General features: G+C 41.3%; 1 protein-coding gene across 1 annotated transcript; it reads left to right on the forward strand.

Moving 5' to 3' along the window:
* Nucleotides 1–1870: 1870 nt before the first annotated feature.
* On the forward strand, nucleotides 1871–56285 carry LOC144600936 (V-type proton ATPase subunit B, brain isoform-like). The gene is given in 16 exon segments (XM_078412831.1): nucleotides 1871–1976; nucleotides 3926–3933; nucleotides 20301–20348; nucleotides 22795–22893; nucleotides 27122–27215; nucleotides 35691–35768; nucleotides 38914–39053; nucleotides 40706–40807; nucleotides 41252–41349; nucleotides 42967–43090; nucleotides 50079–50229; nucleotides 51279–51361; nucleotides 53173–53188; nucleotides 53191–53267; nucleotides 53898–54027; nucleotides 55074–56285. Coding segments are annotated over 16 exon segments (1497 nt in total). The 3' UTR covers nucleotides 55217–56285.
* Nucleotides 56286–72089: the final 15804 nt, after the last annotated feature.

A 72089-nucleotide genomic window follows, 5' to 3' on the forward strand; every position in this document is an offset into this window, starting at 1 on the left:
CTACAACAGCTTCCAATGATAAATGTAAAAAGTTAATTAACAAGTCAAAATATTTAGATATTAACAATATTCCAGGACTCACTTTTTACCTTTGGGGATAATGATGTAGAAGAAATGGCAGAACAATTTGGCTTAAATGGTCAGCTTTGTGTCAGAGCCTTCAGAGAATTCAAGGAATCTAAAGGGAAGATAGTTTCTGCAAATTTTCAGCAGCTGGTAACAGGCTGTAAATACAATTCTGGTATCAACAGCAGAATGTGAAAGAAGCTTCAGTGGTGTGAGAAAGGGGTAAAAAGGGATAATTGATTTAGACTAAGGATCCTGAGAAATAGCTGACTCGACAATACGACCCTGAGAAATAACTGACCAGACAGTGCTCGGCTAGAGAAAAAAACCGCAAGAACAAATGGTGACAGTCCAAGGACAAGTGTTAGAAGATAATCAGAGAACTGGGAGGAAGGCCAAAATAATCAGAGAGCTAGGAGAGAGGGAGGGCATGAACTATTCTGTACTGCGCTAGCCTAATGAAATAAATGAATATTACTGTATGATGTGGAAGGCAACAGGAGCGGTGACGGTAGATTGTGCACCTCAGTGCTCCGATTGGAAGGAGCCCGAAGGGGAGGAATTAAAGGTGTAACAATTGTAAAATGAAGTGAATAAAAAGAAGGGATTTTCCCGACCTCGGTGTGTCTCGACAGGGGAGACACCCAACTCTGCAGACTTGCAAATAAACTATACTTGTTTCTCTAGATTGTCTCGAGCATCGTGATTGTGAGCACTCACATTTGCATCTCACAGTGGCATGAATTTCTGCATGTCACCACAACGTGCAAGACTTCAAATTGATCATCTCTCAACTCTTCTATTTATTAAGTTGGTGGGGCCTCCTCTGTCAAAATTCAACCCCGAAGAATATGTGAGGACATGGCTTCTTAGTGGCAGAAGGCATGCTGAAGAAACGGCATGCAGAAAGAAAGAGGGGGTGACAGAAAAAAATTGAGATTATATACAATTATGGAACATTTTGTAATGTATAGAGAGACAGAGATGCCAGAAAGCAGCTATGACATATAATACACAATAAACGATATTATAAATACACAATAAACAAGTTATGCATTCTTGTACTCTTACATGGGTATGACCGCACATTTAAAAAATCCTCCCCCCTTCCTTCCCGACCTCAGCCCCCAGTTCCTAAAACCCATTTCCATCACTGGTCTGGTTGAGTAACTGTTAGCCTTGGTGGCTATCTGGTTGATGTGAGTAGACCATTTCAAATCACTACTAAGTTCCACTCCCAGGCAGGGATGATGTTTCACCTCTTCCAGGGTGAAGTGCCCCATCTTGTACTTCATGGTAACCGGATTCCTCCTGTGGGTGACTCTCATATTGAAGCACTTAGAAGAATTGAAAGACATCTGCCAAGCTTCTTCCCCTTTGACGAAAGCATCAAGGAGTTGGAGTCTCTCCGAATCCTCCATGGATGTATTCTATTATAGAGATGTAGGAATGGGAAGGAGAATTAAAGTGTCCAGCAACCGGGAGATCGGGTTGGTTCACACGGGCTGAGCGAAATTTTCCTCGAAACGCCTTGTATTTGCAAAATTCAGTGGATAGTGAGTGGTTCAGTAGTTCCCAAAACCAAGGCTCAGAGCTTCCCCACTCCAGCGAGGCCCCGTCGTCTTAGCAACGGCAGCGTTCCCACATTGGACAAGACGCTCGGTCCGCGCTCATCGCGCCGGTCGATGATGACGCGACAAGACGTGACGTCATGCGCGCTCCCGCGGCCACGTCGGGCCCGCGCGTCACCTGAGCCGCAGAGAGGTTTAGTGTGCCCGGGGGCGCGCTGGAGCCGAGTGGAAAGATGTCGCTGATGGTGAAGCAAGCGATCGCCAATATACCTGCACAGTTTGGGGCCAGGGAGCACGCACAAGCAGTGAGCAGGAACTATTGCTCGCAGCTCAGGCTGAGTATGTGTCCGGACATCGCTTGACGATCAGCTGAAAGCATCACGCTTGTTGCAACCTACTGAAAGTGTAGCCCAAGAGTTGTAAATATTCGGGGCCTTTGAGGTGCTGGCGATTCATTTACTTTTAATTGCAAGAACAGGGGTTCTACTTCCTAGTTTAAAGCATTCAAGCAAAAGTTTCATTTCCAGGATAGGTCACGTTGGCTTTTCAAAAACTATTAGCAAATGATTATTCTCTCGTGTATTTTTCTTCAATGCAGTTAATGTTTTATTTGTATTAAGTATAACTCAATTTCCTCGCCTGTATCAGGCGGAGGCTTCATGTTGATCCATTGATATCTGAAAGCCTCGAAGTGTCACGGTTACCACAACAATTCAATTATTTTGGTTAAGTTTTAGGGTCTGACCTCCGAGATTCAGAATGTTTCTGGGAATTGAATGGAATCTCGTTCCCCCTCTATCTGCAGTTTAGTTTGTTAATTGATGATCCCAAGATTTCATGTGATTCAGTCTTGTGACTTGAGAAAAAACAGGACATTCAAATTTGGATGACCAGTTGGTTGATTTTATTTTTGAATTATTTTGTTACGCTGTTTACATTGGATTAGTTTTGGGCCGTCTCAGATTCGGGAATGGAAACATTTTTAACCTCTTGTTTTGATAAAGTCAGCATGATATCAAGTTTCTTTGTACAAATGTGGAGGAGAGCTTCACTAGCTATAAATTAAGGAGTGTTCAAATAACATTGTCTCACTTTTAAGTTAATGTCATTTTCAGGTTTTGAAAGATTTGCATATTTTTTGTGAATGCTTAAAAACCTAATCTATTAAGTCATCTGATTAAACTTTGTACTGGCTGGTTTCACTTTTTTAGCATTACAAAAACATTTTCAGGCTGTTATATTTATGAAGATGATTGTAACAACATTTCCTTTTTATGTAATGCCATTTGAAATGAGGAGCAGAATTGATGTCGCAATCTGGCCAAATATTTCACATGGTGATGATTTGAAACCTTCGTAAATATTGTGACTCAACTATGTCCAATAGTATGGTAGGGTTGGGTTAGGTAGCATAAGTGATACCATTAGTACAGCAGAGTGATACCATAGAATTTTCATAATTTTTATTTGTATCTCTTTGAATGTTACGTGATTTTAGATTTGGGAGTAATTTGATCTTGATCAAAATTCATGGTGTTCATAAGAGAACAATTCTGCCCAAAATATTCTGATTGGGTCAGATTTGTTTTCTTCTGACTTTCAGTTTGCTGACAATAACTACCAAATGTTGACATCCTGGTATTAGCATTCCAGTGAATGCCATTTCTCTTGAAAATAAGGAAATGATTGGAAATTAACTTAGTTGTCTGAAATCATCCAACTGAAATCATCTTCAAAGAAAATAATACCTAACCTCCTTCTCTTGCAATGTTATATTTGGCATTTGCAAATACCCTAACTAATAATTTTAATTGGATAGTGACAAAATGGACTTTTTGTCATTTTTGTGCCTTATCTTTGCAGATTAGGAAATTAGCTAAATTGGGAATCTTGCTCCTTTTTCTGTTAATTAGCAGCATAGGAAAGCTGAAGTTCCAATTTAGTTTGAGCTCCCATGTGACTATTTTGATTGATGGACTGTTCCATATTCAAGGACTCGATGGCTAACCTAAATGAGGATACCCATGCCATCACAGACACCATCAGTAAATATATAGAGGATTACATCTCAATCTGACGACTCCCCAACTGACAACCACAATGAGCTGTGACTCACTCCCCAGCGAGGATCAAGTCCGATTTGTTCAAGGGAGGTTATCATGACATCAGGAAATCTAGGTATGCCCTTTGCAAAGCCATCAGGGACACCAAGGTGATTCCAGACCAAGCTAGAATCCCACACTATCCACACAAATGCATACCTACAGATGGCGTGCATATTATAACAGTGTACAAAGTGAAGTTGGGTAGAATTGCTGGCAACTCTGTATCCCTCCCCATGACCTCAGTGCATTCTGCTTGTCTCCCCACTCCCCAACCTGTATCCACGTATCACTTGCCAGGCTTTGCCCACCCCACCTCTCTTTTCCAGCTTTTTGCCTCCTACTCCACTCAGTCTGAATGAGGATCCTGACTGAATCATTATCTGCTCCTCATTCCCTCCACAGGTGCTGCCTGTTATTGATATTGTGCCATTATCACAGGTGAAGAGAGAACTTGATGTGTTTTCTGGGGTAGACAAAATGCTGGAATAACTCCATGGGACAGGCAGCATCTCTAGAGAGAAGAAATGGGTGACGTTTCGGGTTGAGACCCTTCTTCAGACTGCTTTCTGATGGAGTTGTTAGCTAATGGTGCGATTTTGTAGGGAAGTCGTTATTTAATAAAGGATATGCAGAGACTGGAACTAAATAGTTTTAACAAAGAGCTGAAACAAACAGAGAATGCGGTTGACCCACCTTTTCTGCTGTGCTCCACAAATTTATTGAGTAACCTGTGAGGCAGTCCTGGAAAAGAGGGATTTAGTCCAGTTTCATCAACCAATATAGTGGAAGATGTTCAGAACTTCTAGTCTAGCTTTTGAGAGAAGTGTGAAGCCAAAGTTGTGAAATCTTGAATTAGAATGGTGCAGCCAGGAAAAGGCCATTTGAGCCATTGAATATACACTTCCTGGTTCTTTTAGCATATATATGCTCTCTATCCTTCCTCCCCCCCCCCCCCCCCCTCAAAGTACTATTCAAAATTCCCTTTTGAAATATACTTGTGAGTTAAATTAGGTAAACTCTGGCCAATCGAATCTTGTTTTTTTTACTGTTGAAAATAACATGTACCTTAAAAATGCATCTAAAGTAACAGATTCATTACGAAAGCTACATGTTACTTGAGTAAGATAGACATAAACAGCTGGAGTAACTGCGGGTCAGACAGCACCTCTGGAGAAAGGAATAGGTGACGTTACAGGTTGAGACCCTTCTTCAGACTTCTGATGTTATTAAAGTAACATTACTTAAGTAAAATAACTCCTGACTTTTCTGGTTCTTCAATTTTCAATTAAAAAATCTTGATGTATTATGAGAAATGTCAAGTGTCAGCACTTATGTTAAGAGTGATTTTTGTTCTCCCTCTGCATAGAAACAAGAAGTACTTTGTGGCTTTAGTTAGTTATGTTCTAGAAACTTGCAGCTAAGGTGAATTTAGTGTGGAGCTTTTTATTTAAAAAACTCTGGTCAAAATGCGTGTGTTAGATATTGCTGAATCCATTCACAGCTTGCCAAGCTTTGGGACCCGAAACAGAAATATTTAATATTTGAAATGCAAAATCATTATAGGAAAAATCAATAAAAAATTGCAGGATATCAATTTTGTCTTTTTCAATTAGTGTTATTTTCTTGGGTAAATCCATTTTGCTGAACCACTATTTAATTGAGAGATTGGCATCTGTATGGGTTTGGGAATTCTTGCCAATTAATTACTTTAAAAGTAATTAAAGTTGCTGTTATAATTTTGGAAATATCGTATAGTCAATTTGTGCACATCAGGTTCTATTAAACAACATTATGCTAGTACTCAAATGTTTTTTTGATGAAATCCCAAAACTGGAGATTAGTTTTAGTTTTAGAGAAACAGGTCCTTTGGCCCACCGAGTCCACATTGACCAGCGATCCCCGCACATCAACACAAGGCTAAACACACTAGGGACAATTTTCACTTATACCAAGTATACAAACACAAGCTAATTAATCTACAAACTTGTACGTCTTTGGAGTGTGGGGGGGAAACCAAAGATCTCAGAGAAAACTCACACGGTCACAGGGAGAACGTACAAACTCCATGCAGACAGCACCTGTAGTCAGGACGGAACCCGGGTCTCTGGCGCTGCAGGCAGAGTAAGGCAGCAACTCTATCGCCGTGCCACCGATGCTCCAAATCTGATATAAATGAAAAGATATTAGAAACTCTCACCAGCTTAGGAGGCATCTGCAAAAAGAAAAAAGTTAATATTTTTGGTTGAGGATTCTGTTTTGTGATATTGATTGAGAAATAAATTGATTCATAATGGCTACAATGTCTTTCTGGGAAAACTTTTAATATTGTGCAAACTTACTCTTGTGACTTGACAGTTCACTAATAGCTAAAAGGAACAGAAATCTGTGGTCAAAAAGGAGGCAGAATCTTGTACTTTCTCTTCCTTTTTTAAGCATTGCACTGAAGTAAGCAATAAAAAATGAAATTATTTGTTAAGCCTTGATACGGAACAATTCTAATAGCTACACTAGTATATCTTCTGAGCATTATTTATTTGGAGGCAGAAAAGTAAATGCAGCCTGCTCCAGGATATTACTGTGTATTCTTATGCATCAGTTTTATTACTTTTTCATGTCTGTTCTGGAATATATGCAATCATTAAATTTATCAAAGTAGGTTTGAAAGTGCAGATTTATTCTGCGTAAGTACAAAAATAAATCCTGACCAGGATTTTTTTGTTCCTCTATCTGAACATCTACTTTCAAGTGAACCTTACTTTTTAGTCTCGCTCTCCCTCCCTCTCTATCTCAATATGTTTATTATTTGCCCTCCTTGCATCAAAGCGCATGCTTCCAACCCCCACACTGTTATTCTTGTGTTTGCTTTCACATCTGCCTTGGCTCCTGTTTTGACCACCGTGTTTTTGAAAATTCCCATTTTTAACATCATCTCTCATAGTTCTGAGAAATGACTAATTGGCTTTCCTTATGCACTTTGCATTTGTCCAAGTTTAATTTTCTCAGCTCCTGTGTTACTTGCTCTATTCACGATTACTAAATGGTCGAAGGATATTTTGCTACAAATTCCTTGTCTAAATTGCACCAATTTGGCTTGCATCATATCAAATAGCTCGGCCTCTCCCTGTACCTTTTTTTATCAACTCTAGAATATTTTGCCTTTTTAAGCCTATCATCTTTAAAACCCATGTTCTCTGCTGCCTGACAACATGCCAAAAATGTACTCCCTGCATAGTTCAGCCTCCAACTCGAGCTGTTCTCCACTTTTGATAATTTGATTTTCTACCCAAATATCCTTTGCTTGCCTTCAGTATTTACCATACTGTCTTCAAATTTTGTTCTTGTGTTGAAATGCAGGTTCATAGCACAACCATTTCAATGCGTAACCATGTTATCGCATAACCATGTTATCGCATTTGCATATATTGTTTTGCTTCTAGTCTAGATTATTGACAAGAAGTTATCCAAACGTTTCCTCCGAGCCTCTTTTATTATCTACTGGTAATGGTTGAGGTGGGAGGTTGGAATGTGCTCCTATGTTGTTAAATATCGCATACCTTTAATTACTTTATGCTCCAGTCACTATGTGAACATTTTAAAACATTATTTAATTATATCTTCACCATGTTCTTCAACACTTTCACTCGATTGAAACCATCAGTCTCTAACTTTTAAGTTTGTCCCTGGTATGCCCAGCATGTGATCAGGAGGGCCAGGAGCGGAGGAGGAGGCCACGGTCAGAAAGGTATGGGAAGGGGAATTAAAATGGAGCAGTATTGCCTTGGCTGATCGACAGGAACAAGCAGAGACTCGGTGACTGTTTCAATGAGCACTTGCACTCGGTTCACCAAGGCCTACTGGATCTCCTGGTTGCTAACCAAGGGTGAAGGGGATGGGGGAAGGGTGAAGGTGAGGAGGGGGTGCTGCACCAATGCAGGAGAGGTTTGGTCCACTTGGTCTAGTACTTGTTTAAAAATCTGGAATAAGTGTTTTACTCAAAGTAAATTTCCCAGCTGTGATACTGAACTGCCTAGTTTGTTCAAATTGTTCAAAGTGCATACATCATTATATACCACAAAGAATAAAAATAAGAAAGAATGGAGTACTTTGTTGTCCTTGTTTTTGGATATCAGTCCCGAATTAATTTGTGGGATGTAGGTAACACTGGCCAGACCATAGTTTATCCCAAATTTAGAATTACACTTGAGGAAATTGCTAACTTGAAATGTTAGTCATTATGAACTAAGCAGTTGGGTAGGGACCTTCAGGGTTTTCAGAATTACAGTGATATGGTACTTCATGATAGAATGCTGGTGTAATTTGGAGCGGGTATTTTTCCCATTTGCCTGTCATTCTTTTTCTGAATAATGTCTCGTACTTGTGAGGTGCAAGTGAAAAGAAATTGGGAAATTGCTGCAGTGCATCCTATACACGAGGATGGTTGTATTGCCAATAAATTTGTTGTTTTTGCATTTCATAAATCTTGAGCTTAAGTTTTTGGAATCTCGCGAATTCAGATTCCTGATTTAGCTTTGTAGGTGGTAGAAAGGCTTGCCATGAAAGTGGGATATAATCCATCAGCCTCCTTGAGTCGCAAACTGCAGATGCTGGCATCTTGAGCAAAAAACAAAGTGCTGGAGGAACTCGGCGGTCAGGCAGTATCTGTGGAGGGAATGGGCAGATAATCATTCAGATCCACAGCCTCGTTCAAATTGAGTGGTGTAGGAGGCAAAAAGCTGGAAAAGATGGTTGGGGGTGGGGCAAAGCCTGGCAAGTGATATATGAATACAGGTTGGATTGGGGGAAGGGGTTGATTAGTTGATGGGTGAAGTAATTGACAAAGGCTAGAGATGAAAAGGAGATAAAAGGGTAATGGAAGCATCCGTGCGGGGAATGGATGGGAGATATTTTGGATCGAGATCACCTTCAGGCCTCTTCGTGAAGAAGGGTTCCCAAGCGAAATGTGATCTGTCCATTCCCTCGTGGATCTTGCATCCTGCCATGCACAAAGCCATGCTGACTGCCCCTAATTAAACCATTCTCTTCCAAATGGGAGTAAATCTTATCCCGAAGCATTCTTTCCAATAGCTTCCCTACCTCTGGGCTCCGCCCAACAATTCCATGGATTCTCTTGAGACTCACCAGCCTATAATTCTCTGCGTTTGTTTGATAAATTTGAAAATACTTTAGTGTTTTAGTAATTGAGTTTCTTGCCAGAAGATATTCAATCTCTGATTTGGTCCCTTAGTGGGGTGGCTAGATTAATTGATATTTTAGCCAGTGGTGACTTGCTAGAGGAATTGACAGTGGTATTACCATTGGTTATCAAGGGTAGTTAGTTGGATACTCTAGTCATTGTCTGAAATGTTGGTGGTGCAAAATTACTTGCCACCTATCAACTCAGGCTGACTATGTCAAGGATTTGCTGCTTGTTAGCATGAACTGCTTCATTTTCTGAAGGGTTGTGACTGTAATGGGCAAATGTGGAAAATTAAGCAAACAAACTCAATACTGACCTTGTGGAGAAAATTCAAAATTTTGCAGTTGCAAATTGGGTTGAACCTGGATCTCTGCCAAGGATCAAATTCTAACATTAACTCAGATTTTCTCTTTCTGCAGATGCTAGTCAACTTAATGAGTATTGCCAGCATTCCTTATTTTGGAATTTCCAACAACTGGTTGGAGCATTGTTTTCTCCCCTCTGACCTCATTCAACCCTGCCCTCCGCGCGCACACGCGCACACACACACTCACTCACTCACTCACTCACTCACTCACTCACTCACTCACTCACTCACTCACTCACTCACTCACTCACTCACTCACTCACTCACTCACTCACACTCACTCACTCACTCACTCACTCACTCACTCACTCACTCACTCACTCACTCACTCACTCACTCACTCTCTCTGCTCCAGACAGCTAAGGCTATCAAGCCTACACAGCCCTTCTCGGATGACATCAAGGATATATGGTACTATTTGTCTCCACCCTTTTGTGTTCCATTTGTTCTCGTATGTTCTCCATTTGTTTTAAAAGTTTGTGTAAATGTTCTCTGGTTTGTTTTATGTGGGGGGTGGGGGAGGGTGTTGGGGACACTTTTTTTAAATCTCTTACCTTGCCGGGGATGCAAGGTGTCACAAAATGCTAGAGTAATATCAGACTGATAGTCTGAAGAAGGGTCTCGACCCAAAACGTCACCCATTCCTTTTCTGCTGAAATGCTGCCTGACCCGTTGAGTTACTCCAGCATTTTGTGATGTCTTTAAATTGTAATTGTGATTGTGATTGCCTTCTCGGCTACTTAAAGTGCACCTGATTACTTTCTTCCCAGTTCTGATGTAATTTATCTCAAACATTTATTTTCTGTCTCCAAGGATCTGTCTGATCTGTTGAGCATTTCCATATCTTTTTATGCCTATTTTAAATTTCCAGAATCTGTAGCTTTATTTGCTTTTGGACCAGACCATATTTTCTTCCATTGAGCTAATTCTCTCCTCACTTTGGATCATAAATGTAAGATTTTGCATCATCTTCATCTTAACTCTGAATTTAAGTCTAATTCAACAATTCTTGTTACTGAGACGTCATTGCCCTTTGCCACTGATCAATACCAATTGGCCATCATCCTTGGATCCCATGGAATTTGCATTTTTGATTAGCCTCCATATGGGACATTGTCATAGTCCCACATCAACTGGTTTGATCATCTCTTTGTGCAACTCGAAATGGACGCACATTCCGTGAATAAAGATGTGTGATGATAGATGTCATTGGCATTCCTGGTGCAAGAGGAAATGTGGGGTTTTTAAATCCCTGATTAAGTACTGATGTATATTTGTAGATATATTGAAGATTAGACTGCCTGTGGTGCCACTACAAAATCTATCTTTGTCCACCACAATCCAAGGACAGTTCAAAGAAAGGAGTGCTGATCACACATTACTCATGTAACTAATGCAGTGAATACCATGCATGGAAGTCTTCTCTAAGAAATGAACATCTTTGGTAACATCCTAAGAATTCAGTAGGGATATTGAAGAAGTTGAGGCGGGATGTTTGGGGGAGACGGCTGGTGAAAGCAAAAATATATCTTCTTTCTATTAAATTAATTGTGCACGATGTTATATTGAAAATATGTGCTTCAAGGCCATTGCAACAAAGAGATGGATTCTTCAGTTATGTAGACCTTAAAGAAAATTCTTGGTTTTTAGTGAAATAAAATGATTTATTCATCCGCTATTGTAACTTTTTTAACATGAAAGGAAGCAATTATGGGAATCTTAACCCATGCTCTCTATCATGACTTAGTGGAAGAGAAAGTCTGGCAATTGTTGTTTCTAATGTAATCTGATATACTCCATTCTATTTTGCACATAGTTTCACAGGAATAAGAATGGGTTACTCTGAAATCAGCGCAATTGAGCAAATTGTTGACTTTGCCCCTCATGCAGATTTTTTTTTCAATCTGCTTTGTAAAACCCATAGTCAACTGTTTGACTTTAACCGAACAATGAAATTCTTACTTGTGACAATTTAACAGGCCTGTAAATATAATAGAGATGATATATACTAATCAAAGAATACAATATATTATTAACTGTAAAACTAGGTAACTTAGTTGTGCAAAAAATAGTCCATAATGCAACTGAAATGTTGCTTTGGTTTTGCCATATTGCATTGTAAAGCCAGTGTAAAAATAGAAAAGGAACTTGAATTGTGGGAATATACATTGTTCAATTATTACTCAAAAGAATACTTACGCCATTATTTTCCCTAATATTCATGTACCATGTGATTTGATGCCTTTAACAGAAACCTGGGTACTTTGCTGCATTTGCAGCAATAGTTGCTGGCAAGAATTGTTTCATTTTCAAGCTCCATCATTGATTTCTCAGATGCAACAATTTGTAGAAATTTGGGAGAAGTGTGAAATGGTGAATTTTGATGGGAAAGAAACATGGGAAAAGAGCAATGACATGGGGTATATTTGCACAAATCTTTGAAAGTGGCAGATGAACGTATAGAGAAAGCAATTTTTAAAACAAAAAGGCATTTAGGATCTTGGATTTTGCTTTTAAACTGCAGAAGCAACAAGGGTTACGATAAGCTATAGAATGTAGACACAAAAGGCTGCAAAAAAAGGCTGCATCTCTGGAGAGAAGGAATGGGCGACTTTTCGGGTCAAGACCCTTCTTCAGACTGATGTCGGGGAGTGGCCGGCACAAAGATAGAATGTAGTTGGAGACAGACTGGTGGGAGAACTGGGAAGAGGGAGGGGATGGAGAGAGAGGGAAAGCAAGGGCTATTTGAAGTTAGAGAAGTCAATGTTTATACCACTGGGGTGTAAGCTACGCAAGCAAAAACTGAGGTGCTGTTTCTCCAATTTGAGTTGGGCCTCACTCACTCTGACAATGGAGGAGGCACAGGACAGAAAGGTCAGATTGGGAATGGGAGGGGGAGTTGTAGTGCTGAGCAACCGGGAGATCAGGTAGGTTAAGGCGGATTGAGCAGAGGTGTTCAGCGAAACGATCGACGAGCCTGCGCTTGGTCTCGCCGATGCACAGAAGTTGACGCCTGGAACAGCGGATACAGTAGATGAGGTTGGAGGAGGTGATCAGCTAATTGATTTCTGAAGGTTACACTGGAGAAGGCTTTTGGTACAGCCTTAGTAAATCCTTAACTACAATTTCTGGATTTCCATATTTAACTGCATCTGCATAAACCATTTCCTATTAATTTCATTGTGAAAAGACACATTTATGTGATGTGGGTAGTTTTACAAAAATCTATATTGATGTAACAGATCTGAATGTTGAAATAAAGACTAGATCTAATTTTTTTTAAATATTGGTTGTGTTCATTGATTTTTTTAATAGTTTTGCATCAAACTCACTGTATTCACATTGTACATTAAATGAAGAAGACTATCCCTCACCAGTAGAACTTTTGCTGAAATTAACAATGAAATCTACAAAGTATAATTAAGTTAGGGCAGCACTATGGCATAGTGGTGGAGCCTCTGCCTTACAATATCAAAGACCCAGATTTTATCCTGACAATGGGTACTATCATCACGGAGTTTGTACGTTCTCCCTATGACCGCGTGGGTTTTCTCTGGGTGTTCTGGTGTCCTCCCACACTTCAAAGATGTACAGGTTTGGCTTCAGTAAAATAAATTGTAAATGATCCCTAGTGTGTAGGATAATATTAGTGTATGGGGTGATCGTTGTTTGGCGAGGACTATGGGCCGAATGGCCATTTCTGTGCTATATCGCTAAAGTCTAAAGTGAATAAATACAAATCTGAGAACCAGTTTGAAAGCCACTGATTCAATATACTTGTTCTCGTGGACATTACTGATAATTTGCTCATATAATGATAACAGCGTACTCATAGCGCTTTGAAGGAAGCGCACTGTCCCTTGGCATTTAAGAGATATTAGTGGAGATGATTAAAAGAAAATAGTCACCAAAATTTTTTGAAATTCAATTTATTTTCTAATAATTGGTACCCTTTTGATTTTCCAGAAAAAACTTTAAAAATTGCATAAACATTTCCATTAAGTATTTATTCCTGCAAAAGTTGATTTGCGGTCTGATGTCTGGTTGCAATATGCAAAGATCATTGATGTCAGAGCAAAAGAAAAGGGAAGAGTTCTTGATTATTGTGATTAAGATTTCCATTTTTGAATATGTTTTCAAAAAAGTCAAATTCCCGAGTTATTGCAGAGACAGGTACTTAATAGTTACTGAATCATTGACTTTGGTTATTTATATCTAGAATGTAATGTCACAGGGACTTAAAGAGAAAATAATGAATGACATAAAGTTTCATTGTTTTCCTTTGTGTATAGTGGATGAGCTAATTCAGGTCTTTAAATGATAAACTTTTTGATAGAATCAGTGAACATGTTTGGAAGCACAAAAAAAGTTAGCTAGAGCAAGGATGACATATTTCCTTCCCTAAAGAGCATTAGCAATACAGATCCATTTTTTTTACACCACTGACCGTTCTCTTCATTGAGATGAGCATATATATACACAATTAATTTTAAATTCCCCTGCTTTTAAAGGTGGAACTTTAATTGTGCAGAATCAGGGGCTCACTTCTGTAGCTACTATCCAATAACTTAAACACTGCTACCATCATACCCTGTAGGTGATACACTTAAAGTTCGTGGAATTGTTTACACTGAATCAGACTGTTGCATAAAGTATTAATACTTAATAATTAAGTTCAGTTAAATTCATCTACTTACAGAAGCATTTTATGTACAAATGTAATGAAACCAAACAACTTATAAAGCTGTTTTTTATTATCTCAATGTTCCAGCACATGCCACAGCCAATCCTTTACTTTTGAACTGTGGCTTACAATCATAAAACAGTATAATGTGACAAAAATAGAAAATGCTGAAAATACTCAGCAGGTTAAATAGTATCCATGGAAAGAAAAACATTGATAACTTTCAGGTTGAAGAAATATTCTGCAATATTTTCAGTTTTTGTTTCAGATTTCCAGCATTGGCAATTTTTAATTTTCAGTAAATTGTGGCAGTTTATTTGTGCACAGAAAGTTCTCGCAGATAACTGAGAAATAATTGGATGGTCTACCATCATGTTTGGATTGAGGAATTAATGAAACTGGAGAGCTTGCATGCTCTTTGGATAGTGCTGTCGGATCCTATACTTGCACCCTGGAAAGCCAACAGCGCTGGACATAATAGCCTCCCCTGAAATATAATACTATTAACACACATCATTGAACTAGCACATCAGATGATATCTTCGTCCGGAAGACAAGGCTGTAGTAGATTGCTTTCTTGAATTTTTGTTTAGAGACTGGCGGGAAAGGGAGAATCTTTGGAAAGTACAGTTTGTTTTATTGGCTCCAATCATTTTCTTTGAAATGTTTAAAGTTGGATTCAGTGGACAAGCAGGATATAATTTCCTTTCTAGTTAAAATGAAACATTCTAAAGTGAATTTGTTCTTGGTTTTATTAAATACACAAGTACTGCAGCTGAAGGTATAATCTTTTAACATTGCATCTATGCAAGTATTCTGGGAATGAAATTATTTGATTGTTTAGACAGACATGTATGTCAATATTATGCATAATATATGCAGATTCCAACCCTTCTTCAGACCCTTCTTCAGACTGATGTCGGGGGTGGGACAAAGGAAAGATATAGGTGGAGACAGGAAGATAGAGGGAGATCTGGGAAGGGGGAGGGGAAGAGAGGGACAGAGGAACTATCTAAAGTTGGCAAAGTCGATGTTCATACCACTGGGCTGCAAGCTGTCCAGGCGAAATATGAGGTGCTGTTCCTCCAATTTCCGGTGGGCCTCACTATGGCACTGGAGGAGGCCCATGACGGAAAGGTCAGACTGGGAATGGGAGGGGGAGTTGAAGTGCTCGGCCACCGGGAGATCAGATTGGTTAACGCGGACCGAGCGCAGGTGTTGAGCGAAGCGATCGCCGAGCCTGCGTTTGGTTTCGCCGATGTAAATAAGTTGACATCTGGAGCAGCGGATGCAATAGATGAGGTTGGAGGAGGTGCAGGTGAACCTCTGTCCCAGTTTCACTCTAATACTGTCTTAATTATGTTGAAAACATAAAGACTACTCTCCTTATACCAACAATTTCTTAATACGATATATATTTTCTACATTTGGTCCATGCCGACCAAGATGCCCCATCTACACCGGTCCCACCTACCTGTATTTGGCCCCTACCTCTCCAAACCTTTCCTATCCGTTGACCTGTCAAAATTAAAAAATATATATTTTATAGTACCTGCCTCAGCTACCTTCTCTGGCAGCTTGTTCCATATACGCACCACCCTCTGTGAAGTTACCCCTCAGGTTTCTATTAAATCTTTCTCCTCTCACCTTAAACCTACTTCCTCTGGTTCTTGATTCTCCACTTTTGGGTAAAAGATTGTGCATTCACCCCATCTATTCCCCTCATGATCTTACACACCTCTATAAAATCACCTCTTGGTCACCTGCGCTCCAAGGAATAAAGTCTTAGCCTGCTGAATCTCTCTCTGTAGCTCAGGCCCTCAAGTCTTTTCTGCACTCTTTCTAACTTAACAACATCCTTCATATAGCATGAATTGAATGCACTTCAAATGCAGCCTCACCAACATCTTGTACAACTGTAACATAACATTCCAAGTTCTTTAGTGAATATCCTGATTGATGAAGGTTAATGTACCAAAAGCTACCTTGACCACCGTATCCACCTGTGACATCACTTTTAAGGAACAATGTACCTGCACTCCTTGATCCCTCGGCTCTGCAACAGTCTCCAGAGTCCCACATTCACTGTGTAGGTCCTGGCCTGGCTTGACTGTGCAAGAACTTATCTGCATTAAACTCCATTAGCCATTCCTCAGCCCACTTGCCCAACTGATCATGATCCTGCTATAATTTCTGATAATCATCTATGCTATCAGTGAAGGAAAATAACTGCAGATGCTGGTATAAATCGAAGGTATCACAAAATGCTGGAGTAACTCGGCAGGTCAGGCAGCATCTAGGAGAGAGGGAATGGGTGACGTTTCGGGTCGAGACCCTTCCTCAGACAGCAACTGCAAAGCCAACAGCGCTGCACATAAAAGCCTCGTCTGACCAATTTTCTGGCACCTCATCATTGTCTAATGATGATTTATATACTCAGCTAGGACACTTGCAATTTCTTCTCTCCCACAGTGACCTCGGATATATTTGGTCAGGTCCAGGAGATTTATCTACCTTCATATGCCTTAGGATGATCAGCACCTCCTTGGCAGTAATATGGACTGTTCTCTAGATATCTTAATTAACTGTTCCAAGTTCCCCAATCCTCGTGTCTTTCTCCATGGTAAAAACAGAGGAGAAATAATCATTGAGTATCTTGTCCTTCTCCTGCAGCTCCGCACAGACTATCACTTTGGTTTCAGAGGGGGCCTGTTCTCTCTAGTTGCCTGGTTTCATCTAATTTACATAAAATCTCTGGATTTCCCTTAACGTTATCTGCCAGAGCTATCTCCTATCCTCATTTTTGCTCTCTTGATTTAGGTATGTATGCACCTCTGCTCCTGAAACTCCACCAGAGATACATGATCCCAGCAAACCTGTTACTGACCAGTGCATACTTTTAGTTCTTAATGTACTAAGGTCAAAGTAAAACATTGATATTAAAAGATACTTTTGACTTAGAAGTGTCTCATATTTTAGAGTTATCTGAAAGAATTAAATTGATATTCAATTTCACTTTTTTAGTTAAATATTTATCAAGGAAAAATAATAAATTGTACTTGATTTGCAAAATGTATGTGGTATATTAATATTTTGAGTGTCCATTTCACAATGCTGGAAATTCTTCAGACACCTCTTCCTGCTATCGTTGTTTTGTGTAAACGACTGCAAATGGGAGAATAGATGACTTTTTAATGGGTGGTTATGAAGAACCCTCAAAGTATTGAATGAAGAAATATCTATGTAAATCGTTGCTTTAAAATTATTTCTGATAAAGACACAAAATACTGATGTATCTTTTGTGCAATTATTACAAAAGAATTAACATGGCTTGATGAAATTTGTGCCCAATTCAACCAAGCCACAATACAATGCAGATGAAATGTTACTGTTGCCACCTCAAACTTTTTGTAGTCACAGTGGCAAACTATAACATTAATGAGGATGAATTTAAGTGTATTGTGAAAATGCTCAAAATGTTACTTGATATACCTGTGCAAATTTGTAAGTTGTGTTCTTTGCAAAGCATTCTTTGTGTAGCACTTTGTGTAAAAGTTTCTATGGAACTAAAACCACACATTGGAACTGCAAAGCCTAAGAAGCTGGCATTGGCCGTAGCCCTTTTATGCTCACTTTGCTTTGTCTCTGAAACATTAGGAAAATTAATTTAGTGTTTTAACTTAATTCTATCTATAAAAAAAATCACTTTTAGTAAGAATTCTAATTATTTCAAACATAATGCATACTTTAGTGAAGCACAAATATAATTGCACAAATTTAAGCTTCTGTTTAGTTAACATTGCGCTAGATCAAAAAGTGAAATAAAATCTTGTGGGGAAAAAACAGTCGTATTGTCAAGTTAGAATCCTAGCAAGTTTACCCAGATACTAAATGGTTTGAGATATTACACTTGAGATATTACTCTTGCCAAATTCTCTGCAATACTAAATGGAAAGACTAATAAGGATCTTGCTTGAGAGACGTTGAGTTGATGAGATGGGCATGAGAAAAGGGGTGGATAGCATATTTGCATCTAGCCAAACCATATGTTTTTAATGTGCCATGGTGAAGATCGTGAAGGAATAGTGGGAGCAGGGGGTAAAGTAAAGCAGACCTAACAGAAGGGCCATTTTAATAAATTGTATTCGGAGCTACTCTTCACCCTGTCTTAATCATGCTAATCTTGCTCTTATGTATACAAACTGAACTGACTTATTATCTAATTCAAATCTGAACAGCAATACCATGTAGCACTCTATTAATGTGGCTGTATTATTTTGAAAATGAGTTGTAGTTTAGATAGTCTTTTAGTAGATTACATCACTGAAGAGAACATGCTTCACTGTTACCACAACTCGTAAGATTTATTCAGTTTAGAATGATGCTGTACCCTCCAGCCTTTTAAATCAAATGTGTTGGAATGCACACTGCTTTCTTTCACTCCTACTTGAATGGGCCCTTAGTATTTCACACCAAGGTGTCCTTCAGGGTGCTGGGTCAGGCTACCAAAACAGCTTCTATGAAGGGATTAGAACCAATTAACATCTTTGTACACAAAAGCTGCTGGCAGCTGAACAGAAGGCCCTGTGACCTGCTCAGGAGCTGCATGTTAAACAGGGGGTTGTGTACTTGAGCTCAAGTGGGGAAGGGGTGGAGAGAGTTTTTATTTATAATTGAAATGGTGCTTCCTGATGGATTATGGCAAAAAAAACCTCACACTGAATTAGTTGCGCAAAGGGAGTCTAAACTCAGCTGACTTCCAAGTAATACAAAATTTTGTATTATTAAATCAACATTAAAACAGATTCTTCGAAGTATCAAATCCAATTCAAATTATATAAAGTTCCAAGTAGATTATTTTCATTGCATTAGACATTTCAAATTATATCTAATCTCAATAAACGATGCAACATTTTGAAATTGTAATATTCTGTTTTATTTTAATTGTTTTAATTACGACAGTAAACCATGTAATTCAGTGACAACAAATAGTTTTTTTATTTGTCAAGCTGAATGTATCAAATACATAGTACCCCTTATTTCTGCCTCTGCCTGCGTAGTTTGTCCCCATTAGTCATTGTTTAAGTTTAATTGTCCAATGTTTTGTACAACTATCTCAAAAATGGCAGATTGTATTAAAAAAAACAAGTATCCAAAGTAGGCAAAAAGATTAAGGTCCCACTTGAGATAACGAATCTGAAGTTTTTAGAGAATTTTTTTAAATAGAATTATACTTATCCAACAAGTGGTTGTCTTCAAAAATTTGTCTTGTGTCTTAGTTTAAGCCTTTTGTAAATTTCAAATGGAAACTAAAAATACTGTAGGTGGTTGCAACACTGTTATATGGCTTTCATGCTTGAGCAATTTGTCTTCCTTCTCCCGATGTTTGCTTATTAGTGAATGAAATGCAGGTGTGTGGGAAACAGCAAGCGAACATTGACAGGTTTATTCTGTTGGCTGCAGCCTAATTAGTTGCATAGTAGATGCGCCCCGCTAAGCTTTAGTGCACTGCAGTAGAGCTGGTCTGTTCTAATTTCCTTGCAGCTTTGATATCGGTGAAGAGATTGACGGATTACACAAAAAAGCAAAGTGTGATGGAAGCCAATCGAAACAATGCAGTCCTTGCTTCAGCCACCACAGATGTGAGAGAAGACTGATCAGAAATAAATGTCAAACATAGTCAAATTGTCTTCTCTGTCTGCATTGGTAATATTTTCCCATGTAAAATAAAAAGCCCAAGGTAATGGCCTATGTCTCCATGTATTGCTTTATCACCTGACAGTATCATTGAAGGTTGCAGTTAAATAATAAGGCAATTTTGAACACTTAGTAATGTGTCAAAATCATGTTGCAAAATATGTGCTTTTTTTTTTACAGCTCACTGATAGTTGACCACCCATACATGCAACAGTAATGCCATTGTGTCTAGTTCATCAAATGGTGATCCTGTTAATATATCGAGGCTTGAAGTATTTCATGGATCTTTTCATTCAGTTTGATGAAAAATGATCTTTGTGATCATGCTGATATAGACAGGAAAATGTTTAGTAAATAGAAAGCAACACCGCAAATGGTTTTTGAGAAGGCTAGATTTTTACAGAAGAGGTATGGCGAATTTTGTCATGCATTGTCAGAGAAAATGTAAAAATCGAGTCCATTGTTGTATTAGCATCAACTGCATTTTAACTACAACGTAACATTTTGAAGAATTTGAAAGTAATATATTCCTTGTTATGTTACATATCATGTGCTGAATTTGATAGTGAATTTCTAAAGAATACTAATTTTATGTTAATTTTATTTTTAATAGCCTATGACTGGTGTAAATGGACCTTTGGTGATTTTGGGCGATGTAAAGGTATTTATAATAAAATGATTTATGGTTAATTTGGAATGCCAATTAGATGTATAATTTTGATCTTCAACCAATTAACTGATGTTGTGGAAAGAGAGGTTGTGCCGATATGATTTCAATGGCATGCTTATGAAAACGACTCTTAATTAGCACCTCGATCCATTCAGTCAGTTTTGCTGCCCCAATGGAAATTTAAATACTTAAATAAAATGTACTATTTTGTCTGAAGTTGCATGATGCTGAACAATAAAAATGTAAATAACTATAACTGTTTGTATTGGCAAGCATGCTATTGTTTTGAGGAAGAAATCTGTAAAATGGGGCTGACATGATCAAGAAATGAGTACTGATATTTGCAAAAAATGAAATTATTTAAATTGTACAATTCTTAATTTGATCAAAGTGTAACATTTTTTATATAAATGTGGGCAGCTTTTCGAACAAAGTATTAGTTCGGTTATTCTTTTTGCTCTTGCAATGAACATGGTGGCCAAGTCAGTCGAGGTGGAATGCTGAGGCCCCTTAACCAAGTCTGGTGTACGACAGCCCCCAATAAGAGCTTTTATGGGCGACCTTACCATCACCACAACATTTGTCTCAGGGAATAGGTGTATCCTACAAAGTCTTGAGAAACTTATCATCTGGGCAAGGATGAGTTTCAAGCCAACGAAGTCAAGGTCCATGGTGCTGAAGAAGGGGAAGGTGACTGACAAATTCCACTTATTATCCAGAACTGTCATTCCCTCCATCATTGAGAAACCTGTCAAGAGTTTGGGGAAGCTCTGAAAGACTCTGCCATTCAAAAATCCATCGAAGACCTTGAAGCCTGGCTCACCAAAGTCGACAAGTCAATCAAGGCCTGGATCTATCAGCATTCCATCCTGCCCCGTGTCCTGTGGCTTCTGCTGGTTTACGCTGTTCCATTGACCACAGTTGAGTCCCTCAAAAGGAAGATCAGTGGCTTTCTTCGCAAGTGGCTTGTCCTTCCCCGCAGCCTCAAAAGTGCAGCACTGTACGGGACCAGTAACATCTTGCAGCTCCCATTCAGTGGCCTCACTGAAGAGTTTATGGTGGCACGGACAAGAGAAGCCCTACACTACAGGGACTCCAGGGACCAGAAGGTGTCATCGGTTGGCATCGAGGAGAGAACAGGGAGGAAATGGAGGGCGGAGAAAGCAGTGGAGGTGGCAGAGTCATGCCTAAGACAAAATGTATTGGTGGGAGTCATAGCAGCTGGCAGAGCGGGCTTGGGATACTTCCCCAAGACCCAGGTTGGCAAGTCCCAGTGCAAGGAGAGACCATCTCATCCAGGAAGAGGTCCGAGCAGGTGTGGAGGAAGAGCGTGTGAGCAGGACGGTGGTGCTCAGGCTGCCGGGAGCGTGGACAAGGTGGGAGAGCATACCGCAGCGCAGGATTACCTGGTCAAACATCATGCAGGCAGACTTTCAGCGCGTCCGGGTTCCTTGTCCAAGCTGTCTACGATGCCCTACCAAGCCCAGCAAACCTCCATGTCTGGGGCAAGAGCGTGACACTTTCCTGCCCATTTTGCACTGGAAGGGGATCATTAGAATATCTCCTCAGCAGCTGCCCAAAGTCCCTTGGGGAAGGTCGCTATCGGTGGCGACATGACCAGGTGCTCAAGGTGGTTGCTGAGAGCATAGCCACTGCCATCAGTAACAGCAAACACCACCACGCCCCAAAGAAATCAATCACTTTTGTCAAAGCTGGAGAGAAGCCTCGACCACAGCCAAAAACAATGGTGGGCCTCCTCTACACGGCCACTGACTGGCAGCTGCAGGTCGATCTGGGCAAACAGCTGACATTTCCGTAGCACATCACAGCAACATCACTCCAGCCAGACATGATCATCACCTCCGAAGTGACAAAACAGCTGATCATTCTGGAGCTGACAGTGCCACGGGAAGAGCGTATAGAAGAAGCAAATGAGAGGAAACACGCGAAGTACCAGGAACTGGTGGAGATGTGCCGGGACGGAGGCTGGAAGACATGCTATGAACCCATAGAGGTGGGCTGTAGAGGCTTTACAGGACGCTCACTCTGCAAAGTCCTCAACCAGTTGGGCATTACGGGGCTGGCAAAGAAGAGGGCCATTCAATCTGCAAGCGAAGCCGCAGAGAAAGCCACTAGATGGCTTTGGATTAAGAGGGCTGATCCATGGGCGATTGCTGCTGGGATCCAGGTCGGGGCCTGATCAACCCCGGCTGGGTCGCCTGGGCGAGCGTGTCTGATGTTGTGAGACCCGAAGCACCAGATGACTCCAGGTCATATCACCGAGGATGCGTCCCAGTGCATCCAGAAGATGTATCTTGCACACATACATTCGGTACTACTGTTAGCTGAATAGTTTTCTTGTACAGTATGGTTTTTAATAGTTTATTTATCCTCAATGTATTAAAACTGATGGCCTTTTTGCCTATGTTTTCATCAGTTTCCAAGGTATGCCGAGATTGTGCGTCTGACACTTCCCGATGGCTCCATTAGAAGTGGACAGGTTCTGGAAGTCAGTGGTAATAAGGCTGTAGTACAGGTGGGGATCTTTGAGACTTTTATGATATTAGATTGAATGCGGTTATATTTACTGACTCGTGTGAAAGATTATCTGATTACCTGAGAAACCTTTAATGAATAGGCAATAAGATGGCAATTATACTGCAAATTGTAGGAAAATATGAAGATATCCATTTTGGTTGGAAATAAAACAAAGGCAGATTTAAAAAAAACTGGTGTTAGATTGGAAAATTTTGAATGACACAGGGATCTCAATATCCTTGTATACCAGACACTGAAAGCAAATGTGCAGGTACAGCAAGCAAATAAAGTATACAATGCATTACCCTTCGTTGCAAGACACCTGAATAAAAGGATGGTTTTGCAAGAAAAGTGTATGTGCATTGACACAAATTTGGCAACTTAATCTAAATATCAATCTTTATAGTTCAACAAATGTGAAAAGAAAATGTTAACCATTTTAAACTTTGTAATGCTTCTAACATACAGGTCTTGTAGAACTGTACTGCTTATTGCCACATTTTCTTCTTGCATCCTTGTCTCAATGCAGAAATTTATGCTGGAATTAAATCTCCATGAGTCTAATAACCTAAATGGGCTACGTATCATAAATGTGAATCATCAGTGCTTCTACTAGTCTAAATGTAGATAGAAAACATTTTATTTTAGTTTTTAAATGTCTTTTATTTAGAACATTTAAAAAAGTCTTATTGATATTTTTTAATCATGTTAAAGTGTATTTAATTAAAAATACTAAAATAAATTTAAAATAATTTCAATTCTGAGGGGAACCCACATTTAAGTGTATAGGAACTCTGATGTTTTGCCAATGTTTAAACCTCGTGAACCTCCGCCGCACTCCCTCAACAGCAAGAATGTCCTTCATCAAATTAAGAGACCAAAACTCCTCAAATTAGGAGACCAAAACTGCACACAGTACTCCAGGTCTCACCAGGACCCTGTACAACTGCAGAAGGACCTCTTTACTCTGCTCCAATCCTCTCATTATGAAGGCCAACATGCCATTAGCTTTCTTCTCTGCCTGCTGTACCTGCATGCTTACTTTCAGTGACTGATGTACAAGGACACCCAGGTCTTGTTGTACTTTTCCTAACCTGACACCATTCAGATAATAATCTGCCTTCTTGTTCTTGCCTTGCAAACTGGACAACCTCACATTTATCCACATTATACAGCATCTGCCATGCATCTGCCCACTCGCCCAACCTGTCCAAGTCACCCTGCATCCTCATAGCATCCTTTTCGTAGTTCACACTGCCACCCGGCTTTGTGTCATCTGTAAATTTGCTAATGTTACTTTTAATTCCATCATCTAAATCATTAATGTATATTTTAAATGGCTGCGGTCCCAGTACCGATCCTTGAGGCACCCCACTAGTCACTGCCTGCCATTCTGAAAGGGACCCGTTAATCCCTACTCTTTGTTTCCTGTCTGACAACCAATTTTCTATCCATGTCAATACCCTATCCCCAATACCATGTGCTCTAATTTTGCCCATTAATCTCCTGTGTGGGACAGTATCAAAGGCTTTCTGAATGTCCAGGTACACTACATCCACTGGCTCTCCCTTGTCCATTTTGCTTGTTACAACCACAAAAAATTCCAGAAGATTAGTCAAGCATGATTTCCCCATTGTAAATCCATGCTGATTTGGACCGATCATGTTGCTGCTATCCAAAAGCGCCACTATTACATCTTTAAAAATCCAGCATCTTCCCCACCACCGATGTCAGGCTAACTGGTCTATAATTCCCTGCTTACTCTCTCCCTCCTTTCTTAGAAAGTGGGATAACATTAGCTACCCTCCAATCCACAGGAACTGATCCAGAATCTATAGAACATTGGAAAATGATCACCAATGCTTCCACGATTTCTAGAGCCATCTCTTTGAGTACCCTGGGATGCAGACCATCAGGCCCTGAGGATTTATTAGCCTTCAGTCCCATCAGTCTACCCATACCATTTCCTGACTAATGTGGATTTCCTTCAGTTCCTCTGTCACCTTGTACATCTGGGAGATTGTTTGTGTCTTCCTCAGTGAAGACAGAACCAAAGTACCTGTTCAACTCGTCTGCCATTTCCTTGTTCCCCATAATAAATTCACCTGTTTCTGTCTTTAAGGGACCCACATTTAGCGTAACTAATTTTTTCCTCTTCACATACCTAAAGAAGCTTTTACTATCCTCCTTTATATTCTCAGCTAGCTTACCTTTGTACTTCATATTTTCTCTCTGTATTGCCTTTTTAGTTACCTTCTTTTTGATCTTTAAAAGTTTCTGGCTTCCTGCTCATCTTTGCTATGTTATACGTCTTCTCTTTTGTTTTTATACTGTCCTTGACTTCCCTTGTCAGCCACAGTCACCTCTTTCTCCCCTTAGAATCTTTCTTCCTCTTTGGAATGAAATGATCCTGCATCTTCTGGATGATTCCCAGAAATACCTGCCATTGCTGTTCCACTGTCATCCCTGCTGGGGTCCCTTTCCAGTTAATTTTGGCCAGGCCTCCCTCATGCCTCCATAGTCCCCTTTGTTCAATGGCAATACTGACACTTCCGATTTTACCTTCTCCCTCTCAAATTACAGATTAAAACTTGTATTATGTTCACTATCTACTAATGGTTCCTTTATCTTGCGTTCCCTTATCAAATCCGGTTCATTACACAACACTAAATCCAGAATTGCCTTCTCCCTGGCAGGCTCTTTTACAAGCTGCTCTAAGAATCCATCTCGGAGGCACTCTACAAACTTCCTTTCTTGGAGTCCAGTCTGCCTGTCTACTGTCTGCCTTTTCATCAAACAGCTACCTTCCTTTGCGGTAGGATAATACGTGGAAAAATCTTCATCCTGAATTATCTCATGGCAGATTTTACATTTTTGGTAAATAATATGTTACCTTGAGCCACCTTCCTATTGTTAGAATTATATAACAACATTTATCCAGTTTATTTTACTTCATTTGCTAATTACAGGAGAAGGCTCTGATTGATCTGTTTCCTGGCCCCATCCTCTCTGTGACTTGAGTAGCACATGTTCTTAGATTTCAAATATCTATATATATTACTATAACTCTCATCTTATTTGTTTGTTGCTTTGTTAGTTTGTACGTACACGATAGCGCGACAATTTTAGGCCCACCGTACTCACCATTGGCCTGGGTTCAAATGGTTGTTATATTTTAAATGTTTTTCACTTTTTAAACTTAAATCACTTTTTAAACTTTTAAACTAAATCCCTTTTCCACTCACCCTGCCGGTCAGCCGCGTTTGACATCTCAATGGGAACCCAACAGTTACCCGGCCAAAGAGGGTCGAGGGCAGGACGGGATCTGACCAATGGGAGCTCGGAGGGAGGCGGGAATGATGGGAGTGGCGGCCAATGGGCAGGGGGGTGTCCATCTTCACGCTCTCAAAGCAACGGCCGTTGCCTTCGAGCTGCTGCTGAGCCGTCGGGCTGTTGCTGAATGAGGGGGCAATCTCGAGGATCTTCAAAATCCTGGGTGCCCTGGTTGAGGGGGGATGGAATGGGTGAGTTGGGCGGGGGGGTTGTGGATAAGGGGGATTGAGGGGGGATGGAGTGGGTGAGTGGGGGGGGAAAGAGAAGGGAGGGGGAGGGGGGGAGTGCCAGAGAGCCCTTGAGAGTAGGGGGGGGGGGGTGAGGGGAGGAGGGAGGATAAGGGGGGTTGAGGGGGGATGGAGTGGGTGTGGGGGGGAAAAAGGGGGATTGAGTGGGTGGGGGAGGGGGCGAGTGGGGGAGGGGAGGGTGCTACACCAATGCAGGAGAGCTTTGGGCCCAACAGGTCCACCCCGTTCTAGTATTTATTTAAAATAGCATTTATTGGATTTGTGTGTGTTAAAAAAAAGTGCCATACCTATTGGTTTTTCTTGAAGAACTTTTTGCTCCCTTGAATATGGTGAAGGAAAATAACTGCAGATGCTAGTACAAATCGAAGGTATCACAAAATGCTGCAGTAACTCAGCAGGTCAGGCAGCATCTCAAGAGAGAAGGAATGGTTGAATATGGTGAATCTATTTTCGAGAAGATGTTTCTCTGCCAGACTTTGCAACCCGTTAAAAATCATCCATTAAATAATTATTGTACATTCTAGTGAACTTGGGCCTACTTTATGTAATCTCCCTCAACACAGATAATATACTGATGATAGATGTCAAAGAATTGTGGTATTCTGGATGTATTTGAATGTTTTTGTTTTTTTCATCCTGCCATAGGTTTTTGAAGGAACATCAGGTATTGATGCAAAGAAAACAGCATGCGAGTTTACAGGTGACATACTTCGCACACCTGTATCTGAAGATATGCTTGGTAGGTATATTTTAGTTTCTATAGTAAGCCTTATAAAATTGTCTATTATAGTAATAATTTGTAGTATGCTTTTAGAATTTAACTTCTAAAAGTGTCACACACTGATTTGTAAAATTTAAATCTTCCCACTTTTTAATGAAAAATATTGGACTAAAGTTAGATTCTAGTTATGAGCAGTTTGTCTCTAACACGTTCAATTTAGTTATGTCTTAATATTCCAAATACATAGCATTTCATCTTGCAATAATCTGAACATTTTGTAAGATCTTTAAAATGTGAAATCGTACATGTAGGATTCTTTAAATTTCCCCACAAATATTGATTGAAATTGGAAATGTACAGTTTTTGTAAACTGAAAGGAAAATGTGCAGGGCATGTGACCTTTGGCTTGGTTTTGATAATTATTTCTGAGCACTGTAAAAACCATGGAAGAGAAAAACATTGGAAAGAGCTTCCACCTCTCTTATGATGAATTCTCACAAAATACTCCAAGGAAAGAAGTAAAGTAACATCACGATGAATCATTTTGATTAAGCTCCTCAATATTTAAGTACATCAGTTTATAATGCGTCAGAAATGTCCTCATTCTTCAGGAAACGGGGCTTCCCCTCTTCCATTATAGATGAGGCTCTCACTTGGGTCTCTTCTACATCCCGCAGCTCCGCTCTTGCTCCCCCTCCCCCCACTCCCCTTTCCCCTGCAACCGCACGAGATGCAACACCTGTCCCTTTACCTCCCCCCTCAACTCCATCCAAGGACCCAAACAGTCTTTCCAGGTGAGACAGAGGTTCACCTGCACCTCCTCCAACCTCATCTATTGCATCCGCTGCTCCAGATGTCAACTTATTTACATCGGCGAAACCAAGCGCAGGCTCGGCGATCGCTTCGCTCAACACCTGCGCTCGGTCCGTGTTGGCCAAACTGGTCTCCCGGTGGCCGAGCACTTCAACTCCCCCTCCCATTCCCAGTCTGACCTTTCTGTCATGGGCCTCCTCCAGTGCCATAGTGAGGCCCACCGGAAATTGGAGGAAGAGCACCTCATATTTCGCCTGGGCAGCTTGCAGCCCAGTGGTATGAGCATCAACTTCTCCCACTTTAGATAGTTCCTCTGTCCCTCTCTTCCCCTCCCCTTCGCAGATCTCCCTCTATCTTCCTGTCTCCACCTATATCCTTCCTTTGTCCCGCCCCCCTGACATCAGTCTGAAGAAGGGTCTCGACCCGAAACATCACCCATTCCTTCTCTCCTGAGATGCTGCCTGACCTGCTGAGTTACTCCAGCATTTTGTGAATAAATACCTTCAGTTTATAATTACTCACCTAGGTGGTTGCCATTGCTATGTCAGTGGGCTCTTAAGTTTTTGCCTGAAGCATCCATTTATCAGCAAGATGACAAAAGTTGGGAGATTATTATTATGATATGGAATTATTGCTTTAGTAATTATTGAAAGGCTACAGATACTTAAAGTGAGTAAGCAGGATTGAAATAAATGACTAATTGGGAGAAAAGTAGAAACGTGGACTGGATGAGTGATTTTTCTATAGCCTTATGATTGCGGTTTCCTTTTAGATAGGAATCTTGGCTTTCAATTTAAGTAATTTTATGAACAGTGAAAATTTGCATTTATGATGACTTCACACATTCATCAAGGAAGTACAGTGCCCTCCATAATGTTTGGGACAAAGACCCATTGTTTATTTATTTGCCTCTGTACTTCACAATTTGAGTTTTTTAACAGAAAAAATCACGTGGTTCAAGTGATTTAACACGTGGTTAAAGTGATCACATTGTCAGATTTTAATAAAGGCCATTTTTATACATTTTGGTTTCACCAAGTAGAAATTACAGCACTGTTTATACATAGTCCCCCCATTTCAGGGCACCTTAAATGTGGGACTCAGCAATGTCATGTTTAGTATTTTGAAATACTAATGAAAGTAATCATGTTTAGTATTTTGTTGCATATGCTTTGCATGCAATGATTGCTTGAAGTTTGTGATTCATGGACATCACCAGTTGCTGGTTGTCTTCTCTGATGATGCTCTGCCAGGCATATATTGCAGCCATCTTTAGCTTATGCTTGTTTTGGGGGTTAGTCGCCTTCAGTTTTCTCTTCAGCATATAAAACTCGTGCTTAATTGGGTTCAGATCGGGTGATTGACTTGGCCGTTCAAGAATTGACCATTGTTTAGCTTTGAAAAACTCCTTTGTTGCTTTAGCACTATGTTTCGGATCATTGTCTTGCTGTAGAATGAACCACTGACCAATGAGTTTTGAGGCATTTGTTTGAACTTGAGCAGATAGGATGTGTCTATACACTTCAGAATTTATTATGCTACTACCATCAGCAGTTGTATCGTCAATGAAGATAAATGAGCCAGTACCTTCAGCAGCCATACATGCCCAGGCCATAACACCCCTACCACCGTGTTTCACTGATGAGGTGTAATGCCTTGGGTCTTGGGCAATTCCTTCTCTCCTCCATACTTTGCTCTTGCCATCACTCTGATATAAGTTAATTTTTGTCTCCTCTGTCCACAAGACCTTTTTCCAGAACTGTGGTTGCTCTTTTAAGTACTTCTTGTCAAACTGTAACCTGGCCATCCTATTTTTGTGGCTAACCAGTGGTTTGCATCTTACAGTGTAGCCTCTGTATTTCTTCATGAAGTCTTCTGTGGACAGTGGTCATTGACAAATCCACACCTGACTCCTGAAGAGTGTTTCTGATCTGTCGGACAGGTGTTTGGGGATTTTTCTTTATTGTAGAGAGAATTCTTCTGTCATCAGCTGTGGAGGTCTTCCTTGGCCTGTTAGTCCCTTTGTGATTAGTAGGCTCACCAGTGCTCTCTTTCTTCTTAATGATGTTCCAAACAGTTGATTTTGGTAAGCCGAAAGATTTGGCTGATGTCTCCAAGTTTTATTCTTGTTTCAGTCCCATAATGGCTTTGTTGACTTTCATTGGCACAACTTTGGTACTCATGTTGATAAACAGCAATAAAAGTTTGCAAAGTGATGGAAAGACTGGAGGAAAGACTAGGTGCCGAGAGCTCTCTTATACCTGCATTAAGGAGGCAATTAAACACACGTGAGCAATTACAAACACTCGTGAGCCCATGTGTCCCAACCATTGGGACATGGGGGAACATGTATAAACACAGCTGTAATTTCTACATGGTGAAACCAAAATGTATAAAAATGGCCTTTATTAAAATCTGACAATGTGCACTTTAACCACATGTAATTTTTTCTATTACAAATCTCAAATTGTGGAGTACAGAGGCAAATAAATAAATGATGGGTCTTTGTCTCAAACATTATGGAGGTACTGTATACACTTTACAATCAATGAGTAAAGATCCACATTTCTGCAGTTATAACTGAATTTGCCCTAACAGTAGCTATTGCTGACCCTTTTATTGCCATATGTCCAGTTTGGTATACATCAAAGTATTTCGTTTAAACGGTACTTTTACCGAAGGAGTTTTGAACAAAAGAACTGTAAATCCATGCTATTGCAGACTGAGAGTATATTTAAACAGTGAAGTTTGTAACCTTGAGTTCATTTGCATTAATTGCATTGAGAAGCAGAACTGCTTTTCACCAAGACTCTTACTGGGGATTTAGTTAAATGTAAAGCTAGGCTGCAACTTGGCATTAGAGCATTTATTGTACACTTCAAAAAATAACCAAACAGACAATACCTATTATCAGTACATTTAAGCACGTTTATGTAAAAGGGATCTTTAAGTTTACCATGTTACGTACTGGCCAAGGCAGGGCATCTGAGACTTTAACGCCCGGAATTTGAAGCTGCTATTTATCTTTCTTATCCTCCACCCCACCAATGAAAGCTGGTACATTGTCTCCTGACTCGCCCTTTTTGAAGTTAACTATTAATTGCCTGGTTTTGTTGACATTGAGTGATAGGCTGTTCTGTCACCACTCAACCAGGTATTCAATTTATTTCCTATATACTGAATCATCACCACATGATTTGGCCAACAACAGTGGGGTTGTTAGCAAATTTGTAGACTACTAATATCTTATGATGGATTAGCTAGAACTAAGGTGACTGTCTCAAAATATGTTGGTAAGAAATCTCTTCACCACAGGACAGCAAATATTTTAAATTGTCTAATTAACAAATTTTGGTTTTGGTCACTGGGTATATCCAAGTTGCACATTTTTAGATATTAAGGGTAAGAAGGGATATAAAGTCATAAAGGACAAACATAGCCTCTTTGACTCAACTTGCCCATGCTGACCAAGATACACTAGCCCTGCTTGCCCGCACTGGTCCATAACCCTCTATACCTTTCTTATCCATTTATCTGTCCAAATGTATTTTAAATGTTACTAGCTGCTGTGGACCCATTGGGTTCTCCCGCATTGGTGTAGCACCCTCCCCTCCCTCACCCCCCCCCCCCCCCACTATTCACCCACTCCATCCCCCCTCAACATCAACGGGCCCCAACTGCACAGACGCGGACCCGTTGGGTTCTGTGCATGCGTGGATCCGGCGGCTATGTTAAGTAAGTATTAGATCAACGGGACCCAACTGTGCAGGCATGGACCCGTTGGGTTCCCATTGTGACGTCAAACACGGAGGTATTACTGCCCAGGCCCGACTGACGGGCAGGAAGTGGAAAAGGGATTTATTAAAGTTTAAAAAGTGATTTTTAAAGTTTAAAGTGAAAAGTTAAAAAAATATAACAACCATTTGAACCGCAGGTGAGTAAGGTGGGTCTAAAATTGTTGCGCTATTGTGTACCGTTTTGGCTGTATTTCGGGAACAAATATATCCACAAATCCACAAACAAATATATCCACAGACAACATGAGAGTTTTAGTTATATATAAATACTAGAAAAGAGGGCCCGTTGGGCCCGTCCCCACACCCCCCATTCTCTCCTCCCCCAGCCCCACTCTTACTCTCCAAGTGTGCCCGTTGGGGAGGGCCCGTTGGGCCCGTCCCCACACCCCCCATTCTCTCCTCCCCCAGCCCCACTCTTACTCTCCAAGTGTGCCCGTTGGGGAGGGCCCGTTGGGCCCGTCCCCACACCCCCCATTCTCTCCTCCCCCAGCCCCACTCTTACTCTCCAAGTGTGGCCGTTTGGCCCGTCCTCCTGATCTGTGTATGTCAAGTGACCACTATAGCCTTCATTTTTTTTTTTTTTTCCTAATCAGATGTCTGGTTTTTTTTTCCTAATCAGATGTGCAGTACTTTGGTCAACGTGGGTTGTTTTTAAATGTGCTATACAAATAAAACTGACTTGACTTGACTTGACTTGACTTGCAATAACAAAAAAGACTTCTTGGAAGCTTTTCGAAACAATGTAGCCGTCACAAGCTGAAAACTAAATCCTTGCTGAAAACTAAATCCTTTTCTGGAAACTTTTGGAAACAAATGTAGCCCCTTGAAGAAAAGGGTTAGAAATGAAAAATTTAAACTTTAATATCTCTCTAGCTTTAAAAAGGCAGCTTCAATTTGAACGAAAGTACTTACAATAGTTGCCCAGGCGTTGGGCCCGTCCCCACACCCCCCATTCTCTCCTCCCCCAGCCCCACTCTTACTCTCCAAGTGTGCCCGTTGGGGAGGGCCCGTTGGGCCCGTCCCCACACCCCCCATTCTCTCCTCCCCCAGCCCCACTCTTACTCTCCAAGATGTTTTTTTTTTTTTTCCTAATCAGATGTGCAGTACTTTGGTCAACGTGGGTTGTTTTTAAATGTGCTATACAAATAAAACTGACTTGACTTGACTTGACTTGACTTGCAATAACAAAAAAGACTTCTTGGAAGCTTTTCGAAACAATGTAGCCGTCACAAGCTGAAAACTAAATCCTTGCTGAAAACTAAATGATTTTCTGGAAACTTTTGGAAACAAATGTAGCCCCTTGAAGAAAAGGGTTAGAAATGAAAATTTAAACTTTAATATCTCTCTAGCTTTAAAAAGGTAGCTTCAATTTGAACGAAAGTACTTACAATAGTTGCCCAGGTTAATTGTGAATACGGCGGTACAAAAATCGTAGCGCTTTGGTGTACCGTCTTGGAGGAGTAGGGTTTGTAAGTTAAACTTCCGTACATACACACATACATCCCTACATACGAACGCAGAGTTTTAGTATTATACTAGAAAAGAGGGCCCGTTGGGCCCGTCCCCACACCCCCCATTCTCACTCCCCCAGCCCCACTCTTACTCTCCAAGTGTGCCCGTTGGGCCCGGAAAAGAGGGCCCGTTGGGCCCGTCCCCACACCCCCCATTCTCTCCTCCCCCAGCCCCACTCTTACTCTCCAAGTGTGCCCGTTGGGCCCGTCCTCCTGATCTGTGTATGTCAAGTGACCACTATAGCCTTAATTTTTATTTTTTTTTCCTAATCAGATGTTTTTGTTTTTTTTCCTAATCAGATGTGCAGTACTTTGGTCAACGTGGGTTGTTTTTAAATGTGCTATACAAATAAAACTGACTTGACTTGACTTGACTTGACTTGCAATAACAAAAAAGACTTCTTGGAAGGTTTTCGAAACAATGTAGCCGTCACAAGCTGAAAACTGCCCGTTGGGCCCGTCCCCACACCCCCCATTCTCTCCTCCCCCAGCCCCACTCTTACTCTCCAAGTGTGCCCGTTGGGGAGGGCCCGTTGGGCCCGTCCCCACACCCCCCATTCTCACTCCCCCAGCCCCACTCTTACTCTCCAAGTGTGCCCGTTGGGCCCGGAAAAGAGGGCCCGTTGGGCCCGTCCCCACACCCCCCATTCTCTCCTCCCCCAGCCCCACTCTTACTCTCCAAGTGTGCCCGTTGGGCCCGTCCTCCTGATCTGTGTATGTCAAGTGACCACTATAGCCTTCATTCTTTTTTTTTTTCCCTAATCAGATGTTTGTTTGTTTTTTCCTAATCAGATGTGCAGTACTTTGGTCAACGTGGGTTGTTTTTAAATGTGCTATACAAATAAAACTGACTTGACTTGACTTGACTTGCAATAACAAAAAAGACTTCTTGGAAGCTTTTCGAAACAATGTAGCCGTCACAAGCTGAAAACTAAATCCTTGCTGAAAACTAAATCCTTTTCTGGAAACTTTTGGAAACAAATGTAGCCCCTTGAAGAAAAGGGTTAGAAATGAAAAATTTAAACTTTAATATCTCTCTAGCTTTAAAAAGGTAGCTTCAATTTGAACGAAAGTACTTACAATAGTTGCCCAGGTTAATGGTGAATACGGCGGTACAAAAATCGTAGCGCTTTGGTGTACCGTCTAGGAGGAGTAGGGTTTGTAAGTAATCTTCCGTACATACACATATACATACATACATACGGAATGTTGGACCGCAGAGTTTTAGTATTATATAGATATTATATAGATAGAAGATAGATAGAAGATAGATAGATAGATAGATAGATATAGAAGATAGATATAGAAGATAGATAGATAGATAGATAGATAGATAGATATAGATATAGATAGATAGAAGATATATAGATATATAGATATATATATATATAAACATAGCACAAAAAGTAAGGAAATTTGTGTTTGGTAGATTATTTCTTTGTTGTAACAATGCTTCTTGGCAATAAATCTTATACCGTTGGAAAGCCTGTTTATTTGCCATGAAAAATTTGCCAAATCTTCTCTGCCAATGCCAAACAGCTTATTCTGCCATTGACTCTTGTTCGGTGTTGTTTGGTGGATTGGATGATTGAAGTCTGAAGAAACAAGACATATTGGCAATTTAACAATTTATTCATTTAATAAACAGGAGCCACAGTAGCGTGTGGAAGAACCATACACAGCCATAACAGCCTGGCACCTCCTCCTCATGCTGGTCACCAGCCTGGTCACACACTGTTGTGGGATGGCATCCCATTCTTGTCAGCACCTGGGGGTACCAGAAGCTCAAAACAAGAGTCAATAGCAACAGCAGAATAAGCTGTTTGGCATTGGCAGAGAAGATTTGGCAAATTTTTCATGGGCACAACCCATATACTCAGCTCTGCTGCTCATCCCACAAATGCATGTTCCTTACAAATGTGGCACCATTTAAAAGGGAAATAAACAGGCTTTCCAACGGTATAAGATTTATTGCCAAGCAGCATTGTTACAACAAAGAAATAATCTACCAAACACAAATTTCCTTACTTTTTGTGCTATGTTTATATATATATATACACTAACTAACCCCAAAGATTTTATAGGAATCTGAGGGATATATTATATATATATATATATATATGCACACATCCCCTTCAGAGATATATATATATATATATATATATAATATATCCCTCAGATTCCTATAAAATCTTTGGGGTTAGTTAGTAAAGTGGCATCGAGGTAGAAGATCAGCTGTCAACATATTAAATCGCTGAGCAGGCACAAAGATGGAATGGCCTACTGTTTCTATTTCTTATGTATTTGTGTTCCATTACAGGCAGAGTATTCAATGGATCAGGTAAACCTAACCTATTTGTGTTCCATTACAGGCAGAGTATTCAATGGATCAGGTAAACCTATTGACAGTGGGCCGACAGTATTGGCTGAAGACTATCTGGATATTATGGGTAAGCTGAGAGCTAATATAAAAAATGAATTTTGTTCAAGAGAAAATTCATCTATTAATGCGGCACAAGGCACTTCAGATGCTGGTTTACAAAAAATGGCACAAAGTAAAGAGCAGGTCAGGCAGCATCTCAGAAGGACATGAATAGGTGGGATTTCATATTGGGACTCTTCAGACCTGAAGAAGGATCCAAACCCAAAATTATGCCTTTTTCACATTCTTCGGAGGTGCTGCCTGACCTGCTGAGTTACTCCAGTATTTTGTCTTTTTTCATCTGTTTAATATTCTGATCTTTATGACATAACCCTGCATTGGTGTGGCAATGTCCACAATGAAAGTAAAGATAAAATTAAAATGATGGCATTGGATTCAAGATTCAATTTAATTGTCACATGTACCAATTAAGGTACAGTGAAATTTGAGTTAGCATACAGCCATACTTAGTAAAAAGCAACAAGACACACAGCCACATAAAATAAAATTTAACATAAGCATTCACCACAGCAGACTCCATATTCCTCACTGTGATGGAAGGTAATAAAGTTCAATCACTTCCTCTTTCACCCGCGGACGGGGCTGTTGGACCATCCGCAGTCGCTGCTGCAGACTGTCCAAGCCCTCGCATCAGGTTGATTAACTCTCCGTGGCATTGGAGCTCCCGAGTCGGCCTCTTCTTACCAGGGACCATGGGCTTCCCGAAGTTAAAGTCCACAGGTCCTGCGGTTGGAGCTCTCCACAGTCGATCCTCGACAAAGGATCGCAGCTCCCGATGTTAAAGTCTGCGTCGTGGCTTGAAGCGCCGGGCTGATCTCCAGGAAAGGCTGCCAATTCCACGATGTTAGGCCGCAGTGGGGACGGAGATCCGATACGGAGAAGATTCGAATGTCCGTCGAGGTAAGAGCTTGAAAAAAAAGTTTTCACCCCTGCCCCCCCCCACATGAAACAAAGCAAAAAACACTAAAACATACTTTTAACACGTACTTAAAATAACAAAAACAGAATAAAGGACAGACAGACTGTTGGCGTGGCAGCTAGTGCTGGTGGCGCCACCCAGTGGATATATATAAAATGATTGCAATGTATTCTGTGTAATCAAGTCCTGATCTCAGTTGGTGAGAGGCAGTGAGCAGAGGTAAAATATTGTCTTGAAGACTGGATTGTTTCCCAATAACAGATGTTCCTTGATCGTCTGGCGAGCCTTTTCCTGCCACTGTCAATTAAGATACCATTGTAAAAAATCCCTCTAAAATTATATAATTAAAATTTTGTTTTTATCTATGCATTATAAAAATTTAAGTTGCTCTGTGGGGTTCAAACAAAACTAATTTTAGGTCAAGTCAAGTCAATTTTATTTGTATAGCACATTTAAAAACAACCCACGTTGACCAAAGTGCTGCACATCTGAGTGACCTACATGCACCTTCCTCCACCTCCCTACATTAAAAGCTGTTTAACCTGTTCCACAGTTTGCAACTAAGTGCAATCCTAAGAGGGATACAGTCTTTAGCCAACACTCAACTTATCAGGGAACCTCCTTTCCTGTGGTCTGAGTTGATCTTGGTATTTCTCTCATTTGCAGTTTCTCTCTCTTTCTCTCTCCTCGCCCACTCCCTCCCCCTCACTACAATCAGTCTGAGGAAGAGTCCCATCCCAGAAACATCACCTGTCCATTTTCTCCAGAGATGCAGCCTGACCCGCTGGGTTAGTCTAGCATTTTGTATCTATCTTTCATATAAACCAGCATTTGCAGTTCCTTTTTATTATATTATCTCATTTCAGTGTTGTCTGCTTCAACCAACTGTTAATTCATTTACTTTAGATCAATCAACAAAATTTATTCCTAATGAGTTTTCATGCGATACTGAACCTAGTTAAAATATAAACATTTTGCAGCAATATATTCATGGCTCATGTATGCTGTTCATTTATTCTATCAGCAAAGAGCACCTTGTAACAATCTGCATTGTATTCCCCCTGCCCATTTTTAACGTTGGTTTAGCTTGTTCTGTAGCTACCTCAGTACCTCACCAAGCAATATTGTACACCAACCTCAAATTACATTAATTTTCTGTACATACGACTTGGGGTGCCAGCGTAATAATCAGGATTTCTATCATTTCCTTTAGAACTGGCCTTTGCCAAGTTATCTTTCCCATTGACTTAAACTGAAGCATCAGTATTCCATTTGGAACCATTTCAACGACTTATGCATATCATCATAGAAATTCCATTGGTTCCCCAAAATTCGTCAGGTCATTTATTATTATAGACACTTTTTAAAATCACCATTCTATGCTGAATTATTTCATTTGGGAAATATTGTCGATAATGGAATAGCGGGTAATGGAATTTTGAGATCTCCATTGGCAATAATTTTAATGGTTCCTTGGAGGCAATTACTCCAAAAATAATGTGCTTGTTTTCCAATGGAATAATCACAGTAGAGGCGTTGGTGTGCTTTCTTGACTGTAGCTTCAATGTGGTTGGTCTAGGACAAATTGTTGGTAATATTTATGCCTAGGAAGTTGAAGCTCTTGACCATCTCCACTTTGGCACCATTGATGCTGACTGAGGCGTGTATACCACTTCATCTGTTCAGTTGTCGTAATATTTTGTGATTCAGTAGCATTTTTTACTTTGATATTCATAGAATCCTCATAATGTGCAGCACAGAAACATGCGCGTGTCTATCTACACAATTCCTATTTGTCTTCTGACTGTACTTCATCTATACCCTTCATAATTTTGTCTCTCTTAAGATCAACGCTCGGCCTTCTACGTTTCTGTGTAAATGAATCCAACCTCTCCAATTTCTCCTTATAACTACATCCCTCTGTTTCAGACAATTTCCTTGTGAATCTTTTCTGCACTCTCAAGCTACCATAACCTTCCTGTAGTATGGTGACCAGAACTGTACATAATGCTCTAAGTGCAATTTAACAATCGTTTTGTCCAACTGCAACATGACATCTTGGCTCTCATACTCAGTGTCTTGAACTATGATGGCAAGCATACCAAGTTGCTCCTGCAAAGAGCTTTGAAGTGATTTACCGTGTTTAACGTTACATAAATACAATATTTTGTTTCAGCATGGAATATTGTTATATTCGACATCGCTCCATGATGACATCTACTTTTTTGTTTAGGTCAGCCTATAAATCCACAGTGTCGTATATACCCAGAAGAAATGATCCAGACAGGAATCTCTGCAATCGATGGCATCAACAGTATTGCTAGAGGACAAAAAATACCTATATTTTCAGCAGCAGGTTTACCACATAATGAGGTTTGTGTAAAAAAAAAACTTTTCTTAGTTGGTTTGGTTAACACTAAATATTTTGTTGGGATGAAATTGCTTTAATAATTGGTAAACCAGGTAAATCTGAACATTAAAAGGAAAACCGTTACTCTGTTAGTCACTCAGTTTGCATTTGTAAATAGTTGAGGTCAATCATCCAGCTTCAGGTCATTACTGTCAGAATTTAACAGGAAAGCATCCTAATCCCAACTCCAGCTGTTTCACCTATGACCTCATTTCCATCATCAGGTCAGAAATAAGGATGCCTTTTGATGGCTGCATAAGTTCAGTTCTACTTCTAAGAAAATAGAGGCACTGCGGCACCTTATTCGTGATTACAAATATGTACAAGGCCCATGACAGTAAAGTGACCTGTCTCAATGATTACTGACAGTTGCTCAACATTGACCATAATGAAGTGCTTTGAAAGGTTGGCAATGATCCACGTCTGCACCAGTCTTCCAGAGAATCTAGACCCCTTTCAATTTGTATACGAGAAAAGTAGATCTACAGAGGACACCACCTCTCCTTGCACCACAATCAGCTTGACAATATGAGTATATAAATTAGGTTGCTACTTATTGATCATAGTTCAGTCTTTACCAAATAAACTCCTCCTGGACCATAACCTTTGGCCTTTCATTTGCAAATAGCTTCTGGGATTTCTGACTTACAGACCTTAGTCAGTTAGAATTGGTCATCACATTTCCTTCACCCTGCCCCTCAACAATGGTGCTCATAAAGGTTGTGAACTCAGCCCCCTGCTCTACTTCCGATAGATCCTGAACTGTAGACAAGTAGAGTGCCAATTCAAACTTTAATTTTGTCCATAATAGGGTGCATCTCAGCCTGATATGGCAACTGCACTGGTCTTGACCACCTGAATCAGCAGAGTGGTAAGTGCATCACAGGCTCGTCACTTCCTTCCATCTGGCCCATCTTCAGTGTTTTGCATGATGCCTGCCACTCTGTTCCATTTTCTCTCTCCTTAATTCTGGAAGAAGATAAAGAACTTGAAAGTCTGAAGTCCAGACTTAAGAACAGCCACCTCTTTCATGCCCTCATCCAGATGGTGCTGCATCGTACAGTTTTTCTTAACTCTTTCTCATTTGGTTATTCCATTATCGCACTTTAGTTTTTATATGGACTATTTTAAATTGTTCTACAATTGTTGCACCATTCTGCTTCATTGCATTGATCATTGCATTGTTTGTTGTGCCTATCATCAAGTACACTGTTTGAGCTTCATTTGAAGAAGGAATTTTATTGCATGTGACAATAAATCAACCTGAATCTTTTGCAAATTACTTCTGGTCTAAGTGGGTGGTAGGAGGATCTGGGTAGAATTGATGAACAGGTGAGAGAAAATACCTTACAAGGAATTGTGGGGGAATGGGATTGATGAGATTGCTTTGAGAATCTGCACTATCCTGATGCACCAATTGGAAATCTTAGTCATGAGAAAATCTAAAATAACGTGGACCACAAGTGTTTGAGGGAAGATTTGAAAAAGTTCTTTTATTTGAATAGAACCAAAATAAAACTATTAGCTAACCTGCATGGGCAGAGGTTTTGTATTTCTGAGTATGTACGTTATCTATAGTACACACATTGGTTGACACATTTGAATTGTTTTTCAGATTGCTGCCCAGATCTGCCGTCAAGCTGGTCTAGTTCAAAAATCCAAAGATGTTATGGACTACAGTTCAGTGAATTTTGCAATTGTGTTTGTAGCTATGGGTGTAAGTGAATTTGAAATAGCTGTATAAATATTGTTAACTGGTGTGCCAATTAACTCTTTTGCTATTAATTGGAGTGAGATCAGTGACACATGCAGCTCCAATGCTGTTGTTGCAGTTGCCGCACAATTTCCTGTGCACTGTATGTCACTAGATTGCCATGTGAGGTAAGAGATTTAGTTTTCAATTGTTGTAAATCCTGGAAACCTAACCAGCACTGACTTTGATCTGAAACAGGGAGAGCAATAATACTAGTGAGCTGTTGTGGCAATTTCACCATAGTCTTGGTCTGTACCTCTATCTTCCTTTGGTGCTCTCACATCGTTTATAGTTTTTCTACATGTTGCCTTTAGAGACAGTTTTAAAGCTATATATGTCAGATGTTTTGGACTAATAGAGTAGCCAAATTTGGCAAATTCCATTTTGAGCACGTATTCTGTTTCACAGGTTAATTTGGAAACGGCAAGATTCTTTAAGTCTGATTTTGAAGAAAATGGATCAATGGACAATGTATGTCTGTTTTTGAATCTTGCAAATGACCCAACGTAAGTAGTTTAATAGAGCACTTTATATTCTCTGCTTGCTGCAGTTATCATAGGTTATGTTGTTTGAATTAGATTGGCATCTAGTTGATGGGCAAGCACATTTTTAAGGTGGTAGATGTTTCATGTTATTGAGGAAAAACAACAGAGGCTCTGGTGATCATATTATCCCTATCTTGGCTTCATCTGTTATGCTCATCTCAACATTTTTATTATACTGAGTTTCTCAGAAATACCCAACCTTATGGAAGAATCGTTCAGTAGTCTATTAAATGTGGTGAAGAAGCTGTTCATGAGTCTGATGAATGCTTTCAAACTTTTCTATCTTCCCAATGGGAGCCTGGAGAAGAAGCAATGATCGGAGTGATTGCTTCTTCCCGATCAAGCAATGGGGAAGAAGCAATCACCCATTGCTTCTTCTTTGAGGAAGCATGACATATAGATGGATTCAATGGTGGGGATTGGTGTGTGGACTGGACAACACTAGCACCTCTTTGCAATTTCTTGGGGTTTTGGGCAGAGCAGTTGCCATACCAAGCTAGGGTGCAACCTGACAGTTATGCTTTCATTGTGCATCAAGAGAAATTTATATCATTGGAGACATGTTAAATTTTCTCAGTCTCATGAGGAAGTAGAGGTGTTGGTGTGCCACCTTGGCTGTCGCTTCAGTGTGGTTGGTCCATGACATATTTCAGCAATATTTACCATAGGTGCTTATTAAGCCAGTGATAAGGAAGGCAGTAGAAAGTGAAAAGGCCAGCAAAAAAGATGTAAGCAGTCTGAAGAAGAGTCCCAACCCAAACCTTCGCCTCCACCGATGTTGCCTGACCCATTGCGTTACTTCAGCCCTCAAGATTCCAACATTGCAATTCCTTGTCTTTCTGTCTTCAATAGATATGGTGGGTCCTGGGAAATTTTGAGGAATAGGAACTTTGGTGTACATCCAAGGATCCTGAAGCTGGGGGTGAGGTCGTCGTATGAGATATTTGCCTCCATTAGCTTAGGGCATAGAAAATAAATGCAAGGAGATTATGGTAACATCTTATAAAACATTGCTTCGGCCACAGCTGCAGTGCTGTGTATAGTTCTGTTACCTACACTATGGGAAGAACTTGATTCTCTGGAGAGTGTGCCGTGCAGATTTACCAGGATATTGTCAGGGATGGAACCTTCCAGCTATTAGACCAAATAGGCTGGATTTGTTTCTCTTGGCAAGGAAGACACATGAGGGAACCTAACACATGTTCAAATTTATGACCAGCAAAGCTAAGGTAGATTAGTGGTGCTGAGATACATCACTGATGACCTTACTGAATGGCAGAGCAGGCCTGATGGGCTGAATGGCCTATTGCTATTGACATCCAACTTTTTTGCTTTTTGCCAATGCCAACAATTTTTTAGCATAATGTCAATTTTCAATACAGTGAAACACATTTAAAATTGATTAAAGAGAATTAACCAACAAATTGGTCTGCCCGAAATATGTCAGCCTGTATGTTTGCTCTGAACTATCTAATCTGCAGTACAATATTGTATTTTGTGCAAAACGTAAACTGAAATATTTACATTTTGAGGCAAGTACAAATCTTTAGTACTGACGGTTAGCTGTCTTTTCAACAGCATTGAACGCATTATTACTCCTCGCCTTGCACTGACTACTGCAGAATATCTTGCCTACCAATGTGAAAAGCACGTGCTGGTTATTTTAACAGACATGAGTTCTTATGCTGAGGCTCTGAGAGAGGTATGTGTTTCTTTTAATGTTTATCCTGAATGAAACAAGAATTTTCAAATGTTGGTTGTGACTGGAAGCATTTATCGGTTAATCCTGCAGATATGGCGAGTCCGAAAACTTGTTGGTTGTAGAAGAAGTTTATTGCAGCCGCAATATTCGAATACAGAGTTAAACAACAAGGTACAGGACAACCATCAAAAACTTACTGTCTTCTTCGAAGACTTCGCCGAACTGAACATTTCGGGCGCCAAAAGCGCACATGACCACGCTGGCCAATCAGCGATGTCGCTCCCTGGACCAATCCCCATGGTCGCGTTCACACGTGACCTCGCTGGCCAATCTGAGGGTTCGACGACCTGGACCATTCTCTATGGTCGCTACATGACCCCCCCCAGAACCCGAGGTGCGGAACCTAGCAGGGAGCCGGATTTCGCGACCATAACGAGTACGGAGAGGGACAGCCTGAACCACAGGAGCCGGGGGTTCCGGACTTTGCGGAACTGTCGGAACGGGAGGTCCTGGAGGAACTGCCGGAACGGGGGGTCCTGGAGGAACTGTCGGAACGGGGGGTCCTGGACTGAGCGGAACTAACGGAGGTCGGCCTCTCCTAGGGGTTTGACCGACCAGTACTGGTTGATCCGGATCCAAATGTGCAGGTTTGAGCCGGGACACCGAGACGAGCTCACTCTTGCCGCACATGTCTAAGGTGAAGGTAGCCGTTCCCTTACGCAAAACCCGGAACGGCCCTTGATAGACCCTCTGCAACGGGGCGCGATGGGAATCTTTTCGCAGAAAAACAAACTCACAGTCCTTCAGGGAAGGCGGTTCATGTACCATGGGACACCCATGACGTGAAGTCGGAACTGGAGCCAGGGAGCCCACCCGTTCCCGGAGAGATGCTAACACTGATGGGACTGTAGGCAGCTGGTCTGAAGGGTCCGGAAACAAATCTCCGGGTACTCGAAGTGTCGAGCCATATACTAGCTCCGCGGACGACGCACCGAGATCTAGCTTAGGAGCAGTCCGGATGCCCAAAAGAACCCAAGGGAGCTGGTCTACCCAGTCCGGGCCTTCAAGCCTTGCACTGAGGGATGCCTTAAGTTGACGGTGGAACCTTTCTACGAGTCCAATTGCCTGGGGGTGATATGCAGTAGTGGGTTGTAACTTGGAACCGTACAGTTCTGCGAGCGCGGCCCAGAGGGACGAAGTGAACTGTGGCCCTCTGTCAGTGGTAATAACTGCCGGGACCCCGAAACGAGCTACCCAATGAAGGGCCAAAGTCCTAGCACAAGACGCTGACGAAATATCAGACAATGGGAAAGCCTCTGGCCACCGGGTGAACCGATCCACCACCGTGAGGAGGTGGGTGTAGCCCCGGGAGGAAGGCAAAGGCCCGACCAAATCCACGTGGATGTGGAAAAAACGAACTGCTGGGACCTCGAAATCCTGTACGGGGGGCTGGACATGGCGCTGGACTTTAGCGGTCTGACAGGGAACGCAGGAACGCGCCCAACCCGCTATCTGTTTCCGTAGGCCATGCCAGACAAACCGAGCTGCTACCAAAGCAGAGGTGGAGCGGATGGACGGGTGCGCCAGCCCATGAATGGCATCGAAAACCCGGCGCTGAAGGGAGGGCGGTACTACCGGCCTGGGACGGGGAAGAGAAACATCGCACCAGACTTTTGTGCCTTCCGACCCACAAGCTACCTGGGCCAACTTCAATCCCGAAGTGGTGGACTGGTATGCCGAAGCGGTATCCGCTAGAAGCTGTGCCTCCGCAAGCTCCTGGGGATCCACTTCGCAGTCCACCGCCGAAATAGGGGAAAAAGCAGGTCTAGACAGGGCGTCAGCAACGGCATTAAGCTTACCCGCGACATGACGGACATCGGTGGTGAATTCGGAGATAGCAGTCAGGTGCCGCTGCTGGCGGGCCGACCATGGGTCAGACAATTTAAAAAAAGCAAATGTTAATGGTTTGTGGTCCGTAAAGGCCACAAATGGGCGGCCCTCAAGGAAGTACCTGAAATGACGAACAGCTAAATAGAGAGCCAGAAGCTCTCGGTCAAATGCGCTATACTTCAGCTCAGCCGAATTTAGTTGCCGGCTGAAAAACGCTAAAGGCTGCCAACGGCCACCGACCTGCTGCTCCAGAACCCCGCCCACCGCCACGTCAGAGGCGTCAACCGTCAGGGCCGTGGGGGCGGAGGGGCTCGGGTGGACCAACATGGTGGCGTCTGCCAAGGCTGCCTTAGCTGCTGTAAAAGCCGACTCTGCGGCCGGGGACCATATCAACTCTACCGGTTTTCCTGCAAGGCATTGGAAAAGCGGGCGCATGACTCGCACAGCTGCCGGAACGAACCTATGGTAGAAATTAACCATGCCTACGAACTCCTGTAGCCCTTTTACTGTGGTGGGCCTGGGAAATGCCCGGATAGCCTCCACCTTCTCGGGCAAAGGGGAGGCGCCGGCAGGGGTAATTCTGTGCCCTAGAAAATCAAGAGCAGGGAGGCCGAATTGACACTTGGAGGGTTGGATAATGAGCCCGTGGTCTTGGAGCCGCTGGAACACGGTCCGCAAGTGGACCTGGTGTTCCTGCACTGAGGGGCTGGCGACCAGGATGTCGTCTAAATAAATAAACAAAAAGGGTAAACCCCGGCCCACGCGGTCCATCAGTCGTTGGAAAGCCTGTGCCGCGTTCTTTAAACCGAAAGGCATATGCAACCATTCAAACAACCCGAACGGAGTAATCGTTGCAGTTTTCTGTATGTCCTCCGGTCGCACCGGAATCTGGTGGTATCCTCGCACCAAATCGATTTTGGAGAACACCACCGCTCCTTCCAGCCCAGACGAAAAGTCCTGTAGGTGCGGTATGGGGTAGCGATCAGCCGTGGTGACAGCATTGAGGCGCCGATAATCGCCACATGGTCTCCACCCCCCAGATGCCTTGGAGACCATATGTAACGGCGAGGCCCACGGGCTGTCAGACTGACGGACAATTCCCATTTCCTCCATCTTCCTGAACCCCGCCCGTGCCACCACCAGTTTGTCTGGCGGTAGTCTCCTGGCCCGAGCGAAAACGGGAGGGCCTTCGGTGCGGATGTGATGGACCACGCCGTGCTTGGCCGAAGACGTGTCAAAACGTTGAATGAGCAGCTCTGGAAACTCCGCCAGGATCTCAGCATACGAGTCAGGGGCCGCGACGACGGCCCGGACAGTAGGGCTGGGCGGGGAGGCGATTGTCGGAGCGACGTGCTCATCTCCGGCGGAGGGTCGGAGGTCGTTACCGCGGACATCAGGGACCAGTGAAAAAGCCCAGAGAAAATCTGCGCCCAGGATCGCTTGTCTGACGTCGGCTATGATGAATGGCCATTCGTACGTGCGGAGGCCTAACACAAGGGACATCTTCCGTATACCGAAAGTGCGAATGGGGCTGCCATTAACCGCGATGAGGGTGGGACCTGTCTTACCCGATCTGGTTTCGAGGTCGGTCGGCGGCACTATACTGACGATGGCTCCCGTGTCCACCAAAAATTCTGTGTCCGTGAATCGATCATGGACGTAGAGGCGTCGGTTCTGGCCAATCGTAACTGCCCCTATGTACGATCGGCCGAGGCATTTCCCGCGAAGGTACAAGGCGAGCGGCAGTTGCGGGATTCGCTACCCCATCGTAGGTGATAATAGCACCAGCCGCGCTTGTGCGGATCTTTTTGGCGGGCTTTCGGAGAATTGGCGGGAGACGCGGCGCCATCTTGATGTCGCTGTGGCGTGGTCACTGATGTCGAGACCTTGTTGATCGAACCGCTTGCCTTGTTTTTAGCCGCTATGAGCGCGTCCGCTTTCGCTGCATATGCTTCGGGGTCCTTAAAAGAACAATCCGTGAGCAGCAGTCGGACATCCTCAGGAAGCTTCTCTCGGAATGCCTGTTCGAACATAGGGCAATCCGTATGCTCACCGGCTAGCATCATCATTTCGGACATGAGAACGGAAGGCCGTCGGTCTCCAAGATCCGGTAGGTGCAGAAGTCTTGCAGCACCATCATGCTTATTAAACCCGAAGGTTCGCAGTAACACTTTCTTCATGGCCTCGTACTTGCTTTCCGCAGGTGGATTAACGATGAACCGCATCACGCGCGTGGTCGTCTCCGACGATAGAGCGCTGACGAGGTAGTAATACATCGTGGAGTCGTCCGATATCTTCTTTATATGAAATTGAGCTTCGGTGTGGATAAACCAAGATTGCGGTGCATGCGTCCAAAACAACGGAAGGTGAACGCTTGCCGCGCTTAACTCCGGTGTGCCCGGCGCGGCCATCAACAACGAGGCGTCGTGTTCCTGCATAGTCGGTGATCGTCCAGATCACGTTGGGGTCACCAATATGGCGAGTCCGAAAACTTGTTGGTTGTAGAAGAAGTTTATTGCAGCCGCAATATTCGAATACAGAGTTAAACAACAAGGTACAGGACAACCATCAAAAACTTACTGTCTTCTTCGAAGACTTCGCCGAACTGAACATTTCGGGCGCCAAAAGCGCACATGACCACGCTGGCCAATCAGCGATGTCGCTCCCTGGACCAATCCCCATGGTCGCGTTCACACGTGACCTCGCTGGCCAATCCGAGGGTTCGACGACCTGGACCATTCTCTATGGTCGCTACACAGACACTTTTTTACTGAGGGACTGAAGCTGCTGCAAAATGCACATGTACAATAAAAGTAACCAAGGAGTAGTGTGAATAATGAAATGCAGAAGTCCTGATCATGCTATTGTTATTCTAGAATTGAACTAGGTTTCTCTCTCATTGACTAATCAATCAACACCAAGAAAATGCCTTGCAGCATTTACCTTGGTGTTGCACAGAAGCTTTTTTAAAGCAGGCTTACCTTGAGAATTTGCAGTGGAGCAGTCAAAATAATCTGAGGAAGGGTCCCAAAACTCTCCATGTTCTCCTGGGATGCTGCTCGATCCGCTGAGTTACAGCAGGACTTTGTCTTTATTTTACATCGAAGCATTTGTGTTGGCTTATAGTTTAGTTTGGAGATACAGCACAGAAACAGGCCCTTCGGCCCACCGAGTCCATGCCGATCGGCGATCCCCATACTAGGGACAATTTGCAATCTTTACCAAAGCCTGCAAACCTGTACGTCTTTGGAGTGTGGGAGGAAAGCGGAGCACCCAGGGAAAACCCACGTGGTCACTGGGACAACGTACAAACTGTAGAGAGCACCTGTAGTCAGGATCAAACCCGGGTCTGGCACTGTAAGGCACCGGCACTACTGCTGCGCCACTGTGCTGCCCACGGTGTGTGGTAATTTATTTTAAATGCCTTGATCCTAAGAAATTGTCATTCATATGTGTGAATGTAACCAGTTAGCTCCAGCTGATATTTGTGCACTAACTTTTGAATATTTTCTGTAGTGATAGGAGAGATATTGTTACTCAAAGAACGTAAGTTCCCCTGTCCCATTTTAGTAATGGCACTAATTAAGGTCTAATGTGGAACCAGATTGCCGGTATATTGATTTACTACTAAAATAGAGCATAAAGGGCCTGTCCCACTTAGGCGATTTTAAGGCGACTGCCGGCGACTAGGCTGTCGCTGAACATTCGCCGAGGTGTCGCGGGCATGATCGTGAGGAGTCTTCCAAAGATCGTAGTGGATCTCGGCGCGTCGCCGAGAAATCAAACGGTTTGAAATCTGTCGGCGACAGCTGGCTTGTCGCCAGGCATCGTAGCTTATTGCGGGCGCTGTCGCATGCTGTCCCCAGGTTTGATAGGTTCTCTTAAGATGCATTTAGAAGCACATAATATTAAAATAAGTAAAGTAATTACAAAATACCACAAAATGCTTGTGTTAAACAAATTTATTTACCGTCAGGACATTTGACAGGTAGATTGGAGGCGACAGTTTGACGGTCAGGTAAGCGTGGGAATTTTCGCGATGTTTTTGGCCTCAGCCATTACATTTAAAGTGGGCTCCAAACCCAGATATTCAACCCAGAAACCAGATATGCATCTCCTGTACATTTTCAAAGAATGCCCACACACTTTTCACAAACATCCACTGAACCACTTTTTAAATTAATTTTATTAATACAGCTATTAGTAAACTGGAAGTAAATCCAGTTTATTCCTTGTTACAGTGATTTTTAAGTAACTCATACAAGGTGTTATAGTTCAAAACTCTCAAGTACTTACCGACTTGTCAGTGATTTCAGCGAAAACCAGGACGCCGGAGAAGCATTGACAGGGTGGGAATTTTGCGATGTTTCCGAAGACGCTGTAATCTCGATCTGACTCGGCATTGTCGTGGTCATTGTCATCGGGTAAAAGAAAAGTTTGGCGATCTGCTATGACTTTTGACAGCCGCCAGCAGTCGCCAAAAAAATTGCCTAAGTGGGACAGGCCCTTTAGTCTTTCAGCCTCTGAGTGCTCAGAGTATTAACTTTTTCAAGATTTTTGGAACGACATAATTTTAGCATTTTGGCAAGGAGATCTATGCATGCAGAGTAGAACTGAAAGTCTTTCCCCATAAAGGAACTAGTAAATTGGAATGGTATTGTCCATTGTTAGGAATTGTATTGTCTTTGGGAAGAATTACAGGATTGCTTCGGAATATCATCAGAGACTCCTTAATTTTTCCAAATTAGGCGGAAGGCGTAAATGGGTGCCCTGCATTGAGCTTCGGAGGGATCCTGGGACAGAACTTTGAGGTTGAATGCTACTTCTGCAATCCTGATCTTCCTTATTCTGCAAAACTAGCATATCGGCTCGAATTAACCACACTTCCACACCAATTTCCTCGGTCTTAATTTAGTACAAAAAGTATGTGTGTATAATGAATTATTACTTTGGGTTGCAGAGAATCTCTGCAATGCATGTGAACCCTATTATAGAGTGTTTACCAATTTTCCTTTTGTACTTGGCAATGAACATTGCATCAATCTAAAACATGAAGTATTTTAAATGTATGCAAGTTGTTTATATTTTCTACTTTAAGGTTTCAGCAGCTCGAGAAGAAGTACCTGGGCGTCGAGGATTTCCTGGTTATATGTATACAGATCTGGCTACTATCTATGAACGAGCTGGACGTGTTGAGGGCAGAAATGGGTCCATCACACAGATTCCTATACTCACCATGCCAAATGATGGTGAGTAAAGGGGCTGGATTTTCCATTGATCTTTCAATGTTTTATTTATACAGTGTCATGTATTGAAATAGCATGTGTAAGTAAGAACTGCAGATGCTGGTTTAAACCGAAGATAGACACAAAAAGCTGGAGTAATTCAGTAGGACAGGCAGCATCTCTGGAGAGAAGGAATGGGTGATGTTTTGGCTTGAGACCCTTCTTCAGACTCAATAACATGATGCATTCGGAGGAAAAATAACTAAATTAGACTATTTTAAACAATGTGCTGGACAAAGACCTGGTGTATTTACCTATTTACTCTTCCCCTTGTACCTTTTTCTTGTGTCCTCCAACTTTCACTTTCTCTTTCTCCTCCATTTGCATCTGCCTCTGTCTTCCCTCTTTTTAAAGGAGGTAAGTGCTGCAAAAAGCATAAACCGCGGAATTTGAGAAATTAACCAAAATATTTCTTGCAAACTTCTGTAATGGTGGGTTTAATTTTGGGTAGCATCCCAAAGCTGTCAAGCCCTTGGCAAAACTACAGAAGAGATTTTTGCAGAATGAAATTAAGGATGGGAGATGTAATGCAGGAGTCTAGTGGATGGTTATATTGTTTTTTTTGTTGCAGGGAAGATTAAAGTGAGATTATTAGAAGTGTTGAAAATTAAGTGCATATTCAAATGTTTACATTGTGGGTCGTGTGCCGATGTAATCAGTAATTATAGGGCATAAATTCAATGTGGTTTTGAAAATAATTAGAGGATATCATTATGAATTGCAGTGTAATGACTGTTAGGGCCATGGAAGCAGATTTAATAGAAACTCTATAAAGATATTCTTGTATATGCTTGAAAATAAAAATATGCAGCGCCACAGGGCAAGAACAAGGTAGTGAGATTGGATAAACCTTTAAACTTGTGGCTTGTGCTACATTGACTGATAATATGGTGTTTCAGTGCCTGCTGCAATCATTGTACAATCTGAAGAATGTATTTCAGATAAAATGTGTCTGAAGTGCTGATTTACTGTGGAAAATTAAATGATTCTATGCCTGTTTCTATTCATTATAGACATTACTCATCCTATTCCTGATTTAACTGGATACATCACAGAAGGACAAATCTATGTTGACCGTCAGTTACACAATAGACAGGTATTCAATCAGCGAGTATATTTAAAAAAAGATTGTGTATATTTGTGAAATTTGACATCGTGGTTAGTTAGATTATGGCCCTATTCATTTAAAAGCCTTGGATAGTGAAAGCACTAAGTTTGATATATGGTGGAGGCAGAATTGAAAAGCAGATAACTCACGTTAAACTTGTACTGAACTTTGAGACTGAACTTGAATGCTGTAAATCTTTATTGCTTGCCAGTTTACAAAAGGGAAGTTCAAAAATACTTACCAGAATTATGCTAAAACTTGAAGCTTTATCCTTCAGAAGATTGAGCAAGCTGGCGCTCCGTTCTATTGAAGAAAGAAGACAGGAACCTGATTGGAAATCTTTGCAATCATAGTTTTAGTTTAGTTACAGCATATAAATAGGCCCTTCAGTCCACTGAGTGCACGCAGAACATTTATTGGCCATTCATATTATTTCAATGTTATCCCACTTTGCCATCCACTCCCAAGGGCAATTAATTAAATATAAAGGCCAATTAACCTACAAACCAGCATGACCTTTTTGGGATGTGGGATGAAACTGGAGCACCCGGAGGCAACCCATGTGGTCACAGAGAGAACGTACAAAACTCCCCACAGACAGCACCTGAGATTAGGGTTGAACCCAGGTCTCTGGGGCTGAGGCAGCAACTCTACCATCTGTGCCACTGCTGTGTGGAAGGATTTTAGAAGATAGACAATAGGTGCAGGACTAGGCCATTCGGCCCTTCGAGCCAGCACCACCATTCAATGTGATCATGGCTGATCACTCTCAATCAGTGCCCCGTCCCTGCCTTCTCCCCATACCCCCTGACTCCGCTATCCTTAAGAGCTCGAACTAGCTCTCTCTTGAAAGCATCCAGGGAATTGGCCTCCACTGCCTTCTGAGGCAGAGAATTCCACAGATTTACAACTCTCTGACTGAAAAAGATTTTCCTCATCTCCGTTCTAAATGGCCTACCCCTTATTCTTAAACTGTGGCCCCTGGTTCTGGACTCCCCCATGTCTCCTGCCTCTAATGTGTCCAATCCCTTAATAATCTTATATGTTTCAATAAGATCCCCTCTCATCCTTAAATTCCAGTGTATACAAGCCTAGTCCCTCCAGTCTTTCAACATACTACAGTCCCGCCATTCCGGGAATTAACCTAGTGAACCTATGCTGCACGCCCTCATTAGCAAGAATATCCTTCCTCAAATTTGGAGACCAAAACTGCACACAGTACTCCAGGTGCAGTCTCACTAAGGCCCTGTACAACTGCAGAAGGACCTCTTTGCTCCTATACTCAATTCCTCTTGTTATGATGGCCAACATTCCATTGGCTTTCTTCATTGCCTGCTGTACCTGCATGCTACCTTTCAGTGACTGATGGATTTAAAATTGATTCCACTTGGATACAAGAGCAGAACTCAAAGTCATAAATGTAATATCATCACTGACAAATACAGTAGGGAGTGTTGGAAATGTGTTTACTGAGAGTATGGTTAGAATATGGAAATGTCTATTTGCTTCCCTGGCAAGAAGGCAGTCAGAAAATCTCAGTTTGGCCACTCACTCGCCTGAGGAGTGTTGATGCTCACAGAACGAGAACCAGGTCAATGCTCCAACCCAAAGTGAAATAAACACTTGGACACCACCAGCTATTGTAAGCAATTTTCAATTCAACTGCAATGTCGTGAGATAGTTGTCCCTCTAATGGCAACTTAAAAATTACTGCCCATGGGGGGTGAAAAATGCATCTAGTTATTCACTACGGAAGTCAGAAGAAAATTGTCTTACAACTTCAAATTGCTCTTTTACAGATCTACCCTCCTATTAATCACTATCTCGATTAATGAAGTCTGCCATAGGGGAAGGTATGACACGGAAAGATCATCCTGATGTGTCTAATCAGCTGGTAAGATTTGCAAATTAAATATCTAAAATTCAATGGTTTCAGAAATTGGGTGTTATCTAAAATGGAACAGATACTATTTTTCTTAAGCCGAGATGAACAAATGCACTTAATTCTGAATTTAAAAGCTGAGCAGCATGTAATGCAGATAAGCTAATCTTGTTTAGTTGAGAAGGGGAATGAGGTTTAGTCTATGAAATGGATTTACTTTCCACAAATCATTCGTAGCTTACCATAACAACTTTTGGAAAGAGAATTGAAAAGTAAAATCTGTACATCAGGCTTCCTGTAAGCATGTGAAGCCTCGCTTAGCCAGTCCAATCCAATATCCATCACATAGGTCGCTTAAATTATGTGCCAATCTTTGTACAAAGAATAGATTGTAGAAGGAGTATTTTCATCATTATTAATCATTATTTCTCTTTTATTGATATCAACACAAGCATGAAATTAACATCTTGTTTAAAATTAGGTTCCTTACACATGAAGTATATGAAGGTATTAAAGATTAAATAAAACAAAATAATATTAGCATGATTAAACCTAGTCTAGTTATCTAGATTTTATAACTTTTTTCTTAATCTATTTTTAAAGTATTACTGAATAAGCTGTGAAATATATATTTATTTTTAGTATGCTTGCTATGCTATTGGCAAAGATGTCCAGGCAATGAAGGCTGTGGTTGGTGAGGAAGCTCTCACCCCCGATGACCTGTTATATTTGGAATTTCTGCAGAAATTTGAGAAGAACTTCATTGCACAAGGTATGTGCAGATGGTCGTGTTTACAATGAGCAAGTTTCAAAATCTTTAATCCAAAAGTAATTTCCATGCATTATTTAGAATTTTGATTGTTTGAAAGATACAGCAGTGAAACAGGCCTTTCAGCCCCCCAAGGCCACGCTGACCCTCAATCACCCATTCACACTAGTTATCCCACTTTCGCATCCACTCCCTACACGAGTGACAATTTACAAAGGCAAGTTAGCTAACAAACCACATGTCAATGGGATGTAGGATGTTGCAGAGCAACCAGAGGAAACCCGGGTCACAGCAAGAACATGCCAACTCCACGCTGACTGCACCCGAGGTTAGGTTTGAACCTGTGTTTCTGGCACTGAGCCAACAACCTCGCCACTACGCAGTGCTAATTTTTTTTGTTTGTGCAGGATCTGGGTGCCTGCTGCATTTGCTCCTTATCCCTAGTTACTCAGGAAAAGGTGAGCCGCTACCTTTAACAATTGCAGTCCTTTTCATGGAGGTACTTCTACAATGCCATTGAGTAGGGATTTAGTTCCAGGACTTAGACCCATTATAAAGAAAGGACTGGGTAAATATTTCCAAGTCAGGTGCATTACTTGGAGGCAAATCTGGGCAGTGTTGAATCCATGCAACCACTGCATTTGTCCTATGTTGGTAGAAGTCATGGATTTGGAAGGTGTCGGAATAATCCAGGTGAGTAACTCCATTGCATTTAGTAGATAGCACACATTGCAATGACTGTGCACCAGTGGTATAGAGATGGATGCCCAGTGTGGTTGATGGGGTCCTGAAAAAAGTGGGCTGCTTGGTCCCAGATGGTACTGAGCTTAACCTGTTGGTATTGCACAATAACAGGCAATGGGGAGAATTCCATCAAACTCCTACTTGTGCGTCCGAAAGGGTGGAAAGATTTTAATACGTTAATGAAAATATTTGCAAATACATCTTATACTATTGGGTATTGAATTTAAGTTTATAATGTTTCTGTGATTAAAAAGAAAATATGCAAATTGGAATTCGGATAAGGGACTTTTCTTTGTTTTGCTTAGGTGCTTATGACAACAGGACCGTATTTGAAACACTGGATATTGGGTGGCAGTTACTCCGAATTTTCCCTAAGGAAATGTTGAAACGTATTCCTCAAAGTATTCTGGCAGAATTTTACCCAAGAGATTCTGCCAAGCATCAGTAAATCTCTAAATACAAGAATAAAACCTTTTTACTTTACTTTTTAAAGAAACATTAAGTATTGGAACATTTTACACTTTACACACTCCAATTGCTTACATATATCCGTGTTTGTATTGTAAAAATGTAAAAGTTACAATGATCAAAGTATCACTTTGGAGTCCACAAATTAAAGCTGCTTTTACAAAAATGTTTACCTGTGAGCATGCTGATGCTCTGAGAAATTTATTTATTGGAGATCAAACAACCATTGGAAAAGGTAAATTATCTTATCACAAAAGTTAAAAGATTAGACATTGAAAGGGAATTGCAAAGCCAATCAAGCCTAATGTAAATAATCACTAACTAGACTTTTGCAATTATGAGGTGTGGCCAAAAATGACAATTATTAGTACAAAAACAAACAGGTTGTTTAAAGTGTATTTGCCTATATATTCATGTATTTCAAAACTGTGGAAAGTATTCTGTGAAAATGTTTTTTTATCAAGACATATAAAGTAATGGAACAAAAAGATCTATCTGATTTATCTAAATGGTGCACTTTCTTATGTACTGATCTTGAGAAATTGCTCTGTCTTTAATTATGGTTATTATAGTGGTGAAAATATTGTATTGAAAATCATTTGAATCTCTGATTGCTGACTTTCTAGCTAGGCCAAAATAAGATATAGGAATGCATTCCGATTGATTACAGTGACAGAAAATGATAAATTGTATAAGGGGCTTTGATTAACTTAATCTTTCTGTGCAAAGATTAAAAGGGCGGAATGGTGATCTGTATATATAAGAAAATAATATTAGAGCAAATTTGCATTCTTTCGAATTAAATGCTTTTTTTCTTCCAAGCTGTCTCTTACTCATTAAACCTGGGTCAAAAATAATGTATTTCCATGTAAACTAATGTTAAAATTAGACTTTGGCGGATTGATTTTGTGCTAATTGCTATTCTATTCCACATTTGTGCAATTAAAATATACATGGTTACAAGCAGGAAAAAATATTTTTAATGCCTATATAATGTCTATAATGACATTATTGCAGTTCATACAGTATAAAACAAAGGATATAATTATTGAATATGGATTATTGTTTTAGTGCCATGTGATCTCTTGGAGTACCAATGCGAATTTAGTTGTGCTTTTCCATTGTTAAACAATTTAATCAGTTATTAAATACACTTCAAAGCATAAAGACATGTAATGTGCCTCAAATTTTTGACATCATCACTAAGTTTTAGCAGATTTTTTTTTCATGTCTAAATATAAGAGACTTTTAACTTAAGGATATTTTATTTTGGTTTAAAAAATGAATTGTGTTCTCTCCTTTGTAAACTGTTACAGAAGCAACATTTCCTTTTGCTTGCTGCCAATTTCCATTATACTCGCATGGTTTTTCTGCGGTATTTAGTGAACCTTTCTGTCTGACTCAGGATAACTTAAAAGATCAGTCTGAAGAAGGGTCTCGACCTGAAACGTCACCATTCCTTCTCTCCTGAGATGCTGCCTGACCCCCTGAATTACTCCAGCATTTTGTGTCTACCTTCAATTTGAACCAGCATCTGCAGTTATTTTCCTGCAGGATAACTTAATGATCAATATCCATTAGGAATCCACAGACTTCCACAATGTATTGTCCCAGTCTGCTTCCTATAAGGACTCCATTCCATTCTCTCTGTCATACCTTCTCTGAGACTTTCCACAATATTCTACTGACCTGTTTCCATTGGTGATTTCCACTGGACAATCCTGTATTGTTTGTCATCTATTTCCCACTTCCCCTCCCTCTTCCATTTATTTCTCCTCTTGTTGGCCAAAGGATGGGTTTGCCTGGGTCCTCTTGCTGGATCTTGCTTTCTACCATAATCAGGCACTATATTCAATAAGGCCATTCGTAGTCACGTGTGTGGCCGAAAAATTGTGGAATACATCTCTTCTAATTCTGAAAGCATTACAGGTATATTTTGTGCTGTTTATATGACATTTGTCAAAGTTTATCAAGCAAAATTTTAATTTTATGCTGACAATGTTTGTTTAGGGTATGAGGTCAAATATGACTGGTCACGTGTGTGACCTCATTATGGTCACACACGTGACCAGTGATATATGACCTCTTGCCCTAAACAAATATTGTCAGCATAACATATAAAAATTTCACTTGATAAACTTCGACATATACAAGTCATATATACAGTACAAAACAATATACCTGTAATGCTTTCAGAATTAGAAGAGATGTACTCCACGATTTTCACATTTTTGGTCACACACGTGACTAAGAATGGCCCATAGATCATCCTTTAGAGATGCAATGTGGAAACGGGCCCTTCAGGTCCATGCCAACCAATTATCACCCTTACATTAGTTTTATCCTACACACGAGAGACAATTTACAGAAGCCAATTAAACTACAAAACTGCGCGTCTTTGAAATGTGGGAGGAAACACAAGCACCCAGAGAAAACCCACCCGGTCACTGAGAATGTGCAAACTCTGCACAGACAGCACCCAAGGTCGGGATCGGACACGGGCCTCTTGTGCTGTGACGCTGCGCCACTGTGCCGCCATTTCTGTCACCTCCAGTAAGATTCTACCACCAGACACATCTCAGCATTCTGAAGACACTGTTTCCTCACAACATCCTGGTCAATTCTTGCATCACCACCAATTTCTCAAACACTTCTGCAGCTGAATTTGAAACACTGATAACTATTTTACCTGGTCCCTTCATGCCATCCAGCAACCCAAACAGTCCTATCAGGTGAACCAGCAATTTACTAGTTCCAATCTAGTGCAATGCATTCGGTGTTCACAATGCAATCTCCTCTACATTGGAGAAACCAAATGGAGAAACAGATTGGGTAACTGCTTAGTGGAGCAACCTGAGCTTTTTGCTGCTTGTCACTGTTCAAGTAACTAGTTTTTTTTGTGTATATTTAGAATCAACCAGTTTTGCTGTAAAGTTATCCATCTGTAACATGAGTTCCACTTTCCTCTGTGGTCATTGCCTGATCTGATAACCATTTCCAGCATTCTCCTTTTTGGTTTTGAGTTTCAGGAACAGTTCTGATCTGTATATCACATTTTTACAATGTTCCCTTTTGTTGGTTTTTAACTTCAACCATACAGGTCTGTAAACAGAATCACACTAATCTCATTCATTCTGTGATATTCCCTTTCTCCTATCCATACCTCTTCCATTCACTCTGCATAAAACTATCACCTGACTTTCAAAGTTTTGATGAAGGATCTTTGACTTCATGTTAATTCTATTCTTATTTTTTTCATGTATTTTCCCTGTATTTTCATGTATTTTCCAACATCTGTTTTCATATGTTCTAATATCTGTATTTTTGTAATGATCACCACCATGTCTCTTTGGTAGGTTTGAGACGTAAGTTCCACTGTACTTGTAGTTTACTTATATTAGAAGATGAGCTAACTCTGGGCCTTACAAATTGATGCTGAAAGCAAAAAGAAGTTGTCAACTTGATAAATGTTTATGAATTAGTCGGAGATTTGTGACCGCCACTGAGGGACCACAGGAAACTTAGACTAGAGAAACTGAGATTGTTATTATATAGAGATATTGTTCAGCGGGGATTTTAATAACTTTTCAAAACTACAATGTGTTTTAATATTTTAATATGGAGAAACTTTTTATACTGGCAGGACAGTGAGAAACTGAAAAACATTGACATGAAGTAACTTGCATAAGAACCAGGGAGATGAGCAACTGTGTTTCTCTCCCTGTTCTCATCTGCAATGCATTTCCTGAAGGGGGATAGTGGCAGATTTATTGCAAGTTTAAAAAAGAAACCTTGCAAAACATTGCGGAAAAATTATTGTGTGATTTGATTGAAATGGCTAATGCAGAGTGGAAATATTTTCCGGTGCTGTGCTACTGAAACTTTCCAAAAAGTTGTCTGTCAAGTCTACAATTTGTGAGTTCCTGCATTTCATTTGCAACTGCATTTCAAAAATGTGAATGGTTGTTCGGCATTTTTGGAAGGTGTAACAAGACATGAAATGCCTGCAGGTTTTACATTTGAGCTGGAAACACAAGAGACTGGAGGTGCTGAAAGAACTCCACAGGTCAGGCAGCATCTGTGAGGGAAAATAATGGTCAATGTTTTGGGTGGAAACTGCTCAGCCTGAGCAGTTTTGCATAAACACAGGAGTTGTGCTTTGTTTTGCAATTTGAAACTGGATTTGATTAATTTATTCATCATTTCTGCAGTGCACTCCAGGCATGTGGATCAAAATGAAAGGTAATCCAAGTAATCGCACTGCCGTGCTTTTATTCAGCGAAGGTTATCAATTCCCCAATCACTTTTCCATCTGCTATACCAAAGTCTAAGGCAGGTTTTAAATTATTTGATGTTGCCTAGAAACCTTGCCCATTGGAAAAATTAGCTGTGGCTAAAGCTCTAAGATAAATGGAAATGTATTGGACATTTATTACATGGTGAAGGTTGCTAACACATTGCTACCTTCCTGCTACTCAAATTGCCTTGGGAAACCTTAGATGAGTTATAGACAATGGGTGCACGAGTAGTCCATTCGGCCCTTCGAGCCAGCACCACCATTCACGGTGGTCATAGCTGATCATCCACAATCAGTACCCCGTTCCTGCCTTCTCCCCATATCCCTTGACTCTGCTATCTTTAAGAGCTCTATCTAACTCTCTTGAAAGCATTCAGAGAATTGGCCTCCACTGCCTCTGAGGCAGAGAATTCCACAGATTCACAATTCTCTGGGTGAAAAAGTTTTTCCTCATCTCTGTTCTAAATGGCCTACCCCTTATTCTTAAACTGTGGCCCCTGGTTCTGGACTCCCCCACCATCAGGAACATGTTTCCTGCCTCTAGCGTGTCCAATCCCTTAATCTTATGTTTCAATAAGATCCCCTCTCATCTAAATTCCTGTGTATACAAGCCCAGTCGCTCCATTCTTTCAACATATGACAGTCCTGTCATCCCGGGAATTAAACTTGTGAACTTACGCTGCACTCCTTCAATAGTAAGAATGTCCTTCCTCAAATTTGGAGACCAAAACTGCACACAATACTCCAGGTGTTGCCTCACCAGGGCCCTGTACAACTGCAGAAGGACCTCTGCTCCTATACTCCTCTTGTTATGAAGGCCAACATACCATTAGCTTTCTTCACTGCCTGCTGTATCTGCATGCTTACTTTCAGTGACTGGTGAACAAGGACACCCAGATCTCATTGTAATTCCCCTTTTCCCAACTTGACACCATTCGGATAATAATCTGCCTTCCTGTTCTTGCCACCAAAGTGGTAACCTCACATTTATCCACATTAAACTGCATCTGCCCACTCACCCAACCTGTTCAAGTCACCCTGCATCCTCATAGCATCCCCCTCACAGTTCACACTGCCACCCAGCTTTGTGTCATCTGCAAATTTGCTAATGTTACTTTTAATCCCTTCATCTGTATCATTAATGTATATTGTAAATAGCTGCGGTCCCAGCACCGAGCCTTGCGGCACTCCACTCGCCACTGCCTGCCATTCTGAAAGGGACCCGTTAATCCCTACTCTTTTTGTTTCCTGTCTGACAACCAATTTTCTATCCATGTCAGTACCCTAACCCCAAAACCATGTGCTCTAATTTTGCCCACTAATCTCCTATGTGGGACCTTATCAAAGGCTTTCTAAAAGTCCAGGTACACTACATCCACTGGCTCTCCCTTCTCCATTTTCCTAGTTACATCCTCAAAAAATTCCAGAAGATTCCATTTGTTCCACACTAGCAGTGCCATTAAAATTAAAGTCCAGGACCAACCTTAAGCATGTGACTTATCTGCCTAGTTAGATTATCAACTTTGTTCAGCAAGGCAGTGTAAACTGGGTACAAGCAAAGCCAATATTGATCCGGAAGTGTTAAGTACAGCAATATTTTCTTCAAAGTTGAAGATGTCTACTTGCCTTCTTTTGCTGCACAAAGGTATATTCGCTGCCACTTGTTAAATTTTCCATTGATTTATAAGTATTCAAAATGGCTCAGAGAAGCATTGGACATAGAAATTTCCAAATCTCCAGGGATGGAAAATTCAATCCAAGAAAACAAAAGCAGGATGTCTATCCTAGAACTCCATGTAAGGAAGTCGTGACTGTATATTGTCTGTACATTTTATCTTCGGTCCTCACGACCTCAATGATCTCTGCCTTTTACTCAACTACATGCTCACAAGAATGCCATCGGAATACCTAGCAATGGTTTCCCAATGTGCATAAACAATATCTAGCTCTAATCCACTACCTTCCCTGGCCTCTCTATAGTCTACCACTTGTTCAATGCTGAAATGCTGCAACTAAATATTGACTTCACCCCTCTCGCTGATTTCTACCTGACACTGAACTGTATCGCTTGCAAAATTGATTTCAAATGGTCCCAGCCAATTTTTATTACATTGCCTGACTCTGCCGCCATTACTGCTAGTTTGTTGAAATTTGTTGAAATGAAATTCATTCCATTGTTACCCTGGACCTGACAATTTCAATACCTTCCTGGCCATCTTTTCTCATTTTACCCTCTGTTAAACCAAGGTCGCTCAGGCTATGGTTATATCCAAGTGTAGGAAAATAACTGCAGATGCTGTTACAAATCGAAGGTATTTAGTCAAACTGAAGAAGGGTCTCGACCCGAAACGTCACCCATTCCTTCTCTCCTGAGATGCTGCCTGACCTGCTGAGTTATTCCAGCATTTTGTGAATAAATGCTTATATCCAAACTCACACCAAGTTCCTTAAAAATTTATCTTTTTGCTCAAGCTTTTGAGGTGGCCCAAAACTTCCTTATGTAGCTTGTCAAAGGCTTCCTGCACTGTGTCGAAGCACATTTTGTTGCATTAAAAGTACCGTAAAATATTCTCAAACTTAAAGGGTAACATTGACACCAACATCTGAAAGACCCAAGATGGATTTTGATTGAAGTATGTAGATATTGAAAGATACAGCATGTATCTTTCGGCCCCAGGGTCAGCGGTAGCTATTGATCACCCGTTTTATTAGTTGTGTGTTATCCCTGTTTAGCATCCAATCCCTACACCATCGGGGCAATTTACAGAGGCCAATTAACCTACAAGCGTGTATGTCTCTGGTATGTGGAAGAAAAACGGAGCGCCCACATGAAACCCATGCGGTTATTTACCTGCGTTTGCACGTGACAAATCAAAAGCACCACTTCATAAAACGTGTTTGTTACTACCAGTTTCATAGCAACATGATATCGATCAATATCAAATTTGTTTCATAACGTTGTAGCCGCACAAGACCATAACATGTTTGGTTAATGCCCTACCTATTGCTTCCGGAGAAGAAACACATTAATATCGTTGATCAACATAAAGATAATAAATAACGTATTTGTGTCAACCTTGTTCCTCTTCCCAGAACAAATCATCCTATCCCCACTCCTTCCGGCTTTGTGTTCAGGTTAGGTTCACTTGCACTGAGCCAGAGTTGTCAGTTACACCTGGTGCCGCACGCTGTGACCTGCCGCCTTCCTGCTAACAGGTGGATTCCAGAGCTTAAACGGTTCGTGGAAATGGCCACTTCAGAAGAGGAACAACAGATCACCACCCTCAGCGGCTTGTCCAAACAAGGTGCGTGCTTGAGTTGAAGAGATTGTCCTTCGCCTCTAAGCCCTCGGAACCTGCAAGGGGCTTCTTACCCTGACGTGCCTGTTTCCGTGCTGTGAGTCTGGGTCTCCTCGAAAAGACAAGACCTTGAAGCTGTTTCTAAAGTTTGGCAACTTGGTGAAAACTTAGCTAGAATGCAATTGGGTGACGAATGTCGGCTTTGGTAGGAACATTGAAAACAGGTCGCCAAATTCCACCGTTCAAGAAGTGGCAGATCATGGAGCTTGTGTCTTACGTGGAAGTTGTAAGGACAACTCTACTTAACAAAATTCGGGGCAGAGGCAGCGCACCGATGAAATAGTCATGCTGTTAATGTAAATATATTTCAACGCTTTGGTGAAAAATGTTGAGGATCTTAGGATTTTTAAAGTCGATAGACATTAGAATGCGCTCTGACACAAAACATGGCTTCGTTGATTAATTTGTGTCATACTGCTGTTTCGCTCTCCCTCAATTCAGACTACTTTATGAGAGTGTCAAATTCCAGTGTTGGGTAATTTCAGTAGCTTTTAATTGCAGATATTACAGGTATTAACAGAGATTTTCTAAAAAAATGTTTTGTATAGATGAAACCACTAAAGTGGTTCAAGAATCATCGATATAATAATACCAAAAAAAACAAATTCCTCCTGAGGCTGTCAGTTTAAACATTTGGAAGGTCAACAATTTGCAGTCTGTTCACCAGTGGTGTTATATTTTATTTGTGCGTTTATTGGCACAGGGTCCGCCTATTATTCTATGTAATATTGTTGATCAAAGGTTAGCTAAAATAGGATCTGGCAAGATTAGTCAATGCCTTTTTGAAAATGGTGTAGATACAGAGGGCTGTTATTCAACTCATTGGGTCCATGTTGACTCCGCAGAGAGGAATCCCATCAGTTCCATCCCCTCTCCCCTTATTTCCTTTCAGCTTTCTCATACCCATCAGTTCACCTTTCAATTCCTTGTGCTGCTCATAACACTTACAGTAGCCAAGTAACCTACTGGCATGTATTTTGGATGGGGAAAGAAACCAAAACATATAGGGAAGCAAGTGTATTCACTGCGAGAATGTCTAAATGCAGTGAGTGGTGGGTATAAGGAACGACCTGCCAGAGCAGGTAGTTGAGGTGGATACTACGACAGCATTTGTATCGGTTCATTGATAGGAAAGGTTTAGAAGGATATGGGCCAAATGCGAGCACAAAAGACAATAGGTGCAGGAGAAGGCCATTCAGCCCTTCGAGCCAGCACTGCCATTCACCGTGATCAAGGCTGATCACCCACAATCAGTACCCCGTTCCTGCCTTCTCCCCATATCCCTTGACTCCGCTATCATTAAGAACTCTATCTAACTCTGAAAGCATCCAGAGAATTGGCCTCCACTGCCTTCTGAGGCAGAGAATTCCACAGCTTCACAACTCTCTGTGAAAATGTTTTTCCTCATCTCCGTTCTAAATGGCCTACCCCTTATTCTTAAACTGTGGCCCCTGGTTCGGGACTCCCCCCAACATCGGGAACATGTTTCCTGCCTCTAGCGAGTCAAATCCCATAATAATCTTATATGTTTCAATAAGATCCCTTCTCATCCTAAATTCCAGAGTATACAAGCCCAGTTGCTCCAGTCTTTCAACGTACGACAGTCCTGCCATTCCAGGAATTAACCTCGTGAACCTACCCTGCACTCCCTCAATAGCAAGAATATCCTTCCTCAAGTTTGGAGTCCAAAACTGCACACAATACTCCAGGTGTGGTCTCACTAGGGCCCTGTACAACTGCAGAAGGATCTCTTTGCTCATATACTTAACTCCTCTTGTTATGAAGGCCAACATTCCATTGGCTTTCTTCACTGCCTGCTGTACCTGCATGCTTCCTTTCAGTGACTGGTGAACTAGGACACCCAGATCTCATTGTACTTCCCCTTTTCCTAACTTGTCACCATTCAGATAATAATCTGCCTTCCCGCTCTTACCATCAAAGTGGATAACCTCACATTTATCCGCATTAAACTGCATCTGCCATGCATCTTCTCACTCACACAACCTGTCCAAGTCACCCTGCAACCTCATAGCATCTTCCTCACTGTTCACACAGTCACCCAGCTTTGTGTCATTTGTGTGAAAGATGAGGTATCTTGGTTGGCATGGGCAAGTTGGGTCATAGGGCCTGTTTCCTTGCTGTATAACTCTAGAGAAGATGCTATTGTGAACATCAAATGTAACACGATGGAATAAAATAATGCAAGTGAATTGGTGTTTCATCTGGAAGGATTGTTTGGATCCCTGGATGGTAGGAAAGGAAGAGGTAAAAGGACAGATGCTGGATCACCTGTAGTTGCTTGAGGAAGTGCCATTAGGTGAGGAGTTGCTGATGGAGATGGATGAGTGGATAATTAAAAACAAAACTATCCCTTTGAAAAACCTGGAGTGGAGGGGTATGTGTGAGGGATGATATCTCTGATGGTATAATCCCATTGAAGGTGGTGGTAATTGCAAAGGAAATTTTAATATGAACATCACAAGAAGAACCTGGAGATTCAGAATAATTTGTAATCTTTTGAGTAGCAGAATGAATTGCACGAATTATAAGAACATGGTAGAGGATTGAGACTCTGCTTAAGAGAGTTTAAAAGGGAAGAAGTGATAAAGAGAGAAATGTTATAATGGTAATAATTAGCTAATAATGCCCAAGACCCGGGTCGCAGGACACAAGTTGAGGTTTTTCAAATAGGAAGCAAAATTGCTATCTTTCTTTGGGGAATCTTCAGAGATTGACATTGCAATGCATGATCAAAGTATACAGCGGGATATAGATCCACAACAGAAATGGCTGGAAAAATTGCAAATGGAGTTTAATCCAAATAAGTGAGAGGGTTTCCACTTTGGGAGGTGAAATGTAAGGGGTATACAAGATATATACAATTAATGGCATGACCCTCAACAGCATTGATGCACAAAGGGATCTTGGGGTCCAAGTCCAAAGTACAGCGAAAGTACAACATGTAGATTGAGTGGTAAAGAAGGCATATGGTATGCTTGTCTTCATATTTTGGGGCATTGAGTCTAAGAGTAAGGAAGATATGAAGCAGCTTTATGGGATTTTGGTTAGGTCACATTTGGAGTATTATGGCTGTTTTGGTTGTTCCGTTGCAGGAAGGATGTGGAGACTTTGGAAAGAGTGTAGAGGAAGTCCAAACATATCAACGTTCCAGCTGAGAAAGCACTCCTCTGCTTCCCCATAAGACTAAGGAAATTTGACATACACTAGATTTATACCTAGGCCTGGATAGGGGAATAAATGCGTTACCATTAAATGCATAGAGCGTTTTCAAACAAATATATAATTCCCATGATAAAAACGCTGTGGCAGCAAAATATGTATTTTGGCCAGGCTGTGCATAATGTTGCCCAACCCATTTTTAAAATTGTTTGTGTTTTTCTTAAAGCTTTATTTAACCCCTACCAGACCTTTGAATATTATTAAAACTTTTTCTTTACATCGTTTTAAGTTCCCATGATTAGTAATGATGGGACTAAATTGCGATCTATTCTGTAAGATTCAAAAGATCTACTTTAGATAGAGTTATTTGACATAAGATGTTCTTTTTTCAGGTATAGCAATTGATGGGTATGAAAATCTTGTGAAGGAAAATGAGAAGATAAAAGAGGAGGTGAGTAGTTTTCAACATCAAGCAATGACCTCTGCTGATGCAACATCTTTAAAGAAGCAAATAGTTTCTGAGATATTCAAGAATCAAGAGTGTTTCATTGCCCTAAACAGAACAATGAAATAATTACTTGCAGCAAAACATGTTTATAAAGACAGTATTCAATAGACAATATAATAAACAAACAAAAAAGTTCAATAAAGAAATAAAACATAGTGCAAATTTTACAAATTTATAAGTCCAAAACAAAATTACATTAAGCCATAGAGGGAGATATTAGCAAGGTGTCCCAAAAGCTTGGTCAAAGAGATAAATTTCCAGGAGCAAGGAGAAAAAATAGAGTGAGGAGGGAATTTCAGACCTGAGGGTCTTGGCAACTGAAGGCACAGTTGTTAAAGGGAGCTTGAGAAGCCTCAATTAAGGGAAAGGAATGTTATGGAGTTGGAGGAGTAAAGAAGGAGGAATTTGTAAAAGACAATGATAATGGAGGTATTAGCTTAATTAGGAATTAGTTTAGAGTGGCAGATTCATGGAAACTGGGTAAATTACAGATAATATTGAGGCCTATGCTCCATCTATCGCGGTGAAGCATGTAAGCATCCAGCATAAGTCTGAGACTATTTTGAATCTTGTTATTGGTAATATTTGGTTCCAAGTTGGGGCAGGAGAGTGGTGCAGTTGCTGCCCTACAACTCCAGAGACCCTTGTTTGATCCTGACCATGGGTGTTGTCTGTACAGTTTCCATGTTCTCCCTGTGACCGGGTGGGTTTTCTTTAGGTGCTCCAGTTTCCTCCCACACTCCAAAGACGTACAGGTCTGTAAGTTTATTGGCTTCTGTAAAATTGTCCCTAGTATGTAGGAAAGTCCTAGGTGACCGCTGGTCGACAAGACTCAGTGGGCCGTAGGCCCTTTTTCTATGCTGTATCTCTAAAGTCACACCAAGGTTTGAGGCATTAAAACCAGATCTCATTCAATCTCCCCTCCTGTTTGATGTTTCCTTGACCCAGCTTTCAAAGCTGTAAAAGAAGAGAACGAAGGATAAAATAGGCTGCTAGGCACCTTTGTGTGATGAGTTATCGACATAATCACAGATGCATGGGCTATGTTGCCACAGGTGATAGGAGGCTCTGTCAAAATGGTGGCACTTCCTTTCATGGCTGGGCGAGTAGGTAGGTGTTGAGTTCATGTAGCAGATGTAATTCACTTTGTCCAGAGCTTTATTTGCTCTGAATTTTGGATGGGATGTTGTCTGCTGATATACTAATCATTTACTTCATTCTGATTATTGTGTTGAAATTAGTGCCACCTTGAAGAAGAGTTTTCAGATTCCATTTGGGTAGATTACAAGCTAGTGGCAGGGACATTGAATTCTCCAATTTAGGTAACTAACCCACAAACAACCCTTTTTTCCCCCTTTTCTTCCCTCTTCCCTGTGCCCCACCTGGCTTGCACACTTCTTCCCTCTCCTCTTTTACCTATAATCCTTCTTCTGGCTTCACTTTTTGCACCTCTTCTATCCTAATCCCACACCCTTTTGTCTTTTCATCTCTTGCCTTTGGCAAGCACCTGTCTAGCAATAGCTCCACTTGCCTCTATCCACCTATCATTTGACTGGGTTTGCCCTGCCCCTCTCTTTTCCGGCTTTCTCCCCTCAGCCCCGCTCACAACCCCCGACAATCAGTCTGAAGATGGTCCCCATCCAAAATGTTACCTATCCCTGTACTCCATAGATGCTGCTTGACCGCTGAGTACTCCAACACTTTGTGGGTTTTTTTCCCCTAAATATTCGCCTACCACATTTTAAATGAATGAGAAATAATGTATGGTATATTCTATCAATAACTAGAGTATGGTCCTGAGCGATTATCTACTTCATTGGAGACCCTCGGACTTTCTTTAATAGACTTTACTGGACGTTATCTTGCACTAAATGTATTCCCTTCCATCATGTATCTGTACACTGGATGGCTTGATTGTATGTCTTTCCGCTGACTGGTTAGTACGCAACAAAAGCTTTTCACTGTACCTCGGTACACATGACAATAAACTAAAAACCTTTATGATCACTTCGAAGAACAAGTCAAACCGTTTTCATGCAAATTATGGATTCTTATTCTTTCTGGAGGAGGGAGGGAGGGAGGGAGGGAGGGAGGAGGGAGGGGAGGGAGGGAGGGGAGGGAGGGAGGGAGGGAGGGAGGGAGGGAGGGAGGAGGAGGGAAGGGGGGGGAGGAGGGAGAGAGGGAGGGAGAGAGGGAGGAGAGAGGGAGAGAGAGAGAGAGAGAGAGAGAGAGAGAGAGAGAGAGAGAGAGAGAGAAGAGAGAGAGAGAGAGAGAGAGAGAGAGAGAGAGAGAGAGAGAGAGAGAGAGAGAGAGAGAGAGAGAGAGAGAGAGAGAGAGAGAGAGAGAGAGAGAGAGAGAGAGAGAGAGAGAGAGAGAGAGAGAGAGAGAGAGAGAGAGAGAGAGAGAGAGAGAGGAGAGAGAGAGAGAGAGAGAGAGAGAGAGAGAGAGAGAGAGAGAGAGAGAGAGAGAGGAGAGAGAGAGAGAGAGAGAGAGAGAGAGAGAGAAGAGAGAGAGAGAGAGAAGAGAGAGAGAGAGAGAGGAGAGAGAGAGAGAGATGAGAGAGAGAAGAGAGAGAGAGAGAGAGGAGAGAGAGAGAGACGAGAGAGAATGAGAGAGAGAATTCAGCTCATCACATCCATGCTGGTTGCCAAGGGAAAAAAAAAAATCTGATTATCCCAGTCTTTTCCAATTATTTCCTTGTATGTGCGATTCATTCTCTCTCTTACATGCCCATCGACTCCCATTCTTTTTTTTTTGTTGCATTAAGCTACATTAGAGGTCGACTTACAGATGCATGTATTAATCTGAAATGCAGCACGTATTTGGGATGTGGGATGAAACTGAAGCAATTGATGGGAGCCCACCTGCTGAGAGAGAATGTGGAAACTTCCATGATTCATTGTAATGTATTTTGTAAAGTATTACATAAAATAGTTTTCAAAAAATCACCCTTGCATTTGTGCTTTTTAAAAATTGAAGTCAATACTAATGTGACACAAATAATTTCCTCTGTTGTGCTGGATCATTTTGGTATCTGCCTTCCACTTCCAGCATTTTGCAACCCTGTAAGCTGAGATGCGCAGCTGATTGACCTTTTGCCTCCTCCCGTGTCTCCTGTCTATACCTCTTCCTCGCGTCTCAATAACCAACCAGCTTCAATCATGTTTTACATTTGCCATCCATCATTCAAGAGGAATAAACGGATGCATTTCCCTCTCTCTGCCTAGTATATTGTGCTAGTTAATTAACTGATAATTCAATGCAACTGACTGAGAATCCCATCTGCTGCCAATGTGAATTATCAAAGCATCCTCCATCCTTTCTGTTGCCTCATACAGCTGTGATGCTTTATCTCCTCTCTTTCATTTTTTCTCCGTTCTTCTTCTCTACTTCTCCGCTTTCTCTTCTTCCACCCTATTTATCTTCCTAAACTGTTCCTCCTCAATATCTCCTCTCTTTGCTGTTTCCCTCATCTCAACCTTCCTTCCTTGTTTTTTCCTCTTCCATCTTTTCTCCTCTTATATACTCCATCCATCTTATTTTCTCTCAGCCCTTCTACTCTCTTCATCTCTATTTCTTCCTCTCTCTCCTTCCTGTTTACAATCATTCTCTTTTCATCGTTCCTCCTTACTTTCCCTTTCCATCTACATTGAGTTTTTTCTAATACTGCTCCAACTGAATAATTTAATTGTCCTCAGCTTCTTGTGTGAAACCATTGTTGCAGAGATTGTGTCATTGCAGCTCGCCACTTAACTCCTTTCTAATGATACATTTTAAGGGCATTTATTAAGATGCTGAAAATAGTCTACTGTAATGATAGATGTTACGATGTAATTATATTTTGTTATACAAACATTTTGAATTGTTGTCATGAAAAGCAAGCATGAGGCTTTCACCTAGTAAATCATAAGGCAATGCAAATTGTGTTGGCTTAATTTTAATATAAACTAGACCAAGTGGACCCATTGGGCCCTTTCGTCATTGGGTTCCCATTGTGACATGGAAAAATCACATTTGTTCTTTAAAATAACCTAAACACAATTCCAGTTGTTAATGAAAACATAAGTATTAGATCAAAAATTGTTTTTAGAATAAAATTAATCTCAATGAAAATCGTGGGTGAGGGTGAGGGTTAGGGGTCAGGCTTTTTTTTAGAATAAAATTAATCTCAATGAATCTCCCCCTCCCCCCTACCTTCCCCTCCCCTCCCTCGCCCCCCCCCCCCACTCGCCCACTCCATCCACTCACTCACTCACTCACTCACTCACTCACTCACTCACTCACTCACTCACTCACTCACTCACTCACTCACTCACTCACTCACTCACTCACTCCCTCTTTCCCCCCCTCCCTCCCCCCTCCACTCTTAGATGGGTCTCCGCAGTTCAGAACATGAAATGTGTATAAGATGTTGGAGCACAGAAGGCTGAGGGGTGATCTTATAGAGGTGTTCTAAAATCATGAGGGATAATAAATAGGATGAATGCACAGTCTTTTTTTCCCAGGCTAAGGGAATCAAGAACTCGAGGGCATAGGCTCAAGTTGAGAGGGAAAAGATTTAATAGGAACCTGAGAGGTAACATTTACGCACGGAGGGTGATGGGTATATGGAATGTTGCCACAGGGAGGTGGTGGGTAAATGGAATGAGCTGCCAAAGGAAGTGGATGAGGCAGGTACAATAACTACATTTGAACAGATACATGGATCGGAAAGGTTTAGAGAGATATATGGGCCAAAGATGGGTAAGTAGGGCTAGCTTCGATGGGGCATCTTGGTCGGCATAGACAAATTGGGCTGAAGGGCCTGGTTCCGTGTGCTATGGCTCTATGATCATCATCAACACGTGCAAAAGCATCACTGCATCCAAAGCAGGTAATTAAGGGATCTTCAGAGAATTTGCGAAATTGGACCAGTTCACATTGTTTCAATTAGTTCAGGATGTTCCACTGGCCAGGTGGATTCTGAATCTCTGATGATAATGGACATCATCTTGTGGTTGTGCTCTGTATAATGTTTTCATATATTTTATGTTTATGAACAGAATACAAGATTGGCTGAGGAAAAAGATAATGCTGTTCAACAAGTGAAAGAACTCCACAGAGGTGAGTCACTATTTGACCCGTTGAAAGTTGACAGTTGTTCCATTCATTTCCTTGAATGATTAAGTTCAGTGGTGAGTAGACACCGTGCAGGAAGGCTGAAATAAGAAACACAAAATGGCAGAAATGTACTTCAGCTCTCTGTGGCTGAATATGATGAGATGGGAATATATTCTGCCTCATGAGGCTTTGACAGTGGCCTGGGTGACCATCTCTGTTGAAATATCAATGGCTTTATTGTTATAGTTCAGTTAAACAATTAAATTGAAAGAGCGATGAAGAAATAATGGTCAAAGTTTAAGAGCATTGCATTAATTAACTGCTTTCTGATGTAATTAGCAACCTCAAAATAGTTTGATTTATTTTTATTTATTGAGATGTGACCACGGCTGACAATGCTACCTTGTTT

Source organism: Rhinoraja longicauda, chromosome 16 (assembly GCF_053455715.1).
Source record: "Rhinoraja longicauda isolate Sanriku21f chromosome 16, sRhiLon1.1, whole genome shotgun sequence".
NCBI lineage: Eukaryota > Metazoa > Chordata > Chondrichthyes > Rajiformes > Arhynchobatidae > Rhinoraja > Rhinoraja longicauda.